Raw genomic sequence first — 72,089 nt, 5'->3', positions numbered from 1 at the left:
TACTGTGGCATCTCTTAGGGTTCATATGCCCTGTTTTAGCAGTACATTGACAAATACAGCTATCTGTGTCCTAAGAAGAGCATGGTAACCAGAGGCTCAGACCCCTCAGGGATAAGGGCCTGGCTCACCCCACCAGACAAACCACTTAAACTATTAAAAGTGTCAGTCAAAGGAAAAGGGTATCTAGAATGGTGACGGAGTAGGCGGATGGTGAGTATTAATTATGGCTTCAAGATCAACTGTAGCAGTAGGAGGTATGGTTTGTCCCACTAATCCTTTGCCTGTAAATTCCTTAAAAATGTGACCCATCTGAATCCTGAAGGACCTATTTCCAGTTGAGACATAAGAAGTAAGTAGATCTGAGTGGCACAAAAAGTAGACTGTAGTGGATACTGTTGTCTCCCTAGGTCTCCATTTCTCCTAACACCCATCCCTCTGCTGCTGGGAATATCACTGCTGACAGCTTAACACTGCGTGCCTCACTGGGAAACATCGTTGGCTGCAGGAATCCGGTTCATCCAAAATTACTCTTCCTCCCAGGAGGTAGCCCATAGCCAGGGACTGGCTGATGTGAGGACACAGCCGCCACACTCTTGCCTCAGTTTGGGCAACTTTGAATTCTATCCCACCTCCAGAGCTCTCTGCGGGATCAGCTGAAACCTCAGTTGCAACAGCGTTGCTGATCTGTTAATTTCTTCCACTGCCTAATCCAGTCCTCTTTGTTTTCTTACCAGCTTATCTCCCAAGAGCAATCTACAAGAAGCCTTCCATATGCAATTCTCTGTCTCAAGATCTGTTACCAGTCAACTCAACCTAAGTCAGTAGATTTCTCTTCCTGGGTTTGAAGTTACATTAAATGTACTTTCCTGTAATGGCATGAGAATGCTCTCATCCATCCCATACTTTTCCTCCAGAATGAGTGACAGTTGATTTAGGGCTGGTGGCACACAGATTTCTGAGGACTTATAGTGAAGAATTCTGTGTATAACCAGTCTATTGCAGCTTGGTAGAATCACAAGACTTGCAGTCTGGCACACACTAAAAATGAAGCCAGTGTTGTTGCCCTAGGGTGTGACACACATTCACCCACCTACCCATACGGAAGACGATAGACTTAGGTGGTGGAGGGTGCAGGGCTTCTGCAGAGAGAAAATAAAATGTTACCACCCACATCTCTGCCTCAAACAGCTGAAAGTAAAAGTTGGAGCCCCCTCTCTACAAATCCACCCACAAGAATCTTTAAAGCTCCCTCATAATGAGAGTAAATAGCTTGTATCTGGGATTAACGTCTGAATAGGAAGATATTCTAAATTAGCTCAATGGCCTTGAAGTTTACCAGATTCACATCTGTTCAATTAACAACTTCTTCCTCTCCGCTCCCATGATGCTTAGTATATCTCTAAATGTTAGCACACACCATACTGTACTTTAGTGATTGGAGGCAGGAAAGGGGGACCATTCTCCTAACATACTGTGAGAATTTTCAGAACAAGAACCCAGACTATATTCATCTTTGTGTTCCAAGGGCCTGGCTGAATAAATGTGACTTCCATGTCTAGGTCCCAGGAGGTGTAATAGGTGACATATGACCTCAAGCTGTCTCCAAATGGCAAATAACAAGACACTGGAAAGGCTACTCAAATATATGTGTGCAAAAAGTTTATTTATTCTTTGATAAAAAAAAACACTTAATAATTTTTAAAGGAACACTGTGATTTTTTTCTATAACTTATCTGTTTTCTAATTTCTTCACAATAAAAGGCATTTTTTTTGGTAATGCTTAAATTTCTTAAAGAGAGAGAAAGAAACAGCAATCCCTGGAGATTCTGCCATTGTTCTAACAACAAGCTGGTTTCACGCTTGCTTTTAGAAGGTTAAGAAGCTTCTCACTTGTGCTTTTGTGGAAATGTATCAACAGGTCTGTGCTAGGGTTCTCCAGAGAACAGAACCAACAGGATATACATAAGAAGAGATTTATTATAGAAATTGGCTCACATGATTATGGAGTCCAAGAAGTCCCACAGTCTACTGTCTACAAGTTGGAAAACCAGGAAAGCTGGTGGTATAACTCAGCCCAGGGAGCACTGACCTCTAAGGGCAGGAGAAGACAGATGTCTCAGCTCAAGCGAGAGTGAATTCCTCCTTCCTCCAGCTGTCTGTTCTATTCAGGCCCTTGACATATTAGATTAGGTTCACGTTCATTGGAGAGGGCCGTCTTCTTTACTCAGTCTATTGATTCGAAAGCTAATTTCATTCAGAGACACTCTCAACAGACCCAGAAATGCTGCTTTACCCAGTTATCTGGGTGTCCCTTAGCCCAGTCAAGTTGACACATACAGTTACCCATCACGAGTTCTAAAGTTCCTTCAGGTTGAAACTTCCACACACCTAGCACTAGGAGAGAGCGTGCTGGTGCCCAGAAGACAGGACCCAGCTTGCCGATGGGGACAGCGTGTCTCTCTGCCTCCCCTCGGAAGCCGCTGCTCCCTTCCCTCGTTTTGCTACGACAGTCCTGGTGGTCACCATGTCAGCAGTCCATGAATCAGAAAATCAAAGCAAGAATCAAAATTCCACTAATCAAAACACATATGTCATATATATGGGTGTGCTTTTAAAACTCTAGGAACATGTACACCATGGATGAATCTGGTTATAAGGGGGAATTTCACTTGGAATATGTCTGTAATTGAATTTCTTTTTGCAACATGTATAAGGACTTTAATCGTCCAATAATAATAGTAATAATAAAGATATTTTCATTGGGGAAAAATGTACAGGGATAAGGGAACCAGAAAAAGAGTAAGTCCTGTACCCAGTACTGCCCCGCTCAGAGTTTTCCGACAGTCGGAAGGGAAAGTCTGAGCGGCATGTCAGCCCTGCCCCTCCTCCCCATTGCTGTGACAATGGCAGGCAGTCACTTAGGGAGGCCCAAGGAGCCAAATCTCAAGATTTTTGTGAAATGGCCAGCGGGGTAGTCTGGAAAGTTAGAACTGCAAGGGGCCCTGAACACTATCTAGTCTAACCCGTGTGCTTTAGGAGTGAGGCAGCCGAGGCCCAGCTGCCCAGGATCACGCAGCGATCCAGTGGCAAAGCCAGAAGTAGAAGCGCTGGCCTATGGATTCCTAATCCTGTTCCTTTTCACCCCATAAGGCTGTCTCCCCACTTGTAGCTGCTAATATTCATGAACCCGCATGTGATCACTAAACCTTCCCCCCCAAACCTTCCTTTAATAAAGAGAAGAGAAGGAGAGGGGAGGGGCGGGAAAGGGAAGGAGAGGGAAGGTCACCAAAGGAAAGCAGAGAAAAACAGAAAAAAAGCAAGAAGGGCTCCTCTTATGACTTAGGCAAAGCAGACAAGAAGACAGCCTCTCTCCAAGCCCCACCTTCTCCCCCCCATCCTCAGATGCAAGCAGCTTTTTGCGACATTGCTTTTCCTCCAAGGACCTTTCATCTTCATCCACATGACCTCTAGTTAAGACGAACATCAAAGGCAGAGGAAGGTAGAGTATGATGGTCTGAGCCCCACTCTACTAGAGATGGCTGGAGTAAGAGGCTCCCAGGGCAAGAGGGAGAGGCCAGGACCCCGGGGGACACTTACTGGGGTGACACTTACTGAGGGAGGAGATGCTTCTTGCTTGAACTGTTCTCACTTTGCCAGGAGAAGGGGATGTCTCCCTCCAGTCTGGTGGCAGACATTTAATGCACCAGCACACGTGCACATTAATTTTTGCCGGCTGTCACCTTTGTGCGCTGGAACAAGTCAGACTCCTTTGTGTAATTGCTTGATGAAACATTCTTATCCATTCTGTCAACACAAATTATACAGTTAAATAATGACCGCCGCCCACCCCACCGTTAGTGACACCACTGAGAAAGCATCTGTCTAGCCCTGAGGACGCGGGCTTCCTGGAGCAGCGCCCAGGTCTCTCGCCTGCCCTCCTGACCCAGCCCAGTCTCCAGGCCCTGCCATGTTCTTTCCACCTTCCAAGCATGGTTGCTAGGAGACAGAGATAAAGCTGGATCTCTGTTCACGTTGCCTGTTCACGTTGGGGCAGGGGAACAAGGCAGTGAGGGCCAAGAAACAGAACTTGTGGCCTCCAGATCTCAGATACCATCAGGGTCTCAGAAGGGGGATCCTCGGTGGTGAGGGGCTTACCCCACAGAGAAGGGGGCCTCTTACTCTCAAGGAGGGGACTTCTCACCCGTTTTCTGATTGTGTTTCTCAGAAGGTTTGTCTAAAGTAGCAGAATATACGTACAGACACACACCCCTACGCACACACCCCGCCCTTATACACCGCATCCATACTCCTCCCACACACACCCACACACCTTTTCTTCATGTTAATAACTGAAGTCTAAGCACATTTACATGCCACCGAGACAAGGAGGGGGTATGCGATTGCCTGAATGTCTGTGTCCCCCAAAATTCATATGTTGAAATCTTAACCCCTCTGAAAATTTGGGAGTATTTGGAGGTGGGGCCACTGGGAAGTGGTTAGGTCACCTAATCACTAATGGGATTAGTGCCCTTGTGAAAGAGGACTCAGAGTCCCTAGCTCCTTCCTGCAGGTGAGAACACCAGCTATGAACCAAGAAGTGGGCCCTCACCTGACCATGCTGGTACCCTGATCTTGGACTCCACAGCTGTGAGAAAGAAATGTCCATTGTTAATATGCCACCCAGGCTATGATATTTTGTTATAATGGTCCAAATGAACTAAGACAGTGTATCAGTCAGCTTAGGCTACCCAGCTGGGGGGCTTAGATACTGAAATTTATTTTCTTATGGTGGGAAGGCTACAAGTCTGAGATCAAGGTGTCAGCAGAGCTGGTGTCTGGTGAGAGCTCTCCCCTTGGGTTGCAGACGGCCACCTTCTGCTGATCCTCACATAGCCTTTCCTCCGGGTGGAAAGAGAGAGGTTTCCCTCTCTTCCTCTGCTTATAAGGCCACCAATCCTATAGGATTACAGCCCCACCTTTATAACCTCATTTAACCTTAATTACCTCCCCAAATTCCTGTCTCTAAATACAGTCATATTGGTGGCTTAGGGCTTCAAAATATGAATTTGGCAGGGGGGGCGGTGGTGCAGAATTCAGTCCATAGCAGAAGGAAGTTTTCTCCCCTAAAGATACCTGCATCGATCCTCTGGCCAGTAAAGAATCCATTTGTAATGTGAATATCATGGCCATTTGTTCTAGAGCTTAAAATGTATGACATTAAGCACTTTTTAAAAGTGGGCGTATAAAGTCAGCTTTATTTTGATCATACATCTGGGAAATACAAATCAGGAAGGAACTGCCATTCCCCACGTACCATTTTACAGAAGGGGACACTGAGGCACTAGAGGGGGAGAGGTGATTCCATTGGCCCTATGGGTCCTCCAGCCACTACCAGGGGACTGTGTCCTCACCTGCTTCCCCCATCACACCACAGGCCCACTCTGGGGGCACGAATCTGATCCACCTCCGTACCCCAGGGCTGACAGCATGCCCGGCACACAGCGGCCTCTCACCAAGCCCCTACGGAGCGGGAAGAAGACACAGCAGCCTATACCCCGCCCCATACTTTAATCTGCACCAGATTTTTCTTCTCTCTTCAGCACTGAAGCCAAAGTTTAGGCAGTGCTGGAAGAGCCAGCACTTCCCACAGGATGTCAATTTCCCTCTGGTCCATAAAGCACTCCACAGGAGACTACCTCTGTGCAGGAGGCAAGAAATGCAAACAAAGCAAAGAGGCAGAGGAGGGCTCTCTGTGCAGCCTGTTTCCACCCAAGCCCAGAGGTCATTTCACAGGACCACCCCACCCCCCTTCTCCTTGACCCACCACTTAACCAGCTCTGTGACCTTGGACACAATACGTGACCTCTCTGAGCCTTAGCTTGATCATCTGTAAAATAGGATTAAGCTTCCCTCACAGGGTTGTGATGGGGATGAAGCAAAGTAATGTACATGAGGGATGTGCCCAGGGTCAGGCAGCAGATAAATCCTCCCTAAATCACACTCCCTGGACACAAGGAAAAGCCTGCCCAGCAGCCAGCTGAGTTGGAAGTAGGTTACAGAGTATTTTCACTTGGAAATGTAGCCTAAACAGAGAGATTAAATCACAGATTGCAGGGGCTGGAGAAATCTGTGAGATCAACTAAGCAGGCATTCAGTGCACGGGAGCGGGGATAAGGAAACTGCCCGCAGAGGTGACCTTGCCTGCCCAAGATCACACAGCTGGCCCAGGGAAGAGCGGGACTCCGTCTTGAGCAAGTAGACTGGCCCCACCATAGTCCCACTTTCAACCCAAAGAAAGGGATTTTGACGGGTTTGAGATTGAGCCAACTGTTACTTGAGGTGCAGAAGCTATGTCTAACGAAGGCTTCCAAATTCCCAACAGATATTAATCTTCCAGATTTGGAAGCAACAAATCAGAATTCCCCAAATCAAATTATTTTTTAAATACTTCCAACATTCTTCATACTCTTTATTATTATGAATCTATTTCTTAAGATAGCTATTTAATAAACAAGAAAAATTCAGTTTAGTAGTAATTTACAAAGAACTGCAGCCTAGGGCTTCCGTGGTGGCACAGTGGTTAAGAATCTGCCTGCCAATGCAGGAGACACGAGTTCGAGCCCTGGTCCGGGAAGATCCCACATGCCGTGGAGCAACTAAGCCCGTGCGCCACAACTACTGAGCCTGCGCTCTAGAGCCCGTGAGCCACGACTACTGAAGCCTGTGCACCCTAGAGCCCGCGCTCCGCAACAAGAGAAGCCAACACAATGAGAATCCCGCTCACCGCATAGAAGAGTAGCCCCCGCTCCCATCAACTAGAGAAAGCCTGCGCGCAGCAACGAAGACCCCAACGCAGCCAAAAATAAATAAATAAATAAATAAATAAATAAATAAATAAATAAATAAATAAATAAATAAATAAATAAAAGATACCAAAAAAAAAAAGAACTGTAGCCTATAGTGAATATTTAAATGCCAGAAAACACCAGAGACCATTTTTGGGTGGAATTTGAATAATGTAATATCCAGGTCTCCCACCCAGGTTAACGGCAACATACAGAATCGTTTGTCAAATTGCCAATTTAAGGACTTATTTTGCTTCCAAAAGTTGTTATTTTTAGGAACATCGTTCAAAGTATCTGTAAACAGGATACCGCACACATAAACTTAGTAATATGTATTTTATTTGCACAGGTGACTGTTAGCAGACAGGGTGGTAAATACGTGCTTCAACTTGACAATGACTACTGATCAGTTCTCAGATCATGAGCTCATCTCTTCCGCCTGCTCCTGCCCCTGTGCCCAGGAATGTCCACCTTAACCCTCAATCCCACACCTCAGCCTTTCCCAATCTTGCTATCAACTTGATCTCAGTGAATTCCTTCAAAGCTGTGAGGTCTTTCTGTTTACTGTAAGCTTTAATTCTCACAAGAGACTTACAATCCTTTTCACCATTTTTCTGATTTCTCCACTCATTTTTCTCAAGATTCAAGATTAAAAACCACAGATCTCCCCAAGACATGCCAGAAAGGGAATTCCCACAGGAAAACACAAAGCAGGCATGAGGCCTCCTTCCTGCCCAGCGGCCGTGCTCTGCGAGGGTCCCTGGCTGGACAGGGGACGCAGAGGTCACACTGGACACGGGAGGTGACAGCAGTTTAGGGCTGCCAACTACACATTGGCATTTGCCATATACTTCTACGAGAATTAAATTATGAGCCCTGTAGCTGCTGAGCTCCAACGCCCCCTGAAAGGAGTTCAGGTGAAGATCAGCAATGTGGCACTCTGTGCTCTGGGAAAAGCTGGCAGAACAGGTCTTCAGATAGTTAGATATTTTCAGGAGAAGATTTTATGAGCCCAATTCTTGCATCTCCTCGTATCCAGAAGAGCACTAACATCATTAACAGTGACGTCTGCTCCTCCTGACTAGCACCAAGCCTCTCCCCAAATGTGTGCTTGACTGCGTGTGGTCCCCCTTCACTAAAATCACATATAACACTGACCTACCCCCCTGCCTCTTTGGAGCAGTTTCTCAGGGCTATCTGAGATGCTGTCTCCTGGGCTATAGTCCTCTTTTTGCCCCAAATAAAACTTGACTCACAATTCTCACATTGTGCTTTTTTTTTTTTTTTTTTTCAGTCAACAGGGTGTTCATTCATTCAACTGAGCAATGTGCTGGACCAGGAGCCCTCTCAGGCCTGGGTCTCCATATGAGTTTCCTGTGGCTGCTCTAACATATTACCATAAGCTGGGTAGCTAAAACTAACAGAATGTTTTCTCTCATAGTTCTGGAGTCTAGAAGTCTCAAATGAAGGTGTTGGCAGGACCTCACTCCGTGTGAAGACCCTAGAGGCAAATCTTTCTTATAGTCATTCTTCTAGAGAAGGAATCCGTCCTCACCTCCTCCCAGCTGGGGTGACTCCCCGCAGTCCTGGGCCCTCACTGGCTTGTAGCTACATCACTCCAATTTCTGCCTCTATCTTCACCTCACCGTCTTCCCACTGTGTGTCTCTGTCTCCAAACCTCTCTCTTCTTATAAGGGCCCCAGTCATTGAATTTCGGGCCAACCCTAGTCCAGTCTGACCTCACCTCAATTTGATTACATCTGAAAGATCCTATTTTCAAATAAGGCCACCTTCACAGGTGCCAGGGATTATTCAATATATCATTGTGGACACACATTTCAATCCACCACAGGTTCTGACAGCAAATGAGTCAGACATGGTTCTAGCCAGTCCAGAGTTGACTAAGTAAACGGGCAGAAACATTCAGTGTAACAGGCACTACACAGGATGAGAGGGGAAGCATGGCCTACAAGTGGAGGAAGAGGAGAAGCCAGGGAAGGCTTCCTGGAGGAAGAGGCATCTGCATGGAATGAGCAGGATTCAGTCTGGGGAAGGTGCCAGAGAATAAAAGCAGCAACAAATGAAGACCTGGGGTTAAAAGAGCACAGTCTTTGTCTTTGTCCACCTGTCCCTTTGCTCAGAAAGCAAGTCCCCAAGATCCAGTCCTCAGCCCTCAGCTTAAATGTCACCTCTTTGGAAAGACATTCCCTGGCCAGCCTTTATTCACTCTTCTGTCTCCATCAGCCTATTTATTCCCTTCAAGGCATTGTCACAACCTGCAGTGGGTACCATTTGCTCACTTATTGTCTTTCTTCAACACCAGAAGTTAGCTCCCTGAGGGCAGGGACCCTACCACTTCTGCATAGCTATACCTGTAGCACAGAACATAGTGCCTGGCATATTGTACATGATAAAAATGAAAGAATAAGTGATTGAATAGATGAATGAACAAAGAGAAACAGGTTCAATGTGACTAGATTGCAGATTTTGAGGTAAGAAGCGGCTAGACAGAAAGCCAAAAGGGAAATGTGAGCCATCGCATTCCGGTGGAGCACCAGTGGCAGGTGGAGGGGCTTGGATTTCCTCTAAGGGCGATGGAGAGCAGAAGGGGGGTGATGGCGGGGCTTCCTTTGACAGAGGAGAGCGCACAGAGAAGCACACTTAGCATCTAGCAATGGACACAGATCCTGGGTTCTGGGTGGGATTAGCTCCCTAAGAAGCTGGAGATTTCCATATAGCAAGTACATTGCACACAGTAGGTGCTCAGGAAATATTGGTTGAGTGAATGAGTGCACGAAAGAGCCACTTACAGGAAGCCATTCCATTCCTTGGATACAGGGAGCCAGGAAGAGGGCATAGCATCCCTGCTTTCCAGAAAACTCTGTACCCAGGGAGTTCTCTTTTCCTCAGAATCTCGGGAGGCTGCTTACCTTCTCTTTCCTCTCCCACCCTCCTAGATCAAGGAAAGAGAAGCCTGCACACCACTGGGAGAAGACTACCATACCCAATGGCCAAGAGCCAGAAGACACTGGGGCTTGCAGGTGAGAGCCAGCACCTGCCCGCTTCAATCAGCTCGGAGCCGGCTTCACAGGCGCTCTCCTGCAGCCAGGAAACAGCACCGCCTGCTGTGCGAGCCCCTGGCAGCCGCTGCTCAGAGAGAAAAGCTGGGGCGGAAGTGTTTGAAGGCCCAGCCGCCCCGGCCAGGTTCAGAGGCGGCCAGCAGCTCCCTTCCCTACGGCGACTAGAAGGTCACCAGACACCTGCAAACTACAGATCTCCCTTTACATCTCCACAGCACAGATTTTTCAGGCCCCTGGGTGTTTCCTTTCTTACTAGGAGCAGGAACTGAAACAGACAAGGCTTAGTCTGGTTTTGTATTTTTTTTTTTTTTCAACATACCAGGCTGCTGCGGCTGCCCAGCGCTGCTGTTACTTACTGCTGCTACAACTCACTGCAGAGACCGAATTTGCTGGGTGAGGCCAGAGAACCTCCGGGATCCTAGACGAACCAACGGGATTCTGATTCATTTCCTGTTGAGATGCAGAAGATAGTCAATCACCAAACATATTAAGTCTGTCCTATGTGCCTTGTTCCAGAAGGGTCCCAGAAGATGGTGAGGATATGGGCAAGCCAGCCCTCCCCTCTATGGCCAAGAAGAGGTGAGGATTGGTGCAGCCTCTGTGCAAGGCAATTTGGCAGAGCAGGTCAAAATAAAAGAAACATAAACCCTTTGACATGGCTTTTCCATTCCTAGGAATTTATGCTACAGATACACTCACACACATGTAAAATGCTATGTTTATCACATTTTTCACTGCAGCATTGTTTAAAGAACACAGCTTGGAAATAGCCAAAATGCCTATCAGTGGGGGACTGATTAAAATAAACAATGCTTCGACCAGAAAATGAAATACAAAATAGCTATGTAAAGGAACAGACACACCCTCTAAGTTCCCTTGTGGAAGGACCTCCAAGTGTATTGCTGCACAAATGTATTGGTTTAAAGCAACATTTACTATCTCACAGTTTCCATGGGCAGGAATTTGGAAGCAGCTTAGCTGGGGGCTTCTGGCTCAGGGTCCCCCATGAGGTTGGAGTCAAGCCGTGGACTAGGGCTGGGTGCATCTCAAGACTTGACTGGGGAGGATCCAGGATCTGCTTCCTAATCTAGTGCCGTCACTGTTGGCTGGTCTCAGAAGATCAGCTTCCACGCTCACCAGGCAGGACTCAGTCCCTCAGCTTGAGAACCTCTCCTAGGCTGCTTGGGTGTCACCTGGATAAAAAAGCTGGCTCCCTCAGATAAGTGATTCGAGAGAGAGAGGAAGAGAGAGAGCTCCCAGGACAGAAGAGAGAGTTTATAAGCTAGTCTTGGAAGTGACACCCATCTCTTCTGCCACATTCTACTCACTAGAAGCAAGTCCCTTCCAGCCCACAGCCAAGGGCAGGGGAGTCTACCTCCACCTCTTGAGGAGACAAGTATCGAAGAATCTGTGGACATATCTTTAAAATCACTGCACCAAGATAGATTCTTAAGCCAAAAAAAAAGAACAAAGTACAAAGAAGTTCATATGGCAGACTGTAACATATGTAACAAGAGGAAAAAGAATAGCTATGCCTATTTGCTTGCAGATGCATAAAATATCTCTGGAAAGGTACACGATAGAACTGTTGCCTCCAGGGAGAACAATCTAGTAGTTTAGAAACAGGGATGGGAGGGAAACTTTACCCTAGGTATCTTCATCCACCTCTTGAATTTGGCACCATGGGGTAAATTATTTGTTTTTAAAGAAGATAGGGTGCAATCATTTTGTTATTCCATTAATGAGCATCGTGGCACAAGGACCTAGAGAGTGTCCATACCCTTAAGGAATCTGCAGTCTTGCAGCAGATACAGCACAGTTGAATGAAACCCTTTGGAAATAATCTCTCATCAAATAAGTTGAAGGTCAAGTGTATGGCCCAGATAAAAGACAACATATGGGTGGTCTTGGAGGGGGGTGGTACTTCCATGGGACTCCAGTGGAAAGTGCAGGATAAGTAGAGAGAAAGGGGGCCAGGTCAGTGGGGAAGGGACATGAAAAAGGGACCAAAGTGAGACAGTGGGTGTAGAAAAGAGGAAGGAGGGGCTTTGGGAGATCTGCCCAATAGTTGGAGGTTTGTGTTCTCTGGTTATTGCTTTGTCCTGACTCCTTAGTTCTGTTCCTGGTCCATCAGCTGTGAGAGGAATGGATGGATCCCTGCTATAAACTGGTTCATGCTGCCTACAGTGGGGGATGAGGCAGTTGCCAGAGAAGGGATGGAACATCCTAATATGTAGATGCATAGGAAGCTCTCTCTTCCTTTTAACGTATCCCCGGAGCCCAAGTCCTGAACAGGAAGATAACCAGGAGTACAGGGGATACTTGTGGGAACCCTCATTGCTCGTTGCCCTTATCCATTCAAGAAATTGTCGAAGCCTGCCATGTGATAGTACTGTGCTAGTTGCTGGCATACAAAGTTGAAGAAGACACTGTACTTTTCTGAAGGAGCTCAGAAGCCAAGAGAGGGAGACAGACAAGAATAACACACCTTCCTTTTGCTGGATGCTTCCTCTGCATGAAGCGCTTTGTAGCCATTACACAATCTGATCCCCTTAACAGCTCGATAGGGTAGATGCCTCTATTCCTCTTCTACAGATGGGGAGTCCCAGAGAGATGGAGAAACCCATCTGAATTTGCACAGCTGGTCGGTGGTAGATCTGGAGTATGAACCTGGTCTGGCTGGTTCCCTACACCAAGCTGCCTTGCATTCAGAGAATAAACATCTGACTCTACTGAAAAGCCAGGACCAGCGCCATGTAGAGCTGTAGCTGGAAGTGATGTGGGACACAGAGGGATGGAGTAGCTGAGTGTGAGCTGGGCCTGAGCATCCGAGTGTGGACCATACACAGAGAGCTGGTGAGGGTGTGCCTGGCTGCGGAGGATGCAACTGAAGAGCATCTTTCTGGTATCACCAGAGGTGGGAGTTGGGGTGGGATCTTGTGGAGGAGGCTGAGCAGGAAGTGTCAGGTAGGAGACCCTGAACGTGAGGCTGAGGACTATGGGGTGAGAGTATCAGGGACCACAGACTTTTTCGGCACAATGCATGATCTATGCATACTTTAGGAAGATGCCTCTGGCAGCCCTATGAAGATGGGATATGAGAGGTTAGAAGTGGGTCGTGTGAGAGAGCTATGGAGAGTGTTGAAACAGAGAAGGAACTGAATAAAGGGAGTGACGGGGGCCTTGAAGACAAAAGACCCTGGGGAGGTAGAATAGAGAGAACGTCTTGCATGTAAGAACTAAGGGAGGAATCAAAACATTGTGGGGTCTCTTCTGTGTTTCTCCCATAGGTAGCGCTAAAATGTGCCTCTAATACAAAACTTCAGTTTCTGCCCCCAGTGTCTAACATTATGCTTTCTACCCAGCCCCCACCTGCAGTTTTGGCCTGCACACACACACACACACACACACACACGCGCGCGCGCACACACACACACAATACCCAGACCTACTGTCACATCTAGTATTTTTATTTTACTGGAACAATATCTTTGACACTGAGAGAAGGTAATCAGAATATCTTTTTCAGGAAGGCAAGAACTGTTTACATTCTTGACCTCATTCCAAATACCCAGCAAATCCCTGGAGAGCAATTAATTAAATGGTTATCTCTGTGTCTGGCTTAGAGATTTCTCGCCTCCTCTCTCTCGGTCGTTGTCCCCTACCCTTCCTGAGCTTCCTGCTCTCCAGCCCCTCACGTTGTACCTACTGGTTAAGAAGCTAAAATTTCATTTCCCTTGGTGGTGGAACATTGCTTTGTTTTTTAAAGACACAATCTAAGAGCATTACTCTTTCCCCCCCCGCCCTCTGTAACTATGTTGATGCTATATTTAGTAATTTTATTAAGGAGATAATTTAGTAAATTCCATACTGGAGCCCTGCTGAGTAGCAAGCTAACTAATTCTATTCTTCTTATTAGGGAAAACAGACAAACCAAATGAGATTTAAAGACTAGACGGATCAATTTGTGTCTGTGCTGAAGTCAGTCCTGGGACCTCAGGACACGTGTCTAGGGATCTGAGGGGCAGAACACTGTTTTATCCACCAGCAAACAGTTGGCAGGAGGGGGATGGGGGGAGAGGAATAGATACCAATAAAGGGACAGAAATGCAGCATCAAGAATGCACCTGGGGACTTCCCTGGTGGCGCAGTGGTTAAGAACCCGCCTGCCAATGCAGAGGACATGGGTTTGAGCCCTGGTCCGGGAAGATCCCACATGCTGCGGGGCAACTAAGCCCGTGAGCCACAACTACTGAGCTGGAGCGCCACAACTACTGAAGCCTGTGTACCTAGAGCCCGTGCTCTGCAACAAGAGAAGCCACCGCAATGAGAAGCCCGCACACCACAGTGAAGAGTAGCCCCTGCTCGCCGCAACTAGAGAAAGCCTGCGCACAGCAACGCAGCCAAAATTAAAAATAAATAAATAAATAAATAAATTTATTAAAAAAAGAATTCACCTGGGCACAGTGGGACTCTCTCTTGGGAGAGCACTCACAGATGTAAAATGGAAATGTCCTCCTCCTTTGTCCCCCTTGGCAGGTCCCAGCCACAATTCACAAGCGCCAACGGAGAGAGGAGCTGGTGGCCTCCCCAAGCGTCTTGCATGGCTCTGTTCTCTCCCTGATATCCTTCAGCTTCTCTTCAGCTGCATCCCCCATGGCAGGAGGGACCAGATTTGTTAAACTGACTTGTTCAATCTCTGTGCCAGCCCCAAGTCTGTATATGCGGGCTTCTTAATAAAGACAAGGTAACCCCACTTTCAACAAAGCCAATAAATGAAAACACTGATTTGTACCAAAGGCATCAAGGGGGGGGGGGTTGTTAGCTTTGCAAAAAGACAAACTAGAGAATTCTTTTAAATCCCCAGCTCCCTCGGTGCACTGGAAATGAGATTTAATTTAGAAAAAAAAAAACTCAATTGATACACAACTTTTGAGAATGCTCTGCTGGTGAAAAGAAGGCACAGCAGGAACTAGACATTGATGGTGATTAAGAAAAGGAAGCGGGCTTAATTTCCTCCCTTCCCAGTAGGACTGATATTAACATGTAGCAAGGGCAGAGTACATGCCAAACACGTTCAAACACCTTCATCATGTCCATTCCTCACAGTAGCCCTAGGAAAAGTTTGCTTTATCACACAAATGAGGAAACTGAGGCATGGGGAGGCAGGTTAACTTGCCCACCGACAGTAAGGGATGGAGTCAAAATCAGAACTTGGGTCTTTTGCCTCCAAGCCCCTTCTGTTACCCCACAATTCCCTCTTCCTTGGAAACACATTTCCATGGAACTCTTTTTTGTTGTTGTTTTATTCTTGTTTTAGTTTTTGTTTGTTTCTTTGGGGGTTTTTTTTAGCCTAGATTTTTTTTTTTTTTTTTTTTTTTGGAGTAAAGTTGATTAACAATGATGTGTTAGTTACAGGTGTACAACAAAGTGATTCAGTTATATTCATTCCATGAATTCTAAGGCCAGCTTCCCCTCTCTAAACAAACCCTGCTACAGGACATGACAAGCAAACTCCCCTCACAGCCAATATACTCTTCTTCTGGGAAAGCAATTGGATCACCCAGGACCCGTCCCCTACCTGGGTTATTAAAGATTGTCAGGAACTCTATGGGTCTCCAGTGGTGGTCATATGAAATAGGACTCCAGCACTGGGTACAGGCCAGGGTCAGAATCAGGCAATGGGCAGCAAACAGAGGACAGCCGGGGGGGGGGTGACCCCCAAGGGCTCCTTGCTCTTCAATAAGCTCACCCCAGCCACTGTCAGCTGATGCAGAAGTCCTTTGTCTCCACGGCAGAGCAGCGGCTCCCCAGCCTCCCTTGCAGTGCAGCCTTTAACTGAGCTCCTTCCTGTAGGATGTGAGGCAAAGTGAAGTGGCTCACGAAGCCTCCTGGGCTTGACTCTCCATTCTCTTTCCTTTTACAATGGCAGATGAAGATGGCAACCCTGGAAGCCAAGTGTTCCAAGTGTGGACCTACAAGTTGAGCTTTGTGGGGTTTTTTGGGGTTTTTTTATTTATTTATTTTTGGCTGTGTTGGGTCTTCATTCCTGTGCGAGGGCTTTCTCCAGTTGCGGCAAGCGGGGGCCACTCTTCATCACGGTGCGGGGGCCTCTCGCTATCGCGGCCTCTCTTGTTGCGGAGCGCAGGCTCCAGACGCGCAGGCTCAGTAGTTGTGGTTCACGGGCACAGTTGCTCCGCCGACATGTGGGATCTTCCCAGACCAGGGCACGAACCCGTGTCCCCTGCATTAGCAGGCAGATTCTCAACCACTGCGCCACCAGGGAAGCCCTGAGCTTTGTTTTTGACAACTGTGTTACCTTAACTCAGGAGTTCCCAAACCCCAGGCCACGGACCGGTACCAGTCCGCGGCCTGTTAGAAACCGGGCAGCACAGCAGGAGGTGAGTGGCGGGCGAGTGAGCGAAGCTTCATCTGGTGCTCTCGATGGCTCCCCATCGCTCCCCATCACTCGCATTACCGCCTGAACCATCATATACCCCCGACCCCCAGTCCGTTAAAAAATTGTCTTCCACGAAACCAGTCCCTGGTGCCAAAAATGTTGGGACCGCTGCCTTAATTGATACAAACTCACGGAAGAGCCCTAGACTTGGGCGAATAAGTCAGGGACATCAACCCCTGGGTGTGGTGTGGCACCAGAGCCAGATCACAAGCTTCAGACCAGCGAGAATGGATTTGTTACACTTCCACAACTTCCATTGATATTGGTACAATTTCCATCACTATTTTCATTATAAGGGCAGGGGTGGAGCCATCTGAGGCAGACACGCATGCCTACCCATATGAATCAAGAGGTGCAGAAGAAAGACCCCAGATATTGGGTCAGTTCAGCTGATTTGAACACCCGCCCCTTAGCACACAAACACACCCAGCACAGAGGCCAGTGCAGTGAATGTTGCCTCTCCTCCCCTCTTCTCTTATGCCCACTTCCCTCTCCCAGGAGTATCTCTGCCTCCGGAATGTCTGGTAAGAGAACTATGCCACTTCTTCCTTCTTTCTAGCCCCCCACTCTGGGAAGACCAAGGCTATCCAAGTTAGGCAGGAAGCAGAAAAGGGTGGTAACAAGTTGTAAGGACAACTCTCCCCATCTTCACTTGAGAATGATGGGGGAGTTGATGGGTTCAGTGGATGGACTTAAGGTTTTCTGGAATTTTCTCCCCCCAGTACTATCTGGAAGGAGTGAGAAATTTACATTGTATGAATGTCTTTCACATCCCAAGACCGTCGTTTCTGTGACCTTCTATGTCCTTCTCAACAACCTTTTGAGGAGGGTATTATCGTCTTGTTTTATGAATGAGAGAACTGGGGTTCAGAGAGGTGAAGTGACTTGTCCAGGATCACAGTTCTAGGATTCAAACCCAGGTCTCTCCCTCTGACCTTACAGACCCCTTCTTCCCCCATCATCTCTCAGATGTGCTGGAAAGGAAGCCCCTGACCCTATTATACTTGTATTTTCCCTTCTCCAATGGGCTGAGCTTTCTTCGGCTCAGAAAAGAGCTTATCATCCTTCCCATTCACTGGGTGGCTGTCTTTCTTGGCTAGTCTAAGTGACCTCAGATGACCATGTGGCTTTCCAGGAACTAAGAGGGAAGAATATCTGCTCACCCACCAGAGCTGGGACTGGGCTGAGGCTACAGAGGGGCCAAGGATGCCAAGTTTAAGGAGACGCCCCTTTCTGAGGCCAACCCTGTGCCTGCATATCCCTGAGAGCAAAACCTCCTTTCACTTTTTGCCACGGTGCCCCTCCTGCTTCCCCCCAGCCCTGGGCCATCCACCCAACATCTCAAAAATCACATGCTCTTAGGCCCAGGAGTGCCTTTAAAGGTTGTCCATGTAAAAGTTTCTAACTTTTTCAGCTAACCAACATTTTTGTGGAAGCTCAAGAAGGGGAGTTACTCTGATAACTAAAACCACCGGTCATGATGTCAAACTACACTCACTGCTGAGTAACGATGGAGCTCAGAGCCTCCCGGGCCACTCCTGCAGCCAACCCACCCTCCACATACTGAGGAGAACTCAGCTATCTGTCACTGACGCTTATCACCCAGGAGAGAGAGGCTGCCTGGTACACAGCCAGGACCATCGGAAAGGCAGTCTCTGGGAGACAATCACGGGAGTGAGGGAGGAAGCCAGTGGGTCGTCCATCCTTGTTGGAATACTTGGGGGCCACTGCCTCCTGCCAGCTCTCAGTCAGCTCCTATCCCTTCCTTCTAAAGACTCAGGCCTTGCTGTATCCTCCAAAAACAGTGATCATGAGAGATAAGGGAACAGCCTTCCATCCTCTGCAAGGCCCACCAGCCTGGTTCCCATTACCAGCCTGGGGACACCGCCCTCCCCCATGTTCCTTCCCAAGAAAGCTGCAAGCCAAACAGTGAGGGAAACCACAGTCTTGTTTTTTGTCATTGTTATTGAGAAACACTGTTGCTATCTTGTTTCGCAATCTATTCTAAAATTATATTGTGAAGGCTTTTGAACCATCTGAAGGAAAAAAAAAAAAAAACATTCCAGCAACAGCTAATTGCCAGACTCTTCCCCTAACTAGCTTTGCGCTTTTCTCTTCAGGCAACATTGCTTTTTGTTTTGTTTTGTTTTTAATTGGGCTATGGGGGAGAGGGAACATGGCTCAAAGAATGAAAGCAGGGAATGAGAGATTCAAGGCTTGGGAATTCCAGCTCCAGCTCTCTCTGCTTGCAGGGCTTCTGGAAAAAGCATTTCAACTCTCTTTCTGCATGTGTCTTGACTCCCTGCAGAAGGGGTAAGTGTAATTGTTATCCTGATAGAGGAGTGGCCACAGTTGACTCTCACTGTGGACACAAAAAGCTTTGGGGTAGGAGTGGGGAGCTGATATTAACTGCTGGAGAAACAGGACTGCGTGACAATCCCCCAGTACAATGATCACCCTGCTCTCAGCCAGAAGACCTTGAAAGCTCTAGGATGAGCTGAGACCTGGTCTGGGACCTGAGTTCCTTCACCTTTTGAGGAAGGGAGAACAGTCGCCTGTCCCCTGACAAGCAGAGAGTAATGGAATGTATTTATTCAACACATGTATAGTCTCCGATATCTACTTAACTTGGATTTTTTCATGCAATCTTCATAATTTTATGAAGATGGCATTATAACCTCCACTTTCTGAATGACAACACTGAAGTTCAAAGACATCACACAACTTACCCACAACCTCCTATCTATTAATTCACAGAATCAAACTCAAGATCCCCTTAAGAACTCTTTAAAGTCAGAAGGAGAAGAACGTATTACAGAACAGGTCCAGCCCAGTGCAGACTTTGGACTGCCTGCTTTCTCTGCCCCTCTGGCTTTAGTTGTCCACGGTTGTAAGCTTCAATCTGAGAATGCCCCGCCTCTGATAGTCTTTTCTTACTCTTTTTCCCCATTCCTCTTCCGCAGCTGGTTTTCTCTTCACCCCTCCTGAGACCCCAAGGGGCATGGGCAGCCCTGGGGGCAGTGGAATGCTCCTCCTTTCAGTAGCAGCAAACTATACTTCTTCTCCAGGCTCGAGAGTCAAGTGAGAGATTCTCATGACTTTGAATGGCCACTGGCAAGCAAATCTGGGGGCTGGGCCCAAAGAATATCCTTTCTGCTGTTTTGCTCCTTGGCTGTCTTGGCCCAGAATGTCCATCTTCTCCTACCAGCCTGGCCAAGTCTCCTCCTTTGAGACCAGACTCACAAAGCACCTCCTCTTGGAAGTCACTGCAGGCCCCCTTCCCACTGGCCCATGGCCCAGGTGCTGCCTCCACAAGATTCCCGTTATCTCAGCACAGGTTCCTCTGAGACACCCAGACTTGGAAAGAGAGAACCAGGCATAACGGGCTGTCCTTACCACTAGGACAGGGACTGCAGTCTGTTTTATTTGTGTATAACCAACAGGTTGGAGGGGAGTGAACATCATTGTGATGTGGAAGAAAAGGTTCTGGACACAAAAGCAGGACACATGGCTTCCATGCATGAGAGGATTTCTCATGAGAAGCAGGACCTCTCCAAGCTCCTTCACCTATCAGGACTTTATCACTAGGTTTTTATGAGATGAAGAAGCAAAATGAATCTGAAAAGTATTTTAGTTTTTTGAACATGATACCTACGGATATTTCCCTTTTTGTAGTTATCAAACCTGAAATTTTTTTATGGAAGTGTAGTTGATGTATAATATTATGTTAGTTTCAAGTGTACCACATAGTGATTCAATATTTAAATACATTATGAAAGAATCACCAAGATATGTCAGTAACCATCTGTCACCATACAAAATTATTATAGTGTTATTGACTATATCCCTTATGCTGTATACTACATTCCAACATATATTATATATAACTGGAAGTTTGGACCTCTTAATTTCCTTCACCTATTTCACCTAATGCCACCCCTAGTAACCCCCAGTTTGTTCTCTGTATCTATGAGTCTTTTTCTGTTTTGTTTTGTTTGTTCATTTGTTTTGTTTTTAGATTCCACATATAAGTGAAATCATATGATATATGTATTTCTCTGACTTATTTCACTTAGCATAATACCTTCTAGGTCCATCCATGTTGTTGCAAATAACAAGATTTCATTATTTTTCATGACTGAGTACTATTCCATTATATATATCCATTATCTCTATATATATCTGTATATCTATATCTGTCTACATATATACTATATCTTCTTTATCCATTTATCTATTGATGTGCATGTGGGTTACTTCCATATCTTAGCCATTGTAAATAATGTTACAATTAAAATAAGAATGCATATATCTTTTCTAATCAGTGTTTTTTTATTCTTCAGATAAATACCCAGGAGTGGAATTGCTGGATCACATGGTAGTTCTATTTTAAAATTTTTATTTAATAAATTTATTTATTTATTTATTTTTGGTTGCATTGGGTCTTTGTTGCTGCACAGGGGCTTTCTCTAGTTGCAGCAAGCAGGGGCTACTCTTCGTTGCAGTGCACAGGCTTCTCATTGCAGTGGCTTCTCTTGTTACGGAGCATGAGCTCTAGGCACGCGGGCTTCAGTAGCTGTAGCATGCGGGCTTAGTAGTTGTGGCTCGTGGGCTCTAGAGCTCAGGCTCAACAGTTGTGGTGCATGGGCTTAGCTGCTCCGCAGCATGTGGGATCTTCCTAGACCAGGGATCAAACCCGTGTCCCCTGCATTGGCAGGTGGATTCTTAACTACTGTGCCACCAGGGAAGTCCCTATTTTTAAAATTTTTGAGGAACCTCCGTACTGTTTTCCATAGTGACTACACCAATTTACATTCCCACCAACGGTGCATGAGGTTTCCCTTTTCTCCGCATTCTCATCATTTGTTATTTTTTTGTTAATAGCCATCTGGCAGGTGTAAGGTGATACCTCATTGTGGTTTTGATTTGCATTTCCCTGACGACAAGTGATATTGAGCACCTTCTCATGTGTATGTTGGCCATCTGTATGGTATTCTTTGGAAAAATGTCTATGCAGATCCTCTGTCCATTTTTTAATCAGAATTTTTTTAATATATTGAGTTGCATAATTTATTTATATAAGTTGGATATTAACCCCTTATTAGATATATCATTTGCAAATATCTTCTCCCATTCCTTAGGTTGCCTTTTCATTTTGTTGATGGTTTTCTTCACTATGCAAAAGCTTTTAGTTTGATATAGCCATATTTGTTTATTTTTGCTTTTGTTGCCTTTGCCTGAGGAGACAGATCAAAAAATATATTGCTAAGATTGATGTCAAAGAGCACACTACCTATGTTTCCTTCTAGGAGTTTTATGGTTTTAGGTCTTACATTTAAGTCTTTAATCTATTTTGGGTTTTTTTTGGTTTTTGTTGTTGTTTTTTTTAACACCTTTATTGGAGTATAATTGCTTTACAATGTTGTGTTAGTTTCTGCTGTATAACAAAGTGAATCAGCTGTATGCATACATATATCCCTATATCTCCTCCCTCTTGTGTCTCCCTGCCACCCTCCCTATCCCACCCCTCTAGGTGGTCACAAAGCACCAAGGTGATCTCCCTGTGCTATGTGGCTGCTTCCCACTAGCTCTCTATTTTACATTTGGTAGTGTATATATGTCCATGACACTCTCTCACTTACTCCCAGCTTACCCTTGCCCCTCCCTATGTCCTCAAGTCCATTCTCTATGTCTGCATCTTTATTCCTGTCCTGCCCCTAAGTTCTTCAGAACCTTTTTTTTTTTTAGATTCCATATATATGTGTTAGCATATGGTATTTGTTTTTCTATTTTGAATTTATTTTTGTATATGATATAAGAATATGGTCCAGTTTCATTCTTTTGCATGTAGTTGTCCAGTTTACCCAACACCATTTTTTGAAGAGAATATTTTTTCCTCATTGTATATCCTTGCCTCTTTTGTCAAAGATTAATTGACCATATAAACATGGGTTTATTTCTGAGCTCTCTATTGTGTTCCATTGATCTATATGTCTGTTTTTGTGCCAGTACCATACTGTTTTGATTATTAAATCTTTATAGTATAGTTTGAAATCAGGAAGTGTGATACCTCCAACTTTGTTCTTCTTTCTAAAGATTGTTTTGGCTAGCTGGGGTTTTTTGAAGTTCCACACAAAATTTAGAATTATTTGTTCTAGTTCTGTGAAAAATGACATTGGTATTTTGATAGGGATTGCATTGAATCTGTAGATTGCTTTGGCTAGTATGGTTATTTTAACAATATTAATTCTTCCAGTCCCTGAACACAATATGTCCTTCCATTTATTCCATCTTCGCTACCTTTCATCAATGTCTCATAGTTTGCAGAGTACAGGTTTCTCACCTCCTTCATTAAATTTAATTCTAGGTATTTTATTCCTTTTGATGCAATTGTAAATGGAATTTTCTTAATTTCTCTTTCTAGTAGATTGTTATTAGTGTATAGAAACTCTACAGATTTCTGTATATTAATTTTGTATCCTAGAAATTTACTGAAATCAGGTATTAGTTCTAATACTATTTTGGTTGAGTCTTTAGGGTTTTCTTTACATAGTAACATGTCATCTGCAAACAGTAACTGTTTTACTTCTTCCTTTCTAATTTGGATGGCTTTTATTTCTTTTTCTTGTCTGATTTCTGTGGCTAGGACTTCTAATACAATGTTGAATAAAAGTGGCAAAAGTGAACATCTTTGTCTTGTTCCTGATCTTAGAGGAAATGCTTCCAGCTTTTCAGCATTGAGTATGATGTTAGCTGTGGTTTTGTCATTAATGGCCTTTATTATGTTGAGTTTTGTTCCCTCTACACCACTTTTTAAAGAGTTATTATCATAAAAGGATGTTGACTTTTGTCAAAAGTTTTTCTTGCATCTATTGAGATAATCATATAATTTTTATCCTTCGTTTTGTTAATGTGGTGTATCATGTTGACTGATTTGCAGATTTGACCCATTCTTGCATCCCTGGAATAAATCTAACTTTATCATGGTGTATGATCCTGTTAATGTTGAATTTGGTTGCTAATATTTTGTTGAGGATATTTGCATCTGTATTTATCAGCGATATTGGCCTGTAGTTTTTTTTTTTTTTATAGTGTCTTTCTTCTGGTTTTGGTATCTGAGTAATGCTAGTCTTATAGAATGAGTTTGGAAGAATCTCTCTTCTGTTCTTTGGAATAGTTTGAGAAGCATAGGTATTAGTCTTTAAATGTTTGGTAGAATTCATCTGTGATGTTATCTTTTCCTGGACTTTAATTGTTGGGAATTCTGTGATTGCTAATTTAATGACATTGCTAGTAATTAGTCTGTTCAGATTTTCTACTTCTTCCTGATTCAGTCTTGGAAGCTTGTATGTTTCTAGGAATTTATATAATTCTTCTAGGTTGTCCAATTTCTTGGTATATTACTGTTCATAGTAACATCTTATGATCCTTTGCATTTCTGTGGTGCTGGTTGCAACTTCTCCTCCTTCATCTCTGATTTTATTTATTTGGGAACTCTGTCTTTTTTTTTTTTTTTTTTTTTTTTTTTGAGCCTGGCTAGAGGTTTTTTTTGGTCTTCTGCCCATTTTTTTTTTAATTTTTGAATTTTACTTAATTTATTTTTTTATACAGCAGGTTCTTATTAGTATCTATTTTATACATATTAGTGTATAAAAGACCTAAATAGACATTTCTTCAAAGAAGAAAGATTGGGACAAGATTGACAATCCCAATCTTCTTCTCAAAGAAGAAGATTGGGATTGTCAATCCCAATCTCCCAATTCATCCCACCACCACCGCCACCCCCCACCACTTTCCCCCCCTTGGTGTCCATACGTTTGTTCTCTACATCTGTGTCTCTATTTCTACCCTGCAAACCAGTTCATCTGTGCCATTTTCCTAGGTTCCATATATATGTGTTAATATATGATATTTGTTTTTCTCTTTCAGACTTACTTCACTCTGTATGACAGTCTCTAGATATATCCACATCTCTACAAACGACCCAATTTCATTCCTTTTTCTGGCTGAGTAATATACCATTGTATACATGTACCACATCTTCTTTATCCATTCGTCTGTTGATGGGCATTTAGATTGCTTCCATTACCTGGCTATTGTAAATAGTGCTGCAATGAACACTGGGGTGCATGTGTGTTTTTGAATTATGGTTTTCTCTGGGTATATGCATAGTAGTGGGATTGCTGGGTCATATGGTAATTCTATTTTTAGTTTTTTAAGGAACCTCCATACTGTTCTCTGTAGCGGCTGTACCAATTTACATTCCCACCAACAGTGTAGGAGCGTTCCCTTTTCTCCACACCCTCACCAGCATTTGTTGTTTGTAGATTTTCTGATGATGCCTATTCTAACTGGTGTGGGGTGATACTTCATTGTAGTTTTGATTTGCATTTCTCTAATAATTAGTGATGTTGAGCAGCTTTTCATGTGCTTCTTGGCCATCTGTATGTCTTCTTTGAAGAAATGTCTATTTAGGTCTTCGGCCCATTTTTTTACTGGGTTGTTTGTTTTTTTAATATTGAGCTGCATGAGCTGTTTATATACTTTGGGGATTAATCCTTTGTCCATTGATTCATTTGCAAATATTTTCTCCATTCTGAGGGTTGTCTTTTCGTCTTGCTTGTAGTTTCCTTTGCTTTGCAAAAGTTTTTAAGTCTCATTAGGTCCCATTTGTTTATTTTTGTTTTTATTTCCATTACTCTAGGAGGTGGATTAAAAAAGATCTTGCTGTGATTTATGTCAAAGAGTGTTCTTCCTATGTTTTCCTCTAAGAGTTTTATAGTGTCTGGTCTTACATTTAGGTCTCTAATCCATTTTGAGTTTGTGTATGGTGTTAGGGAGTATTCTAATTTCATTCTTTCACATGTAGCTCTCCAGTTTTCCCAGCACCACTTATTGAAGAGACTGTCTTTTCTCCTTTGTATATCATTGCCTCCTTTGTCATAGATTAGTTGACCATAGGTGCATGGGTTTATCTCTGGGCTTTCTATCCTGTTCCATTGATCTATATTTCTGTTTTTGTGCCAGTACCATATTGTCTTGATTACTGTAGCTTTGTACTATAGTCTGAAGTCCAGGAGCCTGATTCCTCCAGCTCCATTTTTCTTTCTCAAGATTGTTTTGGCTATTCGGGGTCTTTTGTGTTTCCATACAAATTGTGAAATTTCTTGTTCTAGTTCTGTGAAAAATGCCATTGGAAGTTTGATAGGGATTGCATTGAATCTGTAGGTTGCTTTGGGTAGTATAGTCATTTTCACAATGTTGATTCTTCCAATCCAAGAACATGGTACATCTCTCCATCTGTTTGTATCATCTTTAATTTCTTTCATCAGTGTCTTACAGTTTTGTGCATAGAGGTCTTTTGTCTCCTTTGGTAGGTTTATTCCTAGGTATTTTATTCTTTTTGTTGCAATGGTAAATGGGAGTGTTTCCTTAATTTCTCTTTCAGATTTTTCATCTTTAGTGTATAGGAATGCAAGAGATTTCTGTGCATTAAGTTTGTATCCTGCTACTTTACCAAATTCATTGATTAGCTCCAGTAGTTTTCTGATAGCATCTTTAGGATTCTCTATTTATAGTATCATGTCATCTGCAAACAGTGACAGCTTTACTTCTTCTTTTCCAATTTGGATTCCTTTTATTTCTTTTTCTTCTCTGATTGCCGTGGCTAGGACTTCCAAAACTATGTTGAATAATAGTGGTGAGAGTGGACATCCTTGTCTTGTTCCTGATCTTAGAAGAAATGCTTTCAGTTTTTCACCACTGAGAATGATGTTTGCTGTGGGTTTGTCGTATATGGCCTTTATTATGTTGAGGTAGGTTCCCTCTAGGCCCTCTTTCTGGAGAGTTTTTATCATAAATGGTTGTTGAATTTTGTCAAAAGATTTTTCTGCATCTATTGAGATGATCATATGGTTTTTCTTCTTCAATTTGTTAATATGGTGTATCACATTGATTGATTTGCGTATATTGAAGAATCCTTGCATCCCTGGGATAAATCCCACTTGATCATGGTGTGTGATCCTTTTAATGTGTTGTTGGATTCTGTTTGCTAGTATTTTGTTGAGGATTTTTGCATCTATATTCATCAGTGATACTGGTCTCTAATTTTATTTTTTTGTAATATCTTTGTCTGGTTTTGGTATCAGGGTGATGGTGGCTTCATAGAATGAGTTTGGGAGTGTTCCTTCCTCTGCAATTTTTTGGAAGAGTTTGAGAAAGATGGGTGTTACCTCTTCTCTAAATGTTTGATAGAATTCACCTGTGAAGGCATTTTGTTCTGGACTTTTTTTTGTTGGAAGATTTTCAATCACAGTTTCAATTTCATTACTTGTGACTGGTCTGTTCATATTTTCTATTTCTTCCTGGTTCAGTCTTGGAAGGTTGAATGTTTCTAGGAATTTATATATTCTTCTAGGTTGTCCAATTTCTTAGTATATAACTGTTCATAGTAACATCTTATGATCCTTTGTATTTCTGTGGTGCTGGTTGCAACTTCTCCTCCTTCATCTCTGATTTTGTTTATTTGGGCACTCTGTCTTTTTCTTTTATGAGCCTGGCTAAAGGTTTATTGATTTTTGTTTATCTTTTCAAAGAACCAGCTCTTAGTTTCATTGATCTTTTTTACTATTTTTAAGTCTCTATTTCATTTATTTTTGCGATGGTTTTTATTATTTCCTTCTTTATACTAACTTTGGGTTTTGTTCTTCTTGTTTTAGTTTCTTTAGGTGTAAGTTTAAGTGGTTTATTTGATATGTTTGTTGTTTCTTGAGGTAGGCCTGTATTGCTATAAACTTAGAATTACCTTTGCTGTGTTCCATAGATTTTGAAACATTGTGTTTCCATTTTCATTTATCTCAAGGTATTTTTTGGTTTCCTCTTTGATTTCTTCAGTGAGCCATTGGTTGTTTAGTAGCAAGATGCTTATCTCCAAGTGCTTGTGTTTTCTTCCAGTTTTCTTCTTGCATGTAGGTGATTTCTAATCTCATATCATTGCAGTCAGAAAAGATCCTTTATATGATTTCAATCTTCTTAAAGTTACTGAGACTTGTTTTGTGACCTAACATATGATCTATTCTATCCTAGAGAATGTTCCATGTGCACTTGAAAGGAATATAGATATACATATATATATATATATATATATACATATATATATATATATATATATATATATATATATATATCCCTCTGTTATAACGTTTCCATTAAGGCCAGTGTCCCCTTATAGACTTTTCTGTCTAGATGATCTGTCCATTAATGTAACTGGGGTGTTAAAGTCCACTACTATTATTGTATTACTATCAGTTGCTCCCTTTACATCTGTTTATATTTTCTTTGTGTATTTAGGTGCTCTTATGTTGGGTGCATATATATTAATAAGTGTTATATCTTCTTGTTAGATTGATCCCTTTATCATTATATAAGCCCTTCTTTGTCTCTTGTTACAGTATTTGTTTCAAAGTCTATTTTACATTATTTATTTTAAAGTCTATTTTGTCTCCTATTACAGTATTTGTTTTAAAGTCTATTGCTACTTCAGCTTTCTTTTAGTTTCCATTTGCATGGAATATACTTTCCCATGCCCTCACTTTCTGTCTGTGAGTATCTTTGAATCTGAAGTGACTGTCTTGTAGTTAGCATGTATATGGTTCTTCTTTTTAAATCCATTCAGCCACCCTATGTCTTTTATTGGAGCATTTAGTCCATTTACATTTAAAGTAATTATTGACAGGTATGTACTTATTGCCATTCTGTTAATTGTTTCTGGTTATTTTTGTTGTTCTTATCTGTTTCTTTTTTCTTTTCTTGCTCTCTTCCTTTGTGATTTGTTGACTTTCTTTAGTGTTACGTTTATATTCCTTTCCCTTTGTTTTTGTGTATCTTAGTTTTTTGATGTGGTTACCATGAGGTTCTCATATACCACCTTATATATGTAGCAGTCCGTTTTAAGTTGATGATCACTTAAGCTTGAGCACATTCTAAAAGCACTTCATTCTTACTACCCACCTCCACATGTTTTATGTTTTTGATGTCATATTTTACATCTTTTATTTTGTGTATCCCTTAACTAATTAGTAGATACATATAATTTTACTAGTTTTGTCTTTTAACCTTCATAATAGCTATACAGGGGGTCAATCAACTACCTTTACCATATGTTTGCCTTTATGGTGAGATTTTTATCTTTCATAACTTTTATATTTCTAGTTATGGTTTTGTTCTTTTCTGTTTAAAGGAGTCCCTTTAACATTTCTTACAAGGTTGGTTTAGCGGTGATGAATTCCTTTAGCTTTTGCTTGTCTGGGAAACTCTTTATCTATCCTTCAATTCTGAATGATAACCTTGCCAGATAGAGTATCCTTGGGTTTTTAAAAATTTTTTTCTTTTAGTACTTTGAATGTTAATATGCTAGATATTGTCCCAGAGGTCGCTTAAACTATTCTAACTTCTTTTTGTTTCATTTTTTCTTTTTGCTATTCTGATTGGATAATTTCCACTACTCTGTCCTTCAGACTTCTGATCTGTTTTCCTGCATCACTTAGTTTGCCATTGGTTTCTTCTAGTGTATTTTTTATTCAGTTTGTGTATTCTTCAGTTCTAATTGGTTCTTTTTTATATTTTCTCTTTGTTGAAGTTCTCACTGTGTACCTCTATTCTCCTGAATTTGGTGAGCATCTTTATGACCATTACCTTGAACACTTATCTGGAAGATTGATTAATCTGTTTTGTTTAGTTCTTTTTGCTGAGATTTTATCTTCTTCTTTGGTTTGAAAGATATTCCTTGCTCTCTTCATTTTGCCTCTCTGTGTTTATTTGTATGTATTAGGTAGATCAGGTATGTCTCCTGGACTTGGAAGAGTGGCTATGTGTAGAAGGTGTCCTGTGGGGCCCAGTAGCATGGTCCTACCCCAGGTGACAGAGCCAGGTGCTTAAAGAGTGTCCCCAGTGTGGGCTGCATGTGCCCTATTCCTGTAGCTGGGCTACAATTGCTGCAAGTGCCCTAGTGTGCAGGCCTGTCCCCTGATGCAGCTGGCTGTAAGGTCCAGCCACAACTGTCATGAGTACTCTGGTGTGTGGGACTAAAGCCTGTAGTGGGAACTGCTTTGGGGGTACACCAGTAGCAGCTAAGGATGACAGCTGGATCTGGTGAGGCAGGGGGACCACTACGGAGGAGCATCAGCTGGATTGGGTCTACAGGTCAACCTGAGGCAAAGCAAGTGGTGCTAATGAGTTAGATGGGAAGAGTCAAAAATGGTGCCCACCAGCGATGGGCCACCTAGGCAGAAGGTGAACCAAAAAAAAAAACAAACAAACCCCAAACTGGTGCTCACCAACTCCTCCATACCTGGAAAAATTTCCAACATATCCCTGACTCAGGCACACACCCTAAAGTTAGCTAATGAATCTTCTTTACATATGACCCAGACACTTTTCAAAGTGCTGCCTCTGCACTGGAACTTGCAGCAAGTAAGTTTTTGCATGTTCCCTTTCAGAGTAGAGCCTTGGTCTCCTTCAGTCCTCCAGCTCTCCCACACATAAGCCCTGCTGGTTTCAAAGCCAGGTATTATGGGTGCTCTTCTTTCCCATACATGTCCCTCATGTTGGGGAGCCTGATGTGGGGTTGAGATCTCCTGATCCCTCTTGCCTCTGGGTCTCCAATACAGGGGTTTGGGTCCCAGCCAGATCGCATCTTCACCCTTGCACACATCTTAATGTGGCTTTTTCTTTTTATCTTTAGTTGTAGAAAATCTTTTTTACTAGTCTTCAGTTGGTTCTCAGAGATATTTTCTCTATATGTATTTGTAATTTTGGTGTGTCCACAAGAGGAGGCAGGCCCAGGATCTTCCTACTCTAGCATCTTGTCCCCCCATCCCTACAAATATTTCTGTTGGATACTGTTAAAAACAAAACAATAGGTCCAAAATAGAGTTATTTATGCTGAGCCCCACATCACCAAACCAAGACAATTACTCTTTCAGTCTTTCCCAGAAATGGAATCTTGAACCAGCTAATCAGGAATGACCTGATCAGCACTAGTGATAGACATCTGACATCCGCTAAAGGTAAGTGACCTTGCCACAGCCAACCCACTTTTTGCCGGTATAACTTCCTTGTCCTGCTCCTTTCTGCCTATAAGTCTTTCATTTTGTACAGCTTCCCAGAGCAACTTTCTATCTGCTAGATGTGATGCTCTCCAATTCATGAATCATTGAATAAAGGCAGTAAGATCTTTAACATTTATTCAATTAAATTTTGTTTTTAACAATATTTGTAGCAGCAGTGGAATCCAAGGGAGACTTATAGCTTTGGGGACAACAAGAAACACAGGCATTTTTACCCACAAACCCTTTCAGTTCTCTGTCTTTCTCACCATTTCCAAGGGCCATGGATAAGTTCCTCTTGGTTCTGAGCTCCATTCTCTTTGTGTCCAGCTCCCAATTTAATTGGCTTTCCAGTCCAAGATTAATGGGTCAGTCTAGACTGACAGGAGGCTCTAACCGAGCACCAATTCTTAGTGCTTGGTTAGTCTGTGGTCCCAGTCCAGGGTGTAGTGTCAGCTTGGGCTGGAAGGTAGTTCCACCTGGAACCTGAGTCCTTAGCCCTTGGCTTGGTTCCTAGTCCCCATTTATTGAGGTCTGCTGGTTCAGTCAGTGGCTCCACTTTGGGAAATGCTGATAGTGTGCACCTAAGGCCTTCTCTAGGTCAGTCCACAGTACCATCTCTTTGGTTGCTGCTGGTGTCCACAGTTCCATTTCCTTGGTTACTGTTGGTTTCTGTACATGTGCACATGAGGTAAAGGCTATTGCTAATGGGAATCTCAGAAGGCAAAAGCTGCAAAATTGGTGGGCACAGATCTAGTACTTAAAAGCTGTTCGACCATTTGCTCCCTAACTCAAAGATTCCCATATTAGAATAAGCTGGTCATGGAATGGGTTAGATTGACACTAGGTCACCGACCAACCTCAAGAAAATTTCCATGCAATGAAGTACATTGTAAAACCACACAATCCCCAGTGCACTGGTACTCCATTTGCAGCTAAGATCATACCACTCTGCTGCCAGCCTTCATGGAAATTATCTAAATCTTTCTTTCTGTTGACTATCCTTGGGAGTAGCTCTGGATCTTGGGAGGATAATACCTTTTGCACCCTTCTGGGGATGGCTCATGGGTCCAAAAGGGTTGTCAAATACTACCAGGAGTATTTACTGTTTGTCCTTGCTGAAACCTGACAAGATATGTGTCAAGAGGGTATATTCCTCATAGGTATTAATTTTGGCTCCAAGACACCCAAGTCTTAGCTAAAGAAATGGGATCCTCAAGATCCAAAGAATTGAGGACACCACCTTCTAGCACATTTGCTTATTTTGTGTCTAAGAACTGTGGTCCCCAAAGCTGTAGATATCTACAAAAATGGCAAAATCTTACTAAAGACAGTCTAAAATTACAATGGCCATTATGATGAACTTTCCAATTAGACAAGATTGTTCATTTAAGAAGTGCACTTGAAAGTAAGTGTTCCCAAATCAAACAGAATGGGATACCTCTTTTAATTGGCATGTGGAAGCCTCCAAAAGGCTTCAAAATTCCAAAATAGCTTCATTGAAAGATTCATCATAAAAGGCTAATGAAAATTAAAAACATAGAGGTACCTAAAACAGAAGACTACATGACAGATGCAACGCCTACCTCTCCCCCTCTATCCTCCTTTACTTGATTATTCATTGTGCTAATCCTCTGTCTGAATTGTCTTCCACTCTAAAGAGACAATACGACTATAAACAAAGTCCACCAAGTTACGGTCTTACAGACACCCCCATATCTACCCTTGAAGAAGGGCCCCCATTTGGGCCCCTCCCACGGTTGCTGAGACTCTGAGGGATTTTCTAGCAAACTTCTACATTATTCCCTTAAACAACCAAGGGAAACTAAAATTAAAATTACTGGGAAACCTTGCCAAGTAGCGGTAGATACCAGAGCTACACTCAAAAATAAGCCAGACAGAAATGTGGGTTGCACCTCATTTGTGGATAGCTGAGGCTGGACAGAGATATGGGTTGAACTCCATTTGCATCTAGGGTCTTATCAGACTGCTTCCAGCCCTCAGGGAAATTGTCTAATTCCTTCTTTATTTTAGCTATCTTTGGGAATGGCTCTGGATCTTGGGAAGGTAATGTCTTTTGCAACCTCTTTGAGGATGCCTCCTCAGTCCATGGGGTTGTCCAATATTGCCAGGAATATTTATTGTTTGTCCTGTCTAAAACCTGGTATGATATTTTAAAGGATTTTTTTAAGTAGCTCTATGGTCAGAAGTTGGCCAGATTAGAAGCTGATATTCAAAAGCTAATATGAAACTTTTTTAGGCCTTCTCCCCTAGGCTAAATGTACCCAGCAGGAAGGAAAAACCTCTGAAGACTTTGTGGAAGGCTTTATTAAACATTCCAAAGACACACAGCTCTAACTCTAGAACATAGAAATCTTTTGATTTCCACCTTCGTTGAAGAAGCAAATTGAGGATAATGTAGTTGGATGGTTGTGTTGGCCCATGGCCTGACCATTCAGGTTGCAACCAATTCATTGAGAAATTTTGTCTTGTAAATTGGATCTTTACAAGAACAGAAAATGCAGCTCCAGAAACAATGCAAAGTTCACCTATCCTTTTTATCAAGCCTAAGACCTCACCTATTTATTTCAAAGAGCTTGTAAATATTATAAAAATTCTGGCCTTAGGAATCAAAAGTTCTTCTTGATGGTGCTTGCACTCTTTCCCTGTGCCCTTGAGACGTAAATGTTCGACCTGGTCCTTTCCAGGAACTCTTATCTAGGTTATCTCTTTAAAATGCAAACCTCAGGGAGGTAATTCTTAACAGAAAAAAAAAAAATAGAAAAGAAAGAAATGGTTATTTGGGACTTAGGTGTATGAACAATCGTGTATCTTCTCCACAAGTATTAATAAAATGCTTTAGCCATCTGAGAAGTTAACCTTAACTTATTCCATCTTCCAGAAACACAATTTAGATCCAACTGTTCCTTTATGAATTAGGAGGTTTTTCATTGTTATGTTCATCTCATGCCTGAAAATTTAAAACAAAGGCTCTAAGGTCTCTGTTTGCATTTGTCTGTATGTTTATGTGTGTCTAGATAGATAGATACATAGATTGTAAATGTGAGATATTTTTCTAACTCTGGATGGTATTATTAAAATTAGTTTGTAAAAGAATGTTATTTAATTGGCTTAAAAACAAACAAGGACTTGTATGAATTAAGTATTCCTAAAACTCTCAGAAATACAGTAAAAATGAACCCAAATACTTTTCAAGTTCACGTGATCTGGGAAAGTATTCAGCATTAAAGGTAGTTTAAGTTTGTTAGTTTAATTAAATTAATTACGTCTTCAGGGTTACCAGCATTAAAAAATAATGCAGACATGCAGTTTTTATTCTGCCTGGGTTTACTAGTCAAATAATTTTGTGTTATCTCTGTTACAAAATTTGTCTCCAAGAAAAATAACTTGGTAAGATAAAATTTTCATGAGTATGCTAAACATAATTGTTGAGAACAAGTGAATTAAATATATGTAAGTGGAACAAAAGTTTCTAGGTGAATTTTCAGAAATTATGTTGAATTATGTTCCATGGCATGTCTATTTAAATAGTTTCCCCAAATCTTTTTGGTAACTTGAAATCTTAGAGTTTTGCTAAGTTTAATCAAATAATTGATAGTCATTGAATATCTAGATCATTTACAAATAAAATAAAATACTGAAATTTTAATTAGTGAACATAGGCTTATCTACTTTTGGCTTCTTACTACTGAGAAATTTAAGATATTTGGGTCTATTAGTAAACATGTTCTGTGCCACATTTAAAAATTTACAATGAGGAAGAATATACTTCCAGAAATTATGAAATATATTTATAAGTCTGGCAATACACAGAATGCTAGTATAAGAGACAGTCCACCATTGCTTACCTCTTAGGTAATTCCTCACTAGGAATTAAGGATTCTAAGGGTTGGGAATTTTAATTAAGAATTTTAAAGGTTAGGAATTTTAATTTTAAGACTATGCAGAAATAATAAGGATGAAATGAAACAACTCTGTGTGAAAAGTAGACAAGGAAAGTAGAATGATTGATTGTTCCAGAATGAGAAAGAGGCGGGAAAATAGGATGAACTTTTATCAGTTTTGTGGGAAAAGAATCTTGGGAAAGAATTTCATGCATGGTCAAGCTGGGTAAGATTGAGATAAATTTATTTAAATTAAAAAATGAGTTTTAATATCAAAAGTACACTGAAAATTAGAATTGTTTTTCTCTCTGTTAAAAGGACAAAGTTTTATTGGATTTTTGGTCTACTTTTGATAACAGATTGTGATTTTTTTTTTTTTTTACCTTTTAAATAATCTGCCTAGAAAGCAAAGATTTTGTGTTTTATCAAAATAATTTCCTGTGCTACATGTTGTCTTAATCAGTCCTTTAATTACTTAAGAAAACAGAGTCTTCTTCTCAATATTAAAAAAGATCTAAGTTTTGCTCACAACTTTGTAACCTTCTGTATTTGTTTTAAAATCTTTTATTGTCTCTTTGGTTCAGTGGATAATTGAGTATTGTTTCATAATGATCTGTGATCCTTTTATTCAAGTGTCCATAACTTTTGATATTTTTTGGCAAACTTCCCCAAATCAAATTCTAAATGAAGTCTTTTTGACCTCTAACTAACTTTGGGGGTTTCCAGAGGGTCCCTGAGACATCTCAAAAGATTTGTTCTCTCTCCTTATAAAAGAGAGAGATTAAAATAAATAGGCTTATTTGACATGTTCAATTACATGGGAAGCATTGTCAAATAGGAAGTAATACTAAGCCTCCTTTCATTGTATTTGTATAGGCATATGTTATAAGAATTTCAGAAACTGTATGAATTTCCTAGAAATCTGATATCTCCTGGTATAATATTATCAGTCATAATTCCCATCATTATTTTAAAATGTTGTGTGACATAGAAATAACCAAATTTCCTTGTCAATTCCATTATTATGAACTCACAACAGGCCTCTAACCATGGATATTTTTAACTCTTTTTCATTTACAGACAGCTATTGTTTTATTCTGATTATTTTGCAAAAGTGAGATTCATAGAAAAGACCCTACAACGTATTCTTGACCAATAACACCACTGCCAAATTACAAGGTGTTGAAACTTGAGTGTACCTTTCACAACTGAAGGAGGCTTCACCTGATATCTGGTCTCATGTAAACACTGGAGACCTCAAAATCAAATTGCCTAGGAAGAGAAGTAGCCAATATCAAGGTACACTGCTTCCTCCCAAGACATGAGATCAAGAATATTTCTTTCCATTTCTCCTTCCCTCTCTGGCCATCTTTTCTCTAATTCTTATACCACGAAGGTCTTTATGACCTTTTGTCCAGCTTTTGCCTTGCTCTGCCCTGGAAAGATAATGCCATTGTTCACACATCCCAGGCTATCGCAAAGGAAAGTAATCCAACCTCCAAACAACTGTTGGATTTGCCACAGTGCTGTTGATCCTATAGTTCTTTCTATCACAGACTTCTCCCTGATTTCCAATACCTCAGTTCCTCTGGAACAAATTCAGTTTCTCTCTATTGTGTCAGACTCCCTAACCCTGGGGGTCCATTTCCCTGTCTCTGGTTAATAACCCCATACCCAGGGAATCCTGCTTCCAGGCTCTGTACAAGGAAAGGGACACAGGGCAAAAGTAACCAGAATAAAACCACCTAGGCAGTCCACAGGGTTTTAAGTTGTACTGACCTCAGGGCTGTCGCCTTTCTAGTCCCAAGCCACAGACTCAAACCAAAATTACCAGGAGAAATTCAAGATTCAAAATTAGCTTCCTTTGGTAGATCAGTGTTCCCCTGGCTAAGAGTAAGTGCAAATGAGTCTATGATTAGGAATCTCTCCTTAACTCTTGAAGATATTGCAGAATCTGCTGCTAAAACAATAGCTGCCCAACAACAATCCCTATACTCTCTGGCCAAAGTTGTTCTTAATAATAGGATAGCCCTTTATTATCTTTTAGCTGAGCAAGGAGATGTCTGTGCTGTGGCCAACACCACCTGCTACACCTGGATTAACACTTCTGGGGAAGTTGAGACTCAGCTACATAAGGTCAGTGAACAAGGCAGTTGGTTTAAGAAAGTGACTACTTCAGTGGGGTCTTTCTTTGACTTATTTTATTCTGATTGCTTTGGGTCTTGGGGACCATGGCTCTGAAGTGCACTCCAGACATTAAGAATTATCTTGCTTATAAGAATCATCCTAGTCTCCCTGGTGCACTGTATTCTTTCAAAAGTTTTATTTTTTAAAAAAAATTTTATTAGAGTACAGTTTATTTGCAATGTTGCATTAGTTTCAGGTGTACAGCAAAGTGTATCAATTATACATATATATATATCTCCACTCGTTTTTAGATTCTTTTCCCGTATAGGTCATTACAGAGTATTGAGCAGAGTTCCCTGTCCTATACAGTTGGTCCTTATTAGTTATCTATTTTATATATAGTAGTGTGTATTTGTCAATCCCAGTCTCCCAATTATCCCTCCCCCCACCCCGCTTTCCCCCCAGTAACCATAAGTTTGTTTTCTACATCTGTGACTCTATTTCCATTTTGTAAATAAGTTCATTTCTACCATTTTTTTAGATTCCACAAATAAGCGATATCATATGATATTTGTCTTTCTCTGTCTGACTTATTTCACTCAGTATGACAGTCTCTAGGTCCATCCATTGTTGCTGCAAATGGCATTATTTTGTCCTTTTTATGGCTGAGTAATATTCCATTTTATATATATATATATATATATATATGTACCACAACTTCTTTATGCATTCCTCTGTCGATGGACATTTAGGTTGCTTCCATGTCCCGGCTATTGTAAATAGTGCTGCAATGAAGCTTTAAATGCATTTTTTGCAGCCACTAACAACCAAGCAAATCATCTCCCTAAGACTGAAATATCAGAAAAAGAATGAAGAGAGTGACCAACTTAAAAATTATGAATTCCAAGTCATGACCAGTGAATATCACACAGAGAATCAGTAAAATCTACGGGAACTTCAGAGCAATAGCAAGGAATAGCACTAATGCCTTAAATTTTGATCACACCTCTCAGTTAGGCTGAGAGTCTGATCAAAAGGGGGGAATTGTTAAAAACAAGACAACAGGCCCAAAATGGAGTCACTTATGCTAAGCCCCACATCACCAAACCAAGAATTAATACTTAATTACACTTTTAGCCCCTCCTAGAAATAGAATCTTAAACCAGTCATCCGGAATGACCTGGTTAGCACTAGTGAGGTCATCTGCCTGACAGGCCCCTGCCATCCCTAAAGGTAGGTGACCTCATCACAACCAATTTGCTTTTTGCTAGTGTAACTCTTCCGTGTCGCGCTCCCTTCTGCCTGTAAGTCTTTCATTTTCATACAGCTCCTCAGAGATCATGAATCATTGAATAAAGCCAATAAGATCTTTACAACTTACTCAGTTGAATTTTGCTTTTTAACAATATGATAGGTGTTCAGAGGAGATAAGGTATCCCTTCTTGCAGGGGGAGGACTGGAAACATGGATAAATGAAAAACCATGAAAAGGTAGCCTTTAATCTGACCTTGAAAAACATAAATTTAGACATGTTGAAATGGGGATGGGGTGGGAGTCCTTCAAGGTGATGAAGTAATGAGACCAGATGCTGAGAAGCCAGCATCAATTTAGTCAACAGATTTTACTGAGCAACTATTATGTACCAACCACTGTTCTAAGATTTGGGGATACAGGAGAGAAGAAGACAGACAAGGCCCCTGCCTTCAGGGGCTTACATTCTAATTGGGAAGGGCAGACAATAAACATAAACAATAAGGATACAAAATGACTTCTGTTAATGATGTTACATGAAGACAATACGTTAGGATAACTGGAGGGGACATACTCTAGATAAGATAGTAAAAAAGATTGAGAAGAAAGTGATGAGATAGAGCTGGGCTGAGGCAAAGCATGGCAAAGAAAACAGCAAGTGCAAAGGCCCTGAGGCCAGAATAAGTTTGGCATGTTTGAGAAACTTTTTAAAAAAAAATGGCTAGTGTGGCCTAGAGCAGAATAGACAAGGAGAAAAGCAGCATAAGATAAAGACCAAGATCATATCTAAGAAACAGTCAGTTGTCAATTTGGACTGGAGTTGAAGTAACAGACGATCCTGGAAAACTAATCTGGGACTAAAATTAGAAAACCTCATACACTAAATTAAGGTGGATATACTTCATTCTTCAGGAATGACTGTCTCATGAATGCACAAGCCAGCTCTGCAAGGAAGATTCTCAGGGACACCCCTCAGGTATTTCTCATAAGGTAGGGTGACTTTGGGGATGTCAGAGGGACTTGATCCAGAGCACTAAAACAACAAGGCAAATGGAGACTTTTGGCCGTATTTTACAACAGAATATCTGAGCAGGAAGTCATCCAGCTCACCTTCCTTACTTGAAGGAGGAAATGAAGCCCAGAGAAGAAAACTGAGGCCTGGGAGGGACCTCAGAGAGTAGACGATGTAACTGATGTTCGTCAATCCTGGTTCTCCTACCATCAGGAATAATAGTGTGTCACCTTGGGGCCAAAGCATTTAATGGCTGGCACTTGCTTCCGATCCTGCCGTGGCAATATGTGTTAATGCAGAGGTGCCGTTAAGATAATGCATTGGGGAGGACCGAGCCAACATCTGGAGTGAAGTTGCCCTGGGGCATCACCCAGATCCACAATAAATGTGCAAAAGAGAGAAATAGACTCTGGTTGTGTTAAGTCACTGAGCTAGTTGGGGATGTTTGTTATGGCAGGGTCACCTAACCTGTAATGGCTAACACAGAGTACAGGCAGAATAACCCAACCTGCTATGACTAATACAGTTCCTACACCAAAGTTTTGTATGTTTTTAGCATGCGTGTGTGTGCGTGTGTGTGCCCATGGAGGTGTGTGCAGGGTTGCATCAGAGTAGCTGTGTGTTCACCTCTGTGGGCATGTGTCTGCCTGAGCATGCTGCCAGGAGGGCTGTGGGCCCTCGCCACACACCTTGACACCTTGGCTGCGCCTGGGCAGACTCTGGGAAGCCCACCAGAGCCCATCTATCGGGGACCTCCAATGCCACGTCCATGACTTGCGGAGCTGGGGCGTGGAACCGCAAGGGTCCCTGATCCTCCAGAGCACCCTGGAGGGTCTCCTGAATCACTTGCTTTAAAAAAAACAGGGCTTCCCTGGTGGCGCAGTGGTTGAGAATCTGCCTGCCAATGCAGGGGACACGGGTTCGAGCCCTGGTCTGGGAAGATCCCACATGCCGCGGAGCAACTAGGCCCGTGAGCCACAACTACTGAGCCTGCGCGTCTGGAGCCTGTGCTCCGCAACAAGAGAGGCCACGATAGTGAGAGGCCCGCGCACCGCGATGAAGAGTGGCCCCCGCTTGCCGCAACCAGAGAAAGCCCTAGCACAGAGACGAAGACCCAACATAGCAATCAATCAATCAATCAATCAATCAATCAATCTTTAAAAAAAAAAAAAAACACACACACACACACAAAAATAAAACAAAAAACTTTCCAACCATTCTATCCTTCCTAAGACTCCAGCCAGAAGAGTTGGCTGCAAAGAGGATGTGGGCTGCCCAAGAGTGAAGGGTAGAAGCAGCACTGCTCAAGAACCCAGGTATCTGACCCCTTTTCTCTCTCCTACCTTCTCTCCTCGTCCTCTCTGCGCAAGCTTAGGTAGTTGACACTACAGTGCTTCCACTGTACCTCATTTCATAATATCCCTGTCTCTCCTGGACTCAATTGCTCCTCACTGTAACCCAGGAGCAAAGCTAGCAGGCGTGGGAACCCCATTGCACAGGTGAAGGAAATGGCTCGTCCCACAGGGGAAGGTGTCAGCTCCAACAGCTCGTGAGTGGAGAAGCTAGCGCCCCCTCCTCTTGCCAGCTCTGGTGTTCTTTCTCACATGCTTCCTTGGACTGATACCAGTTGGCCAAGAGAAATAAATAAGTGCTAAATTTTCAACTCCTCTGAAAACAGGTTTGGCCACCCCCTACACAATGTCAACAAGATGAGAAGAAATCATCCCATCAGTAGCTCTAGGTTACTTGAGTACCATTCTAATTAAAGCAAGGCTGCCAGGGGCTTTCTAGAAAGTGCTAAAAATAAACTAAGGGTGTTTTGTTGGGAAAGGAGTGTTGGAGGGGAGAGTCTGGGCAGTGGGGAGTGGGGTGGAGGGCACTGCAGGGTGCCAGGCCCTAGGAAGACAAGGCTGGTGGTGACTTTCAATGAAGGCAACAGCTGCCTCCAGCCTCTACCCCATTCATTTCTTTTCCTTCTCGTCTTCCCTTTGAATAATGTGTTTTGGCTGCTACTTCCGTCTCAGCCTCTGCTCTCCACATTAACATGTATATTGCTTGGTTAGGGGCTATCTGGCCGGTTGGTTCTAAATAACTAGAAAATGACAGGAAGGTGATGGGAGCAGGATGAATGAGGAGCTCATCAAAAGCTCCTGACCACCTTTGTCATTTATATACAAATACCCAGCTGACCTCCACAATTTTATCTTCAACTGCACTCTTCTAAATAGAATGGGGGCAGCCCCACCAGGCTCTCCTCCCTGATGTCTCACTCCCCCTGCCCCAGCCATCTGACCAAGGGGCCCGTGTATTCACTCACAGCCATCAGCTGTACTTCCTCCGGGCCAGGCACAAGGAGTCACAGCCACAGCCCCCAGGGAGCTCACAGCTTCCAGAGACAGACACTAAACCCCAGGTTATGTTTGGTATGTTAAGTGCCCAGACATGGCATAAGCAAGGCAGGGCAGGGTGCTCTGGGAACACAGACTAAGGGGGTTCTGATCCAGGAAAGCTTCCTGGAGGAGGTAGGCCTGATTAGTGTGTGGATAAGTAAACATTAGCTTGATGAATCAGTAATCCAAACCCACCAGCCCCTCACCCCAGGGACCATCATATTGTGCTGTTTTCTTTCTCCTCGTGGCATTTCCCACCCATACACATACACATGCACAAACAAATAAATAAAACAAGCTATCTACGTATTTTGGTTCTTGGTTCTCTTTCTAGGCTGTGTCTCTCACCACTGTGATGTAAACTCCAAGGGGCCAAAAACACTGTATCTTGTTAATTGCCAGAACGTCAGCATCTTGTACCATTTCTGGCATATAATAGGAGCTCAATATAATTTGCTGAATTAAAGGATGAACTAGTGGATAGGAGAGGGTGTGGGAGGCAAAGGGACCAGCATCTGCAAAAGCCAGGGGCCATGAGGCAATGCGAAGCCTTAGGAAATCATTCAGAGCATGCATATGGCTGGGTTGAGGGTCGAGCTATTGTAAAGAGTTCAGATTTAAGGGCTGGGCAATGGATTTTTCAGCAGGGGAGTGGCATGGTTGGGTTTGCCCTTTGGGAAGATTGTAGAGGAGAAAAGAAGATAGGCTGGAGGCCGGAGTGGCAGCTGGGAAACCAAGCAGCTGTTACCTGAAATCCAGGAGAGAGAGGGCTGAGTGCCAGAAGGGGTCTGGTGGCACCTCCACTGGAAGGACAGCCCAGCAGTTTTGAGGAGCCAGCACTGGGCTAGGGGTCAGGACCTGGACTCTGGGCTGAGACCCTGGGCAAGTGACACATCCTTGCTGGTCTGAAAGGAAAAGAGGAGGTGTTCAGACAACAGTTCCCAGTTGCAGCTACTGCCTGGGCACTCTTGACCATGAGCTTTGACCCCTGATTTGGCATCAGCTTGTCTCGCCACCATTGCCCTCTGGGGCCAAAATAATGACAGTATCACACAGTCTGTGCCAGGTATAGTTCTAGGCCTTTGATGTCTTGTTTAATCCCTGGACACACTCAGAAAACGCCGGCTCTGCAGTCAGCGCTCAGCGTAGAGCAGGCATGCTGCTGCTGCTTCTCCGGTTGTCATTACTAACACTACTGGTTTTTCGTTACCCATCCTTACAACAGGCGTGGGAGGTAAGCAGGATGATATCAGCCCTGATTTCACAAGTATGGAAACTGTGACTTTCCCAAAGGCACATAGTTAACAAGCATAGAGTAAGAGTAGAATCCAGGGCCGCAAAAGAAAGGAAACTTCCCCACAGTTTTGTTCAATCATGCTTCACACACAAGTAAAGTGCGTATTATTACCCTCCCCCCCGTCTGTTTGCAGATGAGAGAACCGATTCAGAGAGGTTAGGGGCTCACCCAACGTCCCACAGCAAATACAAAGAAGAGACAGAATTTAATCCCAAACAATTCTGACTCCAAAGTCCATGTTCTTTCAACACTATCACCTGCTGGAATTCTGAGTGCTAGGGCCCTGGATCCATCCGTTCGTTCCACTTACTTATTTCATCCCTAATCCATGCCTGGCGCTGAGGTCTGGACCTGTGTCTTTTCTCCTTCCTCCCTTGATATGGTGCAGAGGAGAGGATGCTTCTGGCTGGGAGTGGTGCTTCACAGTGACTCTGAATTCGGGAGATGGGATGCGGGCACGGTTTGCAGGACAATGCTAGGACCTTCCTCCACGCAGGGGAGAGGAACGAGGCAGCCCTGGTCACTGCCCTCACTGGTTTCCCGGAAGAGCCCCTGCTGCTTGTAAAACACCGTCCCTTGCAGCCTTCATGAAGGCCATGCGTTAAACACTGACACTCATCCTCTTCCTTAGGCACGTGTCCCCCTGGCTTACTGTGTATGCCACCAGGCAGCACAGGACAGAGGACAACACATAGTGCTTTAAGTGAAACTGCCATGGGTTCAGACCAGCTTGTCCTCCCTGCATCCTGGGCATGTCACTTTACCTCTCTGAGTCTCAGTGATCTTGCTCAGGGGTAATAAGACACACTTCCTGGGATTGAGGCCCATTGCAGTTTATCGCACTGAATTTCTGAGCACAGGTTGGAAAAGCGTCATTCATAAGGCCCCTCACTTCTTTCCTTCTTGGGAGGTGGTTTAGAGGTTGCAAAGAAGGCCAGTATAAACGCAGAGTGTTCAGTGTCTGCCAGCCCAGAATTTGAAGGATGTCCTACGGTCTGTCTGTGACATCTGCGATGCCAGAGATGCCAGCTTGTTCCAGAAAAAACAACATGTCTGAAATGCCTGCCACTAACCGGCTGCACAGCCTTGGGAAACCCTTAAGACACCCCAGGTCTCCTCTCTCACACAGGAGTCTAGGGCCATCTCTGAGGCATCTCCGGCTTTCCTGTCTGTCCTCAGGCTGAGACTGGGGGCAGGGAGGTAAGCAAGCCTCAAGGGGTCTCTTCAGGCATCTTCTTTTAAAAAGCAAGTGCTCCTGGGGGAAGCTATACATGACCTCATCACCCATTAAAGGATGTTTTAACATCTGATGGGACAACTTCCTTTCAATCTTGCTCCCCAGAGATGTTCAAGCCAAACAAAGAGGAAGAACAGACTACAGGATGGAAACCATAAGCCACTGGATCAAATCACTAATGGCACAGTGTGAATTAGTTCATCTTCATCACTTTCCTCACATGCTTGTCATCAACAAATATTTAATGAGTACCTGCTGAGTACAAGCTACTTTGCCAGGTGCAAAAGAGGCTCCCCAGCCCCAAAAGCCTGTATTCAAGGTAGAGCAATGGGACATATTGTCATGAAAAAATTGGAAATGTATAGTTCACTGCCTCCTGGGTGAACAATGAGAGCTGGGGAGACTGAGCATGGTGGGTTTAGAGCCCTGGGCTGAGTCCTCCTCTCCTGCCCCTCTCTCCATCCCATCAGCAGTCCTGTCTCTCCTGTTCTCACAGAGACTGAGAGGGCCTCCCAGCTGACCTCCCACCTCCAGCCTGCCCAACCCACCCCTTTAAATCTCCCGTGAGGAAGTGAATTCAATATAGGTTCAATCTGGTCACTCCCATCCCAACAAAGCTTTTCATTGGAGAATAAGGCCCAAACTCCTTAGCAACTTGAATTGTCCAGAAATCCCGCTATCACTGGGGAGTAATCTCACCATGAGCATGCCTCTGTTCATGGTTGTCTGGTCTGTTTGGGCTGCTATAACAAAATACCACAGACTAGGGGGCTTAAACAACAGACCTTTCTTTCTCACAGTTCTGGAGGCTGGAAGTCCGAAATCAAGGTGCTGGCAGATTCAGTGTCTGGTGAGGACCTGCTTCCTGGTTCATAGACAGCTGTCTTCTCGCTGTGTCCTCACATGGCAGAAGGGGCAAAGGAGCTCTGTGGAAGTCTCTTTTATGAGGCCACTAATCCCATTCATGAGGGCCCCACCCTCAAGACCTAATCACCTCCCAAAGGCCCTGCCTTCACATACCATCACATTGGGGGTTAGGTTTCAGCATACTGGGGGGACACAGATATTCAGTCCATAACAGAGTTCTTCCATCAGCCTTGGAAAGCATCCTCACTGCGACCTTCCCACCCTCCCTCTCCTACTCTCCTTACTTATTAAAATTCAGTGCACCCTCCAGGTGCAATTTAAACAATATCTATGTCATGAAGCTTTCCCTGATCCTCCAAGTCAGAATTAATGGCTTTTTTCTCCTGCCCCTGTGTTATTCTTGTCTTTCTATCATAAAACTGCATTTTTTACTTTAATTGCAATAAGTTGTTTACTTATCCGTTTCCTCATTGGACTGAAAGCTCCTCCAGGGTAAGAGCCATATATTATCTGGTATGTGTTCTAGACCCTCACTACTCAAAATGTGTTTGTGAATCAGCAGCAGTGGCAGACCTGGCAGCTCGTTAGGAATGCAGATTCCCAGGCCTTGTCCCAGACCCACTGAATCAGCTTCTAGTTTTAACAAGATTCCCAGGTGTTTTGTATGCATAAGTGTGACAAGCTCTGTCTAGGGAATGCCTGTGTACGGTGCCTTGCACATTGCAGTCATTCAGAGAGCATTAGATGAATGAATAAGTGAGTGAATATGGAAAGGCTCATCAAAGGCCAGTCATAGCTTCATCCACAGCCATTCCTGAAACCCGGAGATCTTTCTTAGCTCTTTAAATAGCATCATCTACAGAGCAAAAACCTCCCACACTCTCCTCTAACTTTATTTCTCTACCTCCCTAGAATCAGACACCTCCCACCTCTCATGGACAGCCATGTCCGAGCTCAAAAATGTAATTAGAAAAAATAGTCTTTACTGTAGCTCATCCATAACCCACCCCAAAGATGTGCCTGTGCAGAGGAGGTAGTCTATCAGGGGCTGTGAGTGATGGCCCAGCCAGTGGGCCATGGCAGTGAGGGAGCTCCGCTTCTATCCGTCATCCCTTCTCCCTCAATAACCCTGCAGACCTCACAGCAAGGCAGGAACGGCCCCTTCCAGGTCTGCAGGCAGGCGGCTGCTCTTCATCAACCTCAGTGCTGTTTCTCCTCCATGCATCACCCACCCTTGTAGTTTCCTGGATCAGATGATGCTCACAAAATCTGCTGAGAAAAATCCCCATTGAAACAGGCCAGTCATCAGGGTGTAACAAGGATGGCAGGTGACCTTTTGACCACCTGCTCCCCACCTGTAAAGCTTAATTTTATGTGTAAACTTGACTGGGCTAAAGGATGCCCAGATCGCTGGTAAAATGTTATTTCTGGGTGTGTCCAGAAGATATTAGCATTTGAGTCAGTAGACTAAGAAGATCACCCTCACCAGTGAAGGAGGGCATCATCCAATCCGTGGAGGGCCCGAATAGAACAAAAAGGTGGAAGAAGGACAAATTTGCTCTCTGTTTGAGGTGGGACATTACTTTCTACTGCCCTTGGGACATCGGCGTTCCTAGTTCTCAGGCTTTGGGACTCAGACTGGGGCTTACTACCAGCTTTCCTGGGCCTCAGGCTTGCAGATGGCAGAGAGTGGGACTTCTCAGCCTCCATAACTACATGAGCCAGTCCCTATAATAAATCTCTTTCTACAGATCCATATATATCCTACTGGTTCTGTTTCTCCAGAGAACTCTGATTAATATACCACCACACTCCTACCCCTCCTCAAACACCTGGGAAACAACATAGATGAATAGTTTGCCTGACTAGAAAATTCATTTAAATACATTACTGTAACCAGAGTGGCATTTTGACATTACACATCTTCTCAGTCAACATAGGACCACTACAATGTGTAAGTGCATGAAATTTTAAGAACTTACAAAGGAGACCTCATACCCCAAAAGATTAAAAATCACTGGTATTCATATGACCCAGCAATCCCACTACTGGGCATATACCCAGAGAAAAACCATAATTCAAAAAGACACATGCACCCCATTGTTCATTGCAGCACTATTTACAATAGCCAGGACATGGAAGCAACCTAAATGCCCATCGACAGACGAATGGATAAAGAAGATGTGGCACATATATACAACGGAATATTACTCAGCCATAAAAAGGAATGAAATTGGGTCATTTGTAGAGACGTGGATGGATCTAGAGACTGTCATACAGAGTGAAGTAAGTCAGAAAGAGAAAAACAAATATCGTATATTAACGCATATATGTGGAACCTAGAAAAATGGTACAGATGAACCGGTTTGCAGGGCAGAAATAGAGACACAGATGTAGAGAACAAACGTATGGACACCAAGGGGGAAAAGTGGTGGGGTGGGGGGTGGTGGTGTGATGAATTGGGAAATTGGGATTGACATGTATACACTGATGTGTATAAAATGGATGACTAATAAGAACCTCCTGTATAAAAAAATGAATAAAATTAAATTTTAAAAAAATAAAGCAAATTGTCATCATCCTCTGAAAATAAGTCCAACTTGTGGATGCTTAGAATCAGAAAGGTCAAAGGTCATTAAGACCCCCTTCCCCCAACACATCCATTTTCAATAAATCAGCCAAGGACTTGTGCTGTGCGTTATGAGGAATGCAAAAGAAAAAAAATCACATTATTATTTATAGGACTCTGTAGAATGTTTTACCCTTTTCAAATTGTTCTTATATCCATTATCTCCTGAGGCAGTCTGGCAGGAACTATTATCACCATTTCACAGATGAGGAGCCTGAGACCCAAAAAGGTTAAGCCTCTTCCCGTTTTTTTGTAATTTATACCCTCCCTATGTTCAGAAAGGATTTTTAGTGGCTTAAAATAAAACCATATTTACATAATGACTAGCATTTGAAGCTTAACTGTAGAAACATTTCCACATTTGGTCAAAAACTATGTGCCGAAAACATGTTATGACAATTTAAGTACTTTAGTTTATGAAGAAAATCACCATTTTCAGATTTTATTTGCTCAATAAACTTATATTGAACATTTAGAAAACATTTAACTACTCATATGCATGTGAATATAAAATAAAGTATAAAAGAAATCAGAAACCGTATAGGCAAAGGAGGAGCCTTTATGCCAAGAACCAGAAATAAACTGTTCACTGTAACTAGATTTTAATTTGCCTCTGGGCTTCCTGGCAGGCAAAGTAAAGAAGAAAACCCAATGCATCGCAAGATCTTGCTGTCAGATGAAAGAAAGAGAGTTTACTTATTCAGAAGAAACAAATGTTTCCCAGCATTGAGCTCTAAACAGAATTTATCAATGGAGTCTTATGTACGTGGAATTGAATATGATATTAGATCGGCTCTTCAGTAGTGACAATGCAGAGGCTCCAGAAATGCCCTTCATACCAAGTCTCTGCATTTGAATCTTAAATTAGATTCAGTGCCCTGTCCCAGGTTAAACGTCTCATAGAGATTTCATAGATTCTTTGATCCCCTGTATCTACTGGCAAAACTCTTTCCTCCCTTTCTCAGCCAAAAGTTTGTAAGAAATAGTCCATATTTATAGTCTCTATTTCCACATGTCTTATCCAATCTTTAATTCACCAAAACCAAACTTCTGCCCCAACTGTCCCTTGAAGAGAGCTCTCCATAATGACTTCCTGGTCACCACCAATGGGCATGTTTATACCTTCATCATTTGATACTTTCCTTCCTGTCTTTGACTCCTCTTCCTGGTGCTGAGTGACTATTCGACTTCTTGGTGGGACTTCTCCCCCTCCTGCTGGTGTCCGCAACTCTGTGGGTATCCACATCCACAGGTATCCTCCCTGGGTGAGCTTAAGCACTCTCTGCTCTAAGCTGAAGAGGTCCAAATCTCCATCTCCAGCCAGACTTCTCCCCTGTCTCCTCCATCAGATTCGTCTACACATAGCTGTCTGCTGGACATTTCCACCTAGAAGTCCCCAGATCCCTGACTCTGCCCCATCCATCCCTCCCCTCACCCTCGCACACGTGCCTGGGTCGTCCCAGAGTCTCTGTCTCAGCCTGTGTCCCCTCCCTCTACTTCACTTCCATGGAATCAACCAACAAGTCCTGCTGCTTTTACTTCCAAGACATCCCTCAAATGTGTCCCCTCTCTTCATCCCTCTCCCAGGGGACTCTTGTTATAGCCTCCCAATTCATCTCCTGGCATCTCTCAAATCCACTCCCAAATCGATGGTAAAATAATATATACAAAATAAAGTATATACATCCTCTGTTCAAAAATTTTAAATGACTCCTCATCATTTATGGGATAAATTACAACCTTCCTACCATGGCCTATGAAGTTTGCTATGATCTGTCCCAAACATCTCTGAGCACTTCCTGCCCAGGCATAGCAGCAATAAACCCACATGCATGCCGATCTCCACTGAATGCAGCCCCCATCTCCCTGCCCTACACTTCCAAGCCCCTTGCCTTTGCTTTAGTAGGCTTCCCTACCTGGTGTGCCCTGCTTCCTTCTTTCCTCCCAGTTAGACTCAGATCAGTGGTCCCTCCTTGGGAAGTTTCCTTTAGCCTCCTAGGGTGGAAAGGGACCTCCTCCGTGCCTCTTCCACCTTCCATCTGTCTTAGTTACTACATGACCACATCTCCTTGTATTTGGTGTCCATGTGTCTGTCTCCCCAGAGACAGTTAGCACTTTCTATGCTAAACTATCCCTTATTCATCTCTGTAACCTCTAGCCCCTAGCTGGATGCCTGGCAGAGAACACACAGTTAAATGTTTGATGAATAAGTGAATATGTGGATGAATGAGCAAATAAATAAATGAAAGGTTTCTTTATAGAGGAATTGGGACTAGAATCCAGATCTCCTTCATCCTATTTCAAAACCCTTTCTCTCCTACTCCTCTGCCTTACAGTCTATGTAGCCATATTTTCTTTCCTTCAACTTTTGCCGGAGAAGCGGAAAGGCAATGTGAGAGATCCAAAGAGATAACCAGGACAAGAAATGTTTATGCAGTGTAAGTAGCACCCCTGGAGGACTCAGAGGAAGATCATAATGGTCAACAGTCTATGATGGGATGATAGAAAGGCCAGGCCGGGACTCTGGGGACGGGGAAACCATGTGAGAGAGTTGGTGGGGGGGGTGGGGAGGAGCTTTTAAAGGAAGGGAAGAAGGCAGCGCTCCAAGAATTAGGGAAGCTGTTTAGGAGAGGCTAGATTAGACTTCAGAAGAGTTGAAAAGGAAGTCTCCAAGAAGACTTGAAAGCTGCAGCCCGGTGTGGAGCATGGCAGGGGTGTTTGAAGGAGGGATGTGGTGCATAGTAGGGGACAGGTGACTTGGGGACAAAGGTCCGGAGAGAGTAAGTGCTGCCACATGATCACAAGGGTTATAGAGACAGAAACATTCACGTTCAGCAAGGCCTAACTGATGGCAAAGAATTGCCTTTTATCCATCTATCCTGTTTCTTTTCTTTCTTGTCTTCATTTTCTTCTCTTTCTCTGGGAAAATGTAGTAAAAGCCTCATTGTTTCCTCTACTCAACTTGAGTAACATAATTATACCCATAATTCACCAGTTCTGAGGGAAATGCTCATTTGGGAGTACCTCTGCACTTTAAAGAGTGTGTAGCTGGGGGACCCCAGATGGGGAGCGGAGGGAGAGTGAAGAGACAGTTACTGGTCCCATTTACCCTGCCTTTCCCGGAGCTTCCTTCAACAAGGCTGTCAGCCAGACAGAAAGCTGCCTGGGGCTGAGAAGCAGAGAATTAATCTCAGGCTGGAGAGATGCCCTGGGTAAACTAGATAGAAATTGGAAAATACTTTTCCCCAAAGTTCCTTTCTTTTATGACAACGGCATCAACCCAAACTCAGGAGACCTAAATTCTAGTCTTGGTTTTTCCAATAAGTCCCTGTGATTTCAGGACCCATTAACTTCCCATGGATGAGATGACATTACTACTACAATACTTCCCACTTCGAGGTGCTGAGGGCAGGGTAAAGGGAGCTGCTGTGAGCATCCTTTGAGACCTGTAAGTCCTTATATCCCCAGGGATGATCACTGTGGCTAGTGTGGTCCCTGACCATCTGGTCCCAAGACTTCCTTGTTCTTTGAGAGTCCTAGGAAAGGACCCTGTGTAAATCAGGTGGAGCAAATCTCAGAGTGGTCTTCATAGCACTGCAACAGCAAATTTGATAACAGTGACAATAAGATTTTTCTATAATTATTGGTTGAATTTAACAAGGCATTTGAAACTGTGCGGTTTTCCAGCCTTCTCTGAAAGCCCTAGGCTCCTCTCAGCCAATCCCTTCCAGGCATACAAATCAAAGACCTTAAGTGCTGAGATTCTGGCCAATCTCAGCTCCACTGTTCTGCATATCCTGGGATCCTGCCGTCTTGAAACTTAATCTACCAAGTTCCCAACTTTGTGTGAAGCCCTGGAGGAGGGAGGGACACAAAGAGGTGGGTGGAGCTAAAATATTGGACATCATCAAAGGACAGGGAAGTGTTGGTCATTTGGTCATGATGACTGAGGCCATAGGTCAGTGAGGGCAGGAGTCCCCTGTGAGGGGTTTGTGGAAAAGGAAAAGTTGACTTGGATCTTGAAGGATTTAGACAGGTGAGGAGAAGAAAGAAAGGCATTCCAGAAAAGAAAAGAAGATCAAGAAAAGGCAAAAAATAATTCAAAGAAGATTTAGAAAGTATTAGAAGATGAGAATGTCTGAGTAGGGTGGAACTCAGTTACAGAAGGCTTTGAAAGTCAGGCATGGGATTGAGGCCTATGACAGAGAGGCCCCCTGGGTTTGAATCCTGCCTCTACTTATGGATTGGGTAACTTTGGGCAAGTTACTTCATCTGTCTGAACTTTTTCTCAATTGTTTGTCCTCAGAGTAAGCTCTCGACTTTGGTGGTGTTAGGGTTTTTGTTTTTGTTTTCGAGGTGCCTTGTGTCATATCTTATTGTTCCCTGTTTCTTTCCCACAAAACAACTCAACCAATGCACAAGATTTGTTAGTCCCTGGTCTCTAGGTAAGATGAGACCATCTGGGATACTAATAAAGGGGGAATCTCAGGGCACTTTTTTGGCCTTCAGCAGATGACAAACAATTTGAATAACAAAGAGTGTTGTGAGGCTTATTAAGGAAGCTCTGTTTAGAAGCAGTGGTCAGTGCCTGGACCTTGGCCCAGCTTTTGGAAATGATGATGATGATGATGTATTAATAATAACATATCTTCTGCACTTAATATGCACCAGGCATTGTGCTAAATGCTATATGTTAATTATGCCTTTTAATCCTCAAAAGCACTCTGTGAGGTAGGTGCTACTGTCATCTCCATTTCATATATAAGAAAACTAAGGCACAAGAGGGATTAAGTCACTTGTTCAAGGTCACTTATCAAAGATGCATCAGAGATGGATTTCAAACCCAGGTAGTCAGACTTCATACCTACACTCTTAACCACTGTGGTTTATAGGTCAGACTAGAGCTAAACAAGATTCTGAGAATCTTGAAAAACTGAAGTGTCTAGCATTTCCAACTGCAGTGGACATTAGCTGTTCGGGACCACCCAAGCATCCATCCCTTACCTTCTTACTTTCTTCTGTTAGCAGTTCTCGCCACTGTTGTTTAGAGAACTGCTCCTCCCTGGCTGGACCATTTATACTTTGGGAGAGCTGCCAATCAATGCTCCCTGATCTCTGGCTTGGACCGTGACCCAGGCTGGACCAATCAGACCCCTCGGGCTTGGAGTGTGACTCACACTAGACCAATCAAAGTCCTTCCCTGGAATTTTCAGTAGTTGGAGGTTAAGAAATTGCTCTTTCTTTCTCCAGGAATTTAAGGATGTTACTCCAGAATTGCCCATGGTTGTGTCCTTAATCAAATGGAGAGCAAGAGAGAAGGAAGCCAACACAGAGATGGAAACTGAGTCGAGTGATGAACAGAGAGAGTAACTTAGTTTGAGAGAAAGAGAGGAAAAGTGAGAGAGGAGAAAGTTTCTGCCTGTGTCTTTTATTATCTCTGTACCTGTTTGTTTGAAAATTATACTTTCTCCCTTAAGCTAGTATGAATTAGGTTTCTGTCACTTGAGACTGAAAGAGTCCTGACTGATGTGCCAACCCTCCTAAAAGATTTTAGAGAGGATTCTATACCCAGCTTACCCTGGAAGCACATTAGAACAGAACCCTAATTTTTTTTTTCTATGGCTCTTACTTAGAAGGACAGACTTTTCAATACCTTTTTGCAGAACAGAGGTTAAGATGATCTACTGGAAGGTGATTCCCAAGAGTCATTTTGATTTTGATAATGATAATGATATTGTTGATTATAGTCATTGTATTATCACTGACCTGTTGACTGATTACTACTTGTCAGCAACTATGCTCAGAAATTACCTCACGTGACTCCAATACTCCTGTGAGTGAGTCTTATTATTATCCCATTAAACAGATGAAGAAACTGAGGCACAGAGAGGGTTAAGGAACGGCAGGCAAGTAACATGGCTTAGGTCCAAACTCAGATCCATATGATTTTATAAAGTCCCAACACATACTCAGCCATTTCCCAAATACCATCCACACATAATGCTACACAAAGCTTGTGACAAACAACTGTTATGAAAGGGAAAAAAGAGTCATAGCTGAAGGGGCAGGTCAACTGCCACCTTCTTCTGGTCAAAGAAGAAAAAAAAAAGAGAAAAACTCAAAGAGGAGCATCTTCACAAACCAAAGCTTAGGAACCTAAACATTACAATAAGCCTTAGAAAAAGACTATATTTTGGAGAACCTGTTATTTAAACAGCTGTCATTTTGCTGAGCCAAATGTCCAATTGTGGGATGTCAGCTCCATCTCAGAGCTCTGTGATAAAATGGACTAAAAGCAATGCCATCAAAAAGTGTCCCTAGTCAAGTTCCCTATGGATGCCCCACTCCAAGAGGTGTGAATGCTCAGACCTTAAAAGTCTTCACTGTTAAATCAAATTGGTCTTGCCAAGCTGGGGCTTGGGCTAGGGATCATGCAGGTAGGAAGGGAAGCCTTCTGAGAAATCCTGTATGATGGATGGGAGCATCCTACAGATCATTTCCTGGATTGACTAGACAATGGCCCTCCTTTACTTGTGTTCTTCCCCCCACCACACATCCATGGACCTCCTCCCTCTCCCTGCCACTGTTGTGACTTGGTACAACCACTCCTGTCACTGAATTGCCCCGAGTCTGGGGCCTGTGTTGGCCTCTATTACTGTTGACTTTCTGTGGGAAGGCACCATCTGTTCTCACAGCCAGCCAGCATCCATCAGCCCTCCATACTTCAGCAGCTGCGAGGCAGGATGGAAACAAGGGAAAGGACACATTCTTATATAAGACCGTGGGGACTTTTCTACAATCTCCATATGCCAGGCTACTGGACAGCCCATGTAAAAGCACCTCCAATTAGCCATCAAGAACACACCCTTCCCCAACACTGCTCAAAAGAAGAAAAGGTGAGATCTTTAGGACCACATCTGAGAATCTGAGGCTAACACACACCTTGCCTCTTTGTTGCTTTTGTTTACAACTCCTTCTCCCTCCATCCTTCCCATATCCTCCCTCTTGGCGACTTCTACATCTGCATACTTGGTCCATTTAACACTGTAGCTTCTCAGTGCCTGACATCACCTCCAATAATCAGCTCAGTAATCATCTCAGCCCCACCTCAGTCAACTACTCCCATGCCCATAACCCAGATTTTGTCATTATCGACTGAACCACTTCTAATATCTTGATGTCAAATATCCAACTGACCACCATCACCAGTTTTTCAGTTTACTTTCTCCATTACCCCTGCTTCAACAATTTTTGACCCCCCAGAACTTCCAGATCATAAAATCTAAGCTCACCGTCCATCACATTTTCCAACGTGTTTATTCCACATTCCCTTATTAAAATCAATCCACTGACTAAACCATCAGTCCCCTTGTTCCCCTCTCTCTCCATCCTGGAAGCCTCTCACTTTTGGTTAAACCCAGCTCTCCACTTACCTCATATCTGCATCCAGACGAATGGAAATGATGGAGAACTGCAAATACTTTGACTGCTCTCACCTTAAACCCACCTAACCCAGGTGGGCCCACATTCCTACTTCATTTCCTGTTCATTTCTTGCTCTGACTCCATGTGGCAATTATTTCACAACGTTTTACTTCTCAAATATCCAACACCCTCTCCACCTCTTTACTCTTAAATGACCATCTATTTCACTGAGAACATAGAAGCAATCAGAGAAATTCTTTTTCTTTTTGTAGCCACAGTTCCCAGCCTCTGTGCCAACAGGCTCTACCTTTTCTTCTGTCACAGAAGATAAACTCTTCCTAGAAGCCAACCTATCCACTTGTCCAGAGGAACATGTTTCCTTCCACCTATAAGACTTTATCCCTGTAGCTATTCTATTGCTTTCCTGCTTCAGTTTCATCTCTCTAGATCAGTATATCACACACAAACGTGCCAAAATAATATGCATCTTTAAAAAAAAAAAACTCTCCAGCTACAACCTTATTTCCCTTTATAGTAAAATTCTTGGGGTTTTCTATAATTCTTATCTTCACTAATTCACCTTCCATTTTTTCTTGAACTCTCTTTGTGGAAGATTGTATTATGGTTCCCAACTACTGGCTCCTTTCTCTGTAAGGATTATGTATCCCTGGCGGTTGCCATGTGACCTGCAGGTGGGGTATACCTCCCACCCCTTCAGCAGGCTTGGCCATGTGGCTGGCTTCATCTAGGAGAATCAGAGTGGACATGATATGGGGCATGTTTGAGCAGAAGCTTTCAGAGGCATGCAGGGTTGCCACCAGCAATCTTTCCCTAGGCTACAATAACTGCAAGCCCAGATTGGAGCTACTCCTTCAGCCTGGGTTTTGAAATGAGAAGTTATAAGGAGCAGAACTGTAGCTGACCCACAGCTGCCAACACATAGCATGAACAAACACAACAAAACATTGCTATTTGACAAGTCCTTGGGAGATGGTGGGTGATGGTTACTACAGCCTTACTGAGTAAATTCTGACTTTCCAAACAGGAACAAAAAAACTGCACTTGTCAAAACCATTTCCATGTTACCAAATCCAGTGATCAATTATTGGTCCCCTCCTTGTTGAAACATTGATTATACTATCCTACTCAGAACACTTTCATGCCTTGGTATTGGGAAACCCACTTTCTCTGTTTTTCCTTCTACTTCACTGGCCCCCCTTGTTACTGAATCCAGGCTCGTACTGCTCACCATACGACAGGTCAATCAATCGAGAAATGAGGTGCTGGGGCAAGGAATAGCGACTTTACCTGTAAAGCCAGCAGACCAAGAAGATGGTGGACTAATGTCCCAAAGAACCATCCTGCCCAGGTTTGGATACTAGTTGTTTTTATAGAGCAAAGAGGGGGAGGTGAGGAGATAAAATAAGAAAGGTGCTAAGATGTTGCAAATATTTCCTGGTTCTGGCCAGACTCTGGAGGGGATGTGTTAATTTCTTCCTTACTGCAGCCTTTCACAGGTGGGCCTGGTCAGGATGTTTCCTGTGATCTAAACAAAGGTATTTTAGCTTAATGCTCAGGCATGGGAGGCAGGGTTCCCAGAGATGGGCCTTTATGCCTACTTTAAGCTATGAGTAACATCACTTTAGTGATTAACTTGTAGCAAAAGCAATAGAATTCAAAGGTTAAAGTAAGAGAAACAGATCCAATATGGAGTCAGATTTGTTCTTCCCTATTACACTCTGTCAGTCTCCTTTACTGGCTCCTTCTCTTCTTCTTGAGATTTAATGTTAAAATCCTAGAGCATGTCTCTTCTCTACCATTTTATCCTAGGTAATCTCATTCATCTGTGGCTGGAATTCCAAATGTAATATCTCTAGCCCTTTCTTCTCCCCTGAACTCCAGGCCGGAGATATGATTTCTTACTCAGCATGAAACCGAGCAGGACCCTGTGGGGCTCCTGGGCATGGAAGCCTTTCTGTTCCCCATTTCTTGTTTGTAGGGAACAGACCCCAGCCTCCATGACCTTCCCTGGGTTCCAAAGGGCAGGTTAGAACAGTTGCTAATCAGTGAAGGGAAGGGATGCAGAGACAAGGGGGGAGCATCCAAGAAAGTAGAGTGCAACCTTCAGGCAGCGTCCCGGTTCCACCTCAAGGGATACACATAATAGTATCTTTGAGCTTTTTACAGAACTAAAACCCCAACAAATGGAAGATGCCAACATGCTTCATTCCAGAGAAGACCACCTGAGGCCAGATTAAAAAAAACAGAGAAACTCATCAGAAGATTACCTGAGACCAGATTAAAGGAGTGCAGGTCCTGCACACACCCTAATCTTATCAGCAACCCCACCGTTGAACCATTGCTATAAAATTCTCACAAATTGTCCTGGTTTGGGACACAGTTTTGGAGGGGCATGAACCCACTGTGTCCCCCTTTGCCTGGCAAAGCAATAAAGCTGTTCTTTTCTACTTCACCCAAAACTCTGTCTCTGAGATTTGATTCGGCACTGGCACACAGAGGCTGAGTTTTTGGCATCAAGCATCCCCACTTGCATGCCCAACACAGAACTCTCAATTACCTCCAACCACCTTTAACAAACCTACTCATCTCCTTGCTTCCCCATTTCAGCAAATGGCACCACCACCATGTCACACTCAGTTGCTCAGGCCAAAAAAGACTTGATATCATCTTTATCCCTCTCTTTCTCTCACATCCCACATCCAGTGCTTCCATGGAGTGAAGGGGACAAAAGCCTGTTTGGAAAGTCAGAATTTGCTGAGTAAGGCTGCAGTAACCATCAACTACCAGCTCTCAATGCTTTAGCACTTACATTATTATCACTATGATCTAATCCCAGATTCTCTCTTGCCCCGACTATTGCAGTAGACTCCATTCTGCCCCCACCCTGTTTCCACTCCTGTCTCCTTGCACTCCTGCCATACACTGAGCAGCATTGGTTTTTTTGTTTTATTATTTTATTTATTTATTTTTGGCTGCGTTGGGTCTTCGTTGCTATGCACGGTCTTTCTTCAGTTGTGGCAAGCAGGGACTACTCTTTGTTGCGGTGCGAGGGTTTCTCATTGCGGTGGCTTCTCTTGTTGCAGAGCATGGGCTCTAGGCACGTGGGCTTCAGTAGTTGTGGCATGTGGGGTCTAGAGCGCAGGCTTAGTAGCTGTGGCACATGGGCTTATTTGCTCCACGGCATGTGGGATCTTCCTGGACCAGGGCTCGAACCCGTGTCCCCTGCATTGGCAGGCGGATTCTTAACCACTGCACCACCAGGGAAGCCCGGTTCACTGTTTTCTGACTGTAAATTAGACCCTATATTTGCCCTTGCTCAAAACCCTATGATGGTTTCCCACAATTCTTAGACAAAAGCCAAAGCCCTTATCACGGATGCCAAGTCCCTGCAAGATCTAGCCCCCACCTATCTTTCCAACTTTGTTTTTTGTTTCCAACTTTCTCCCTTTCTTATCCATTGAAGTCAAAGCAACATTCTTGATATTCCTCACACCGACTAAACTTTCTCCACCTCAGGGCCTTTGCACTGGCTGTTCCCTCTGCTTGGAACACACTCTTTCCCTGGATATCCTTAGACTGGCTTCTTCACTCAGGTTTTGCTCAAACATCTTCTCTTCTTAACCATCCTATCCAATTAGCCACCTCCTCTCTATTAGATTTTAGTCCCTGACCTATGTTCTTTATAGTCCTTAGCACTAATAAGGAACATTATAGATTAGTAGTTAACAGCAGGCCCCCTGGCTTTGGCAATTAACCTCTCTGTGCATTAATTTTCCCACCTGTAAAATGGAGATCAGAGTAACAGCACTTATCTTATAAAGCTCTAACAAGGCTTAAATGAGTTAGTACCTGTAAAACGCTTAGTAAAAAAGAACATGGCAGATTCAATCGGTTGTTGGCTATTTTTATCTGACATCAAATTCCCTAAACGTACATTGTCTATTTTCTCCATAGAGTGGGAATTTGTATTTCTGGTTCACTGCTGTATTCCCAGCACAAGGAAGGTGCAAAAACTATATTGATAGAACTGCCTCTGCAAACCCATCTTAGGAACTTGTACTTCATTTTGTGCACTAGATTTTTTCTTTTTTTTAAACCTCATAAATTCTTTTTTTTAAGATTTACTTATTTTGACTGTGCCGGGTCTTAGTTGCGGCATGCGGGATCTTTTTTTTTTTTTTTTTTTTAGTTGCGGCATGAGGGATTCTTATTTGCGGCACGCATGAGGGATCTAGTTCCCCAACCAGGAATCAAACCCAGGCCACCTGCATTGGGAGCGTGGAGTCTTCCCCACTGGACCACAAGGGAAGTCCCTGTGCACTAGTTTTTAAAAATCATATTTAAGTTGGATTTTATTTAGTCTGACACACCCTCTCCCAATAGTGTTATTTTATCATTATTTTGAATTGATCTTTAATTGACCACTCTTCAGTTGAAAGTTTCTCTCAGCATTAAGCAAGAGAAGATCAGGGAAACTGATAAAGATTCCTGACTTGAAAACAGTCATTCTCTTATTTGTCTGTGTATGAAAGTCTCGATCTTTACCAATTGGATTCACATGAAAAGGATTATATCACCATTTGGGCTAATACTGTGTAGCCTGGCTGCGGTCATTGAAGGTAAATGTCATACTTAAAATGATCACTTGTGAGTTGCTGAATCTTTTGCTGACTTCCTCAATCCCAATACAACCTGATCTATAATCAATAATAATCCCTTACATGGCATTTAGTGTGTACAAAAGCAATCTTTGCAAACCATTATTTATGTCATCTTCAGCACTATTCTGGAAAACAAGATTGTCATCATACACAATTCACAGAGAGAAGGGTCCTCCGCTAGGTCACTTGGAGCCAGGAAAGAAAAGCTGTTTACCACTGGCCTCCAACGAGAGCTCCCTAAAGACTGGCTGTAGAGAAACTCACAAGGTACTATGAACGATGCTCAATGCTTATGCTGCTGGGATTTGGTCTTCTCTTTTGTGGGGCCATTGAATCAGAAGCTGTTAAATTCTGGTTTACTAGAAGGGCCTCAGAAATCATTCTGGCTCCCAGCCTCTGTTTTCCTATATGAGGAACCTGAATATATTAGCGGAGGTGATGTTAGCTGGTGGCACAGATAACACATCCCAGTGGCTTCACATAATGAAAGTTGATCTCTCACAGTGGTAAAGCAGGGAGAGACCAAGCTCCTTCCATCCCTGGCTCTGCCACCTTTGGCAAATGGCTACTAGTGTTACTGTGGGAGAGGAAGGAGCAATGGAGATCCTGGGTGAGAGGGTCTTACCAGCCAGGCCTGGAAGTAGCACACGTCACTTCCATCCACATCTCATCAGCCAACACTCAGTCATTTGATCATCTTAACTTCAGGGAGGCTAGGAAATGCAGTCTCACTATTAACTCAAAAGGAAGAGGATTCAGTGTGACCAGTGAACAGCTAGTGGCAGCCAGGCCAAGCAGGTCATGTGACTTTCTTGAGCCCCATCCACCAGTCTAGAAGAGGCAGGCTGAGGCTGTATCCAGGCCCTCTCTTTCTGGATATGATATCTTCTCCTTAGTTCTCCTCACCTTTCTCTTCTCTTCTTTTTTTTTTTTTTAATTTATTTATTTACTTATTTTTGGCTGCATTGGGTCTTCGTTGCTGTGCGTGGGCTTTCTCTAGTTGCAGCGAGCAGGGGCTACTCTTCGTTGCAGTGTGCGGGCTTCTCATTGCAGTGGCTTCTCGTTGCGGACCACGGGCTCTAGGTGCGCAGGCTTCAGTAGTTGTGGCACGTGGGCTCAGTAGTTGTGGCTTGCGGGCAATAGAGCGCAGGCTCAGTAGTTGTGGTGCATGGGCTTAGTTGCTCCACGGCGTGTGGAATCTTCCCGGATCAGGGTTCAAACCTGTGTCTCCTGCATTGGCAGGCAGATTCTTAACCACTGCACCACCAGGGAAGTCCTCTCTTCTCTTCTTTATACACTGGCCTTCATTATGCAAGTTCTCCATTGTTTCAAATTTCATGTTTTCCTTGACTTTTACCCGCTGGGCTATGAAAAGAGTAGAAGAAGAAGAAGAGGAGGAAGAAGGAGGAGGAGGAGGAGGAGGAGGAGGAGGAGGAGATGGAGAAGGAGGAGGAGGAGAAGGAGAAGGAGAAGAAGGAGAAGGAGAAGAAGGAGAAGAAGAAGGAGAAGAAGAAGAAGGAGGAGGAGGAGGGGGAGCAGGAGGAGAATAAGGAAACTTTAGCTGTCAGTTATCCAGATGAAAGAGCACCTGAGAGGAGAAACTGTTCAGAAAAGAGGAAGTTGTCCTATTGGAAGCGTCTAACATCCTACTGTAATCTGTAATCCTTTCTCAAGTTTCTCCCAATGGTCCCAGGTAATAGAATATTAGAACTGAAAGGACCTCAGAAATAGCTAAAACAGAGGAAAGAAGCTGCCACCTTTATTAATTCATCATGGAACCTTAAGCAACACTCCAGGACCTCCCAACTCAAAAAATGAGATAATGCCTCACACCAGGTTGTCATAAATATTATGTGCTAATGTAGACAAAATGGTGTGGCCCAAAGCCTGGAATATAGTAGGTTCTCAATCAATGCTAGTTGCCTTTGAATCTGAATCAAATTCATGTCATGTTACAGAATGTTCTGTGCCCCCTGACCAGGTGAGATGAATTTGGTGCACAGGCTGGGGACCGGATCCGTTAAGTGGCCCAAGTGCTGTATGAGGAAGCCACAGTCACCTGGAGAGATCCAGGAACTGGCTGCTGGGATGGAGAGCAGAGGCTGGACCCATGAGCTACTCTCACACACTTGTTTCTTATCCTGGAGCTAGCTGTACACCTTAGTCTCCCTGGCCCACTGGTCCTCCCTCTTCCCAGCCTTCCCTCTGTTCAACAGACTCACCCAGCAGCATCACAAGCCCCATTGTGGAGCCCACCCCCATCACAGATAAATTCTCACTTGAACTTCCATGTCCTTACTACGTGACTTTGGACATTTAATAAATGGTGGCTATTATTTCACATTCAGTTCATTATTATTTGCAGGGCACACTGCGGTTACCACCCTACCATCCTCTGAGGGGCTTCACTGCCTCTGGAAAACATATACCATCCACTACCAAGAGACAAAAATGTATTCTCTCACATGGGAAAAGCAAGTCCACTAACACTTGGGTGCTCCTGATCCAACCAAACTGACAACACGTCCTCTCAAACGGGGCCCTGAGGCATTAAAGATGGTTTAAAACAGTTAGGAAACATCTCTCATGATAGAGTCTCCAGTGTCCTGATGATGTGTGCAACAAGGTCCTGGACCAGGAAGAAGGGACTGGAGAGACTCATTACTGGCTCCTGTGCTGGGATTTGTGGAGTTCTAAGGGACAAGAAGGAAGAGAAGATGCTCTAGAGCTCAGGTCCCCGAGGCAGGCGCTGCCTGTGACCGCAGCGTTGAGACACGAAGGACCATGTCTGCACAGCCCGGCCCCAGCAGATTCCAGGAGGCAGCGGCTACGGCAGCATGTCCAGAGGCTCTGTGCCACATGCCCATCACTTGCCCCGTCCATGAACCAAGTCAATGCATGAGCTCTCTCATGTGTTCCCAAGGTCCTTACACTCACCCCCACTGCCCCAGAGAAGATGTAATTGATTTTTGTTTCAGATTCCCAGAGCCTTTTTACACATCCCCATAACCACAAGTAGCACATTATATTGTAACTGTTGGTTTCCTGGTGTCTCTCCCCACCAGCATTGGGAATCATGTCTTGCACCTCATCTGTGGTAAGGAGGCATTCAAGAAATGTTTGTTGATTGACAGCTGGCCTCTTTTGCCAGATACTTAAGTGGTCCTGACCCCTGTCTCTCTCTTGCATTGGACCTCATCTCTCCACTGTCCTGACTTTTAAGCCCACCCAAGGCCAGTCTTCTCCTGGGCTTAGCCTTAGCGTTGAGGAAGCTCAGAGCCCCATCCTGACATCAGGATTTTGCTGTGCTCCTGAACTCTGGGAACACTTTCCCTAGTTCCACCTGGCCTTGTCACCTCCACACTTGAGAACCGCCGCGGCAGGCTTGGATCCTCTCTGCATCCCCCATCCACATAGCCTGGGCCCAGGCAGCAGGGTCTCATGGGACAGACACAGGGTCTGGCATGAATAGGGCAGGGGTTCACCCCAGGTTCCGGAGCTTAGAAAGGATGCCATCTGTTGTAAATCACCTACCATTGCCACTCCTCCGTTTGTTCAACTACAGATGAATGAAATGATACCAACCATTGGAAATCAGAAATGAACATGAAGGTGAAAACACCAGGAAAAAACAGGGTGTTTGTTCAGTCAGCTCTGCCCCTCACTGTGGCAGAAAGCCAAAAAGCACTAAGACACTTCGCCTCCACTGGTGTTTGGATAAGGCTGCCTCTACGTGCTCCCTCTGCCCCTAGAGGACACCCCGGTCTGGGGAAGGGGGCTGCAGGCAGAGCGCCTCCCGCACTGGTATCCCTCAGACTGCAGAAATCCCCACAAGTGGGCTGCGCAGGAAGGGAAGGAAGGTGTAGGTGTTTCTTCGGCATTGTCAGATACGTGGATCAGCAGAATAGGAAGTGGCAGAGAGCAGAGACTGTCTGTGTTATTTCGAGCTTGTGATCACATCTCACATGCTCTGCTGAGCCAGTGAACAAAGCAGCCCTCGGAAAACTGGTGCTCGGTGTGGGCGGCACTCAGCCAAGCCGCCGGCAGTCCTAGCTCTGCTCCACTCACTCACCAGTGAATCTGACCTCCCCTGAGGGAGTCCATCGCTGGCCTCAGTGTCCTTGGGGCTCCGGCTGCACGTCTATTCAATTCAACATTTATGAATGCTGACCAAGGCCAAGCATTACACTGGTCCCTTTGAGAGCCACAGAAAAGGAAGACCCACCATCCCTGCGCTCAATGGCCTCCCAGACATGAGCCATAGTTGAGAGTTCTCTCAACCAACACTTCCAGCACGTCACTCTCCTGCTCAAGAACTTGCAATAGCTCCCTATTGCTTTGGTTTCAAGAACAAAACTCCTCAGCCTGACTTTCAAGTACCCACCACCAACCTAGGTCTACCTAATCTTGCTAAGTGTAGCATAAACCCTCCATTCCTGCAGATAAAATGCTTTAATGATGCCACGGCCCTTCCTGTCTTCGCTAATCATTCTGTAACTTCTTCTTACGTAAACCCTCAAGACCTAGCTCAAATTTCACAAGCCCTACGTGATCTCTCTCTATTCTAAACTCCAGTTCAGTGAGAGTAAGACGCAGCCCTGCACTACATTATTCTCTAATTGCTTCACACTGTCTCTCTCTCTCTCCTTCTCAATTATAAGGTCCTGAAGGGCAGAGACTACCCAAGAAATATTTATTAAACACCTACCATTATCTCCTGCCTGTATCTGTCAATGTGTTGACTGACAGGCTGGTCCAGGCTCCAGCTCCTCCAGGCAGATGGGCAGCTTTCACAATAGGCAGTTTAAGCTACAACCTTACTCCAATTTCAGCGCTGTGTCCTTCCCTTAGTGACCGCAGGGCATCCTTGAAATAAGATGAAGCTACAGCCCATCCTCAGAGCCACCTTGAGAAATTGGAAGCCATTTGTTCTCCCCTGGTAAGGCCAAGCACCTTGAGGGTCACACCTGAAGGCAGCAGTATCCAGGTGTGGTAATGCCCACCTCACCTGGCAAGGACCGCGGCAGAGGAATTGGAAACCCTGTGGCTGGGTTTCCTACTGGGCAGGACAGCAAGCCCCACATGGGGGAGGCAGCCCTCTGCACGCAGGCTGCCTGGTCCTCTTACGCTACCATGAATCTGCTGCGGACCCACCCATTTTCCAAGGCAGATGCCTGCCTCAGATCCTACAGGTCCTACCTATGTGTTGGCTCTCTGCATCTTCTCTCAACACCCTACCTCCAACCCTTCCTTCTGCAGGGAGAAATGCTGGGAGAGAGGGTTGCTGATGGATTGCGGGCTGCTTACTTTTTTGCACGTTTGACTACTGCCATCTAGTGGCCGTGTGGCAGAAACCAAACTCCCCTCTATCCCTGTAAACGCCCCTTTCCCATTTTCTATGAAAGAGGAGGAGAAAAGAGCTCCCCTTTCAACCCCCAAAGGTCCTAAAACTGTAGTCAAAGATCTACCAGTAGCTTCAGTATCCTCAGGAAATTAACCCGAACGGCTGCCCAGCTTGTAGATGTTAGAATCAGGGCCCTCGCTGTGGGAAGTAGCCTAGGCACGAGGGCTTTCTCTCAGTCTTTTTTGCAAGACTGAGGACTTGCAAGAAAGGTAGAGGGAGGTAGGGAGAGAAGGGGGAGAAAGAGGCAAAGGATGAGAAAAGGAGGAGGGATGGGGAGAAATCAGAGAGGGATTGCAAACCCTGGACCTGTAGCCACAGAGACAGGATGAGACAGGAAGTCATTAGCAAAAGCACTAAGCTCATGAGAGGAGGGCGTACCAGGGAGACCCCCTGCAGGATCCGAGATGAACTTGAACCTTCACCAAGTTCTGACCTGGAGGTCAGCACGGTGCCGTGAGGGCTGCTCCTCTCCCTTCACTTGGTGCGTGGGTGGAACACCACATTCATGAAGGAAATGCTCATTCCCTGGTTTCACAGGGGTGCTGGCCACCTGCGGAGCTGGTCTGCTCCCTGAGGTAGCACATCTTCTCTGTTAGTGACACAGGTCCGTCACTGACTCTTCCCTTTATCTCTCTGTCCCCAAAGCTCTCAGTGGACAAAATATCCACCTGGGCTGAGAGCAGGGCAGACAGGACCCCTGGCAGCCACCAGGATTGGGGGGCTTCAACCCCTAGCCAGCCCATCCCCTCCCCTGATGCCCAATGCTCTAACCTCTCCCCTCTCCACCCCCTGCTTCAAGCCTCCTAGCTCCATTTGGAAGAAATGTCTTCCTACTGGAGGAAATAAAAATAAAAATACAACCAGCCAGGGCAGTACCCCTTGCCTCGTGCCCTGAGAAAGGCTGCCAGGCTCACACCCTACCTGGGAGGCCACTGCCTTCAGTGAGACCCGTTGAGGTGATGAGGAGGGCTATTAAGCAAATTCATTATTGACTATTTCACATCAGATTCCATTTTTTTTCCCTTTGATGCCAACAAAACTAATAAAAATGCACTTTATCTTCTTGGATTTATGGGCTCGTAAAGCTGCTTTCATGTACCTCAGGGAATTGAGATTAAAGGAGAATTAAACATCTCCAGTGCAGAGCCTGCTCGGGTAAGGGAGTGGGGTAAGGAACGGAAGGGGGCCGGGGGGGGTGGGGGGGAAGAGGAGTGATTCAAGGACAAGACATAAACCGAAGTAAAAACCTGGCAAAAATATGTCTTTAATATACTGTAAAAGAATAAAAACCTCATAAAAAGTTATCACCAGACATGAGGAGTTCGTAATGTTGCCCATTGTAGATTCTGGGAGGAACTTTCTGGGAGATGAGAGTCGTTAAGTAAGAGTGAGCCCAGGGCAGGGGGGGAGAGACAGGATAGGCGCAGATGGAGCTGCAGACAAAGGGGCCAGAGAAGCTGCCAGCCCAAAAGCAATGGGGCCGCTATGTTGGTCCTGTGATGGGGAGAGTCCTGTTTACAGGACATGGACACTTTCCACGGGCGTCAGTGGGAGATGGCTGGACCCAGGGTCTAGAGAGGTGGGAGCTAGTCCTGGCCTTTCCCTGCCAGCCATGAGACTCCGGATGAATCACTTAATCTCTCAGTTTCTTATTTTCTTCTGTTAACCAGGGACAAAACACCCCCTGGCTACCTTCTCCCCAAAGTCACTTCAAGAACCAAATAGAACAAGGCAAGACCCTTGAAGGAGCTTTCTTTGATTCAAACCAGAGATTTGGAAGCCATTTTTACCATTTCCTGTCCTTCTTCCCCCAAGCCAGGCCATCACTAATCTTGTCATTTCTACCTCAAAAATCTCTCTCCTCTTCTTCTTTTCTCCATCTCTGGCTCCCAGGTGCAAACCACTGTTATTTCTCACATAGACTGTTGCAATATCTTTCTTGTTAGCACCTTCGAATTTTTCTCCACACAGCAGCTGGAATGATCTTGTAAAAATGTAAATCAGATTATGTCATTCGCTGCTTAAAACTCTTCAGGGGCTTCCCGTTAAATTAAGGATAAAACTCAGAATCCTGAACCTGGTCCAGAAGGCCTAATCTAGCCAGGTCTGCTTCCAGATTCATTCCAACGTACCCAGACCTTCTTTCTGTTTCTATTCCGCACTGAGCTTTGTCCTGCCTCTGAGCATTTTACACACGCTCATCTTGGCCTAAAGGGCTCTTCCCCACTCTTTGCATGGTTACTTGCCTCTATGTGTTAATTTCAACTCAAGTGTTGCTTAGACTTCCCCCAAACCTAAGCTACCTGTGTTCTGACTCTTTGCTTTTCCTACAGCTGATGTACAACCTACATCGCAATTTGAGTTATATATTTACTAGTGCATTTAAATTTAATATCTGACTCTCCTACTAAATTGTAACTCTTTGAGGGCAAAGAGTATGCCCATTTGTTATTCATGACATCCCCAGAACTTAGCACCCAGCCCAGCTCCTGGTCAGCCCTCAATCAATATTCACTGAGCAAAAGAAAAAGAACCTTAGATTTACTTCTAAATAGAGGTTCAGGGCTTCCCATGGTTGGCATAGAAGGGAAGAGAGGATTTGGGAGGAGACATGGAAGAACCTTCTGGGTAAAAGCAAGACAGGAGATACAGAAGAGGTTAGGAACAATGCAGACAGGTGATCAATGCAGTCGTCTTTTTCTCAGGCCTTTTCTATCTCTGCATTGCCAAATTTAATTCAATCCCTCACTGAGGGTAGAATGTCTACCATGTGCAAGACTGTGTATTCAATGAGGTTGGGAAATCCCAGCAGAATTAGACATTGCCCCTAACCTCCAAGCAAGGTAAGAGCAAAAGTATTAATAGGAGGGGAGCCAGGGACCCAGAGATGAGGCACTGGGCATCGCCAAGCATAGATCATGGGTCTCTTGAGTCCTGGGGCCTTGTCCTGACTGCAAGGAGAGGCAGACTTCCCATCATGCAGAACCTCACAGGCAGCCATCCCTGGTGAGGTCCTCACAGCTCTGGATCTTGTCCTCAGCTGTGCAGAGAAAATAATTTATTTATTACCAGTGAACAGAGCTGACTTGTCCTGACCAAACTTATTAAGACCCATAAGAACACCAGTTTATTTATTTACACTGGGGAAATACATTTTCTACCCAGAAGACTCCTTCCCTGGAACCAGGGATGCATGAATGTCCCTCCGTGTCTACCACCCGTATTGCACACGGAATTGTTTTCAGAACCTGTAGCATGCCAAGCTCACATTTTCCCCTTACCGTGGACCTTGACCTAGGTTATTCACAATGTCTATGAATGAACTACTCTGCCCTACCCCACCTTCCTTCCCCTTTGTGTGGATAATGCCAGGTCTCCATTTCAATGCCTCTTGCTCACAAATCTCTTCTCTGATTTTTAGACTAGGTTAGGTCTCCCTGCTAAATGTTCTTAGAGTTCCTTATATTTCTGTTCATCCTTCATCCAACAAATATTTATTTATACTTATTTGAGTTATCATGGGCCCAGCATTGTTCTGGGTATCGAGGATATGTCAGTGAACAAAATAGACAAAAACCCCTGAGCTTTGGGGGCATAAATGTTACATGCACACAAACAAACACAAATGGATTGTAAGCTCCTTGGGAACATTAAAAATGCATTCTGTTGCTTGGTACTCATTAATTTATTCCTTCCTCCATTCATAAAATATATATTTCTTGTCTGCCTTTTCTGGGGCCAGGCACTACGTAAAGTCTAAGATGCTACTGGCATAGCAAATATACGTGGTTCCTGCCCTTACATACCATATGATGTAAGGGGAGCAGTTAAGACTAAAATGAAAAGACAAACAACTAGTGCTATGAGGGGAATGAATGGGGTGCTTTAAGAGAGACTAATAGGGAAAGGTCTAGTTGAGATTGTGTGGCCAGGGAAGACTTCTCTGAGGAAATTACATTCAGGATGAAATTAGAAGGATGATTAGAAGATTAGGAGGATGAGAGGAAGCCAGCCATGGGGAAAGTGAGAGGAAGAACATTGCAGGCAGAGGGACGAGCATATATGCAAAGGTCCTGAGGCAGGAAAAAGTTGGCACATCTATGGGACTAAAAGAAAACCAGTTTGGCTGAGCATAGTGAGAGGGGGCATGGTAAGAGAGGTTGGGAAGGTAGCCAGGGGCCAGCTTCTACAAGGGTCTTCTGGATCATGATAAAAATACTTTGTTTTTGTCTAAGTGCAATTGGGAAACTATGGAGATGTTTACAGCAGTGGTTATGAGGTATTTTAGGGTAAATATAAACAAGGGGAAACCAGTTAGAAGGCTTTTACAGCTAGTAAGACGTCACAATGTTTTGGACTAGAGTGATGGGTTTGGAGATGGAGTATCTTTTTGGAGAATGAATCCGCATGCTTTTGGATTACCTTGGATGTGATATTTTACTGTCTTACACAGTGAATGACTAATACAGAAGATTCAACACCCTTTACTGATGCACCTCATAGAAGTACACGCCCATAGCAATTCTTCCTGATGTTCACTGTCATTCACCTCACAGAGTTTTATACTCATTTTCTTGTGCCAACCAAAGAGTTATTAGTGATCCAAAGTACTTTGCTAAATAGTGGGTACCTTTCACCTTTGTGTTGACTCCAGCTTTGGTGTAAGCAGTGTTGGAATTACCCAGCAAACTTCCTTACATTTGAAGCATTACTGTTTTTATCACAATCCCTAAAAATGTTATGTTTAAGTGGAGGTCAGCAGTGCTGCTCTGGGACACCTCAGAGGCCTGAGACAATGCTGCTTTGAAGAACGATTCAAAAGGAGGGAAGACATTGAATTCAGAGAAGAAATGGGATCCTGGGAGCAGCTCCGTCTCTGAGATCCTGTGTGATCTGGGACTAGCGGTACACCCACTTCTTAGAGCCAGGCAGATCCCTGTACTTTCTAGGGTTTTTATTTATCCAGCATCATGATTGAGGGGCTACTATGTGCCAGATGCTTTTCAGGTGCTAGCAATGCAATGATAAATGATAAAGAAAGCACCTTTGCGGATGGAATTTTTTGAAAGGCTAAAAAACTGCAGAGAGACCTTCAAGATGACAGAGGAGTAAGACGCGGAGATCACCTTCCTCCCCACAAATACATCAGAAATACATGTATATGTGGAACAACTGCTACAGAACACCCACTGAACGCTGGCAGAAGACCTCAGACCTCCCAAAAGGCAAGAAACTACCCACGTACCTGGGTAGGGCAAAAGAAATAAGAAAAAACAGAGACAAAAGAATAGGGACGGGACCTGCGCCAGTGGGAGGGAGCTGTGAAGGAGGAAAGGTTTCCACACACTAGGAAGCCCCTTCGCGGGCGGAGACTGCGGGTGGCGGAGGGGGGAGCTTCGGAGCCACGGAGGAGAGCGCAGCCACAGGGGTGCGGAGGGCAAAGCGGAGAGACTCCCGCACAGAGGCTCGGCGCCGACCAGCACTCACCAGCCCGAGAGGCTTGTCTGCTCAGCCGCCAGGGCGGGCGGGGCTGGGAGCTGAGGCTCGGGCTGCGGTCGGATTGCAGGGAGAGGACTGGGGTTGGCAGCGTGAACACAGCCTGAAGGGGTTAGCGCACCACAGCTAGCCAGGAGGGAGGCCGGGAAAAGTCTGCAGCTGCCGAAGAGGCAAGAGACCACTGTTTGCGGGTGCGTGAGGAGAGGGGATTCAGAGCGCCGCCTAAACGAGCTCCAGAGACAGGCTCAAGCCGCGGCTCTCAGCTCAGACCCCAGAGACGGGCATGAGACGCTAAGGCTGCTGCTGCCGCCACCAAGAAGCCTGTGTGCGAGCACAGGACACTCTCCACACCGCCCCTCCGGGAGCCTGTGCAGCCCGCCACTGCCAGGCTCCCGTGATCCAGGGACAACTTACCCGGGAGAACACACGGCGCGCCTCAGGCTGCTGCAACGTCACGCCGGCCGCTGACGCCGCAGGCTCGCCCCGCCTCCTCCGTACCCCTCCCTCCCCCCGGCCTGAGTGAGCCAGAGCCCCCGCAGCAGCTGCTCCTTTAACCCCGTTATGTCTGAGCGAAGAACAGATGCCCTCAGGCGACCTACACGCAGAGGCGGGGCCAGGTCCAAAGCTGAACCCCGGGAGCTGTGCCAACAAGGAAGAGAAAGGGAAATCTCTCCCAGCAGCCTCAGGAGCAGTGGATTAAAGCTCCACAATCAACGTGATGTACCCTTCATCTGTGGAATACCTGATTAGACAACGAATCATCCCAAAATTGAGGCGGTGGACTTTAGGAGCAACTGTAGACTTGGGAGCCGTATGGCTGACAGGGTCTTGGCGCTCCGGCCGGGCGTCAGGCCTGTGCCTCTGAGGTGGGAGAGACGACTTCAGGACATTGGTCCACAACAGACCTCCCGGCTCCATGTAATATCAAACAGTGAAAGCTCTCCCAGAGATATCCATCTCAAAGCTAAGACCCAGCTCCACTCAATGACCAGCAAGCAACAGTGGTGGACATCCTATGCCAAACAACTAGCAAGACAGGAACACAACCCCACCCATTAGCAGAGAGGCTGCCTAAAATCATAATAAGGTCACAGATACCCCAAAACACACGACCAGATACGGATCTGCACACTAGAAAGACGAGATCCAGCCTCATCCACCAGAACACAGGCACTAGTCCCCTCCACCAGGAAGCCTATATAACCCACTGACCAACCTTACCCACTGGGGGCAGACACCAAAAACAATGGGAACTACGAACCTGCAGTCTGTGAAAAGGAGACCCCAAACACAGTAAGTTAAGCAAAATGAGATGACAGAGAAACATACAGCAGATGAAGGAGCAAGGTAAAAACCCACCAGACCAAACAAATGAAGAGGAAATAGGCAGTCTACCTGAAAAAGAATTCAGAGTAATAATAATAAAGATGATCCAAAATCTTGGAAATAGAATGGAGAAAATACAAGAAACATATAACAAGGACCTAGAAGAACTAAAGAGCAAACAAACAATGATGAACAACAAAATAAATGAAATTTAAAATTCTCTAGAAGGAATCCAGAGCAGAATAACTGAGGCAGAAGAATGGATAAGTGACCTGGAAAATAAAATAGTGGAAATAACTACCACAGAGCAGTAAAAAGAAAAAAGAATGAAAAGAATTGAGGACAGTCTCACAGACCTCTGGGACAACATTAAACGCACCAACATTTGAAATAGGGGGCCCAGAAGAAGAAGAGAAAAAGAAAGGGACTGAGAAAATATTTGAAGAGATTATAGTTGAAAACTTCACTAATATGGGAAAGGAAATAGTCAATCAAGTCCAGGAAGCACAGAGAGTCCCATTCAGGATAAATCCAAGAAGAAACACGCCAAGA

The sequence above is a fragment of the Eschrichtius robustus genome, chromosome 10 (assembly GCF_028021215.1).
Source record: "Eschrichtius robustus isolate mEscRob2 chromosome 10, mEscRob2.pri, whole genome shotgun sequence".
In the NCBI taxonomy this organism is placed as follows: domain Eukaryota; kingdom Metazoa; phylum Chordata; class Mammalia; order Artiodactyla; family Eschrichtiidae; genus Eschrichtius; species Eschrichtius robustus.
The sequence above is the reverse complement of the archived record's forward strand: the minus strand, read 5'-3'. Positions refer to the sequence as shown.